We start from the raw sequence: 72,089 nt of genomic DNA, 5'->3' as shown, positions 1-72,089 counted from the left end.
TACCAGAACTACTAAAGCAAAAACTTTGCATTACTGGGACTATTGATGCTGGTTAGCTGGAGCTAAGAAATTAGCGGTGATTAAGAAGAGACCAGCATCATTGAGATGACATCTTCTGGGAAGTGTTTTCTGAAAGCACAAAGAGGCTGTGTTCCAGAGATGGCCAAGGTTGTACTCCTGCTGCAGCGGGACTTGGTAATATGTAAGGGTCACCCAGGTGGTACTGGTTTTGAAGGCATGAAGGGGTCATGCAAAGCAGCTGAGGCTTGGCACTGTGAGAGGCCATGGAAGGCCATTGGTGAAGGTGCAGCCTCAGTTGCAATTGAAAGGCCCAGGACTGAAGGGGTCATGCAGTGTTTTGGAGATGCCAGTACCATGAGATGACCACCAAGAGCATCAGCAGCAGTGGAGTACAGGCATCTGGAGCCTAGAGGATGATGTGTGTGCTACAAAGGGCATGGCTGGAGAAGTGACCCAAGCCCTTGGAGGAGCCCAGAAGATCGTGAGTTGGATCCCAGACATTGGACAGTTGGAGATTGATTTTTGCTTTTGATTGTGACTGTGCCCTGATATTTTCCCTCTTGAAGGAAGAAACTGTTTTATTGGAGCCCACAGTTAAGAGACTTTTAATTGTAAAAAGACTTTGAATTTTAAAAGAGATGGATATTATAAAGAGATTGAAATTTTAAGAATATGTAAAGACTGTGGGACTTTTAAAGTTATTTAGATCTTGGGGATGAATAAGAATGTAAGGGTTGAGGCTTACTAGTGATGTGTTTGTGTGTCAAGTTGACAAGGGGTCAATTGTACTGGTTAGTTTTGTGTCAACTTGACACAGCTGGAGTTATCACAGAGAAAGGACCTTCAGTTGAGGAAATGCCTCCATGAGATCCAACTGTAAGGCATTTTCTCAATTAGTGATCAAGGGGGAAAGGCCCCTTGTGGGTGGGACCATCTCTGGGCTGGTAGTCTTGGGTTCTATAAGAGAGCAGGCTGAGCAAGCCAGGAGAGGCAAGCCAGTAAAGAACATCCCTCCATGGCCTCTGCATCAGCTCCTGCTTCCTGACCTGCTTGAGTTCCAGTCCTGACTTCCTTGGTGATGAACAGCAGTATGGAAGTGTAAGCCGAATAAACCCTGTCCTCCCCAACTTGCTTCTTGGTCATGATGTTTGTGCAGGAATAGAAACCCTGACTAAGACAAACACTAATAAGGTTAATTTTTGTTATATTTATATTGTTGCTGTTGTTGTTGTTGGTGGTGGTATGTGTGTATGTGTGTGTGTGTGTGTGTGTGTGTGTGTGTGTGTGTGTGTGTGATTGTAACTAGTGGGATGAAGGGGAAAGTGGGGGAGGGAAAGAGCCCACATCTGGCCAGAGTTCCTCCTATGCTCTGGGCAGGCAGAAGTGGGAGGATTGCCAGAACCTTTCCACTCATCCCCACGTGGGCATCTAAGCCACTGACCCCAGTCAAAATCTGGCAGCCCTGATACCAGAGGTCCCAGTGCAATACCTTCAGCCCAGGGGTTAAAAGAGAGAGGGCAGAAGTAGAGAGGTTCCCAAGCAGGCAAATTTCCTTAGTTTGGGCCTTGACCGGAGCACAGGAAGGCCTTCTGCTAGGAGAATAAAAAAAGGCTCAATAGAGGAAAGCCTATCACATCATCCAATCACAGAGGGCCTTGATGAACAGACAGTCTATGGTTTTAGAGCTTTATTGTATAAAGGCAAGGAAAAAGGAGAGAAGGTATAGAAAGAGAGAGGGAGAAAAAAGGCTGGTGTAAGAGGGAGAGAGCAAGAGGGCAAGAGTAAGAGGAGAGGAGAGAAGGAGGAGAGAGTGAGGTGGGGCCAAGCAGCCCCTCTTATGGGGGATGATATCCTTATTGTTGCTAGGTAACTGGGAGGAGTCTAACCTGAAGGTCAGAAGCTTGGGAAATTGTCTACATGAATACTAGGCAGGTTTCTCCTGTGGGGGTTGAGGTTGCAGTAACTTCGAGAGGAGCCAGGGTTCCAGGAGATATGAGGGAATACTTACCATCCAATACAGGCAAATTATCTCCACCTTGTCCCAGGATTACACACCTCAGCTTGACTGGAAACCAGCCTGTCTGTCCATAGCCCAGTGTCCCACATATATGTCTACTTGTTTTTAACCAAATTATTTTCCATGTTTTCTTGATTGTAATTAACCTCCTTGGTTTGCAGTTTTTTCCTTCTAGTATCTACTATAGGGGTGAATTTCTAGATACATACTCTTTAAATTTTGTTTTGGCATTGAAATATTAATTCCTCAGTCTATTCTAATTGAAATTGTTGCTGGTTATATGAGACATGGTCAGTGTCTTTATATCCATCATACTGCAAGACTTCCGTAAAGGCCCTTTAGTACTTAAGAATATCTCTTGAGTAGTCAGGGTTAATATTAAGAGGTCTGCCTTTATATGCTGTGTGACCTTTTCCCTCTGTAACTTTTCATATCCATTTTTTTTCTGTTATTTTTCTTTGACTATTTTATTATGAATAGAATTTCATTTCTGGTTCAATCTATGTCATTTTCAGTAATCTTCTTGTAGATTTATACTCATCTCTTACGTTACAGTAGAAAAATTTTATTCAATGGTTTTGGTGAGAATACTTTTTGTGCCATAGATCTATGAAATTTCTCTTGATTCTATTACTCTTAGGTCTTTCATAGTGTTCCATATTTCTTTGAAGAATTTCATTTCTTTCAGGAACTTTTTACATTGATTTTTTTTTCTTTGTCCAAAGTATCAATTTCTTCTATAGTGTCATTTACACCTTTCATTATGACTTCCATAGCTTATATTTAGCCAATGAGGTTTTCCTCTCATGTTTCTGTATACTTACTTAAATTTGCCACATCCAGTTTCCCCAGATAATGCTTTCTTCATAGTTTCTATTTTTAGTTTCATGTCCTTTGTAGTTTTCCTCATTACTTTCACCTGCTTCTTATATTCTTATGGGTGACTTTTTTAATGCTTCTTTCATTTCTTTTTTAGTTACCTCTATTGTGTTCATGGCTTTGAATTTAATGTCATTTTCTTATGCTTCAGCTCTATTGAAATATCTATGGCTTAGGCCCTGAATTTTCTTGCAACATCTGTAAAATGTTTAGTTGTGGTTTTTCTGGATCTGTTTGTGTCAACTGCTGGTTTTGAGCCTCTGCAAGATGAGCCATGAGAGTCTATATATTATGAGAGTCTAAATATTAGTGTCTGGGTTAATGCTTAGCCATGTTATAAGAGTCTATTTGGGCTGCTTATTTCATGACCATTCACTCACTCACTACTCTATCCCCTTTCCCAGCATTTCCTGTAGGCAGAATAAATTTTGAGTCAAAAGTTTTGTAATGGTTTTGTGTCCCTCTTGCTCCAATAGAGCTCCTGTCTGGCTAAAGAAGGTGACTACTTTGTGGTCAATATCCTCTCTGCTGTGAGTCTTAGCTATGTTGAGCCACACTAATACTTAGTAGCCTCCCCTATACCATATTTCTTCTACATCTTCTAAATTTTCCCACCCTCACAGCCCAGCAAGTTTTAATTTTCCATTTAAGTTCGTGGCCATCTGGCCTTATCCCCTCATCTCATACTGAAAGGACCAATATTTCTGCCCCATCTCTTCAAATGGCCACTTGCCTCCCAGCATATGCCTCCTACAAGTTTTTATTCTCCCTTCTAAGTGAGATGTCAAGCATCATTGCTTGGTCATCCATTCCTGATTAGCTCTTTTTCATCTCTGGATTTTAGAATGGATTTATTGTGTTTATGGCTCATACCCAATATATGCCATACATGTAATTTGAATATGTGTAACATCATGAAGTATGATATGCTCAATTGCACTGGCTTAGCTGAAATTTTAATGTTTTCTTTGTTTTTCTGCTTTGTTTTGTTTTTTAATTAATTAATTTATTTTTTACACTAAATATTCCACCCCCACATCATCTACCCTCTGATTTTTCCACATCCCATATGTCTTCCCTACACCCTTTTCCTTGTAGATCTCCCTACCCTCCACTCCACATGACTTCTAAACTCCCTGAAGCCTCTGATCTCTTGAGAATTATATGCATTATTTCTGAGTGAACACAAACTTAGCAGTCTTCTAGTGTGTGTGTATGTGTGTGTGTGTGTGTGTGTGTGTGTGTGTGTGTGTGTGTGTGTTGGGGGCATCATATATGCTGGTGTATACAGACTCTGTGGTGGTTCAGTTTTTGAGAGATTTCATGGATCTAGATTAATGGACACTGCTCATCCTCCTACAGGGTTGCCATTCTCCTCACTATTTTTCTGCGTTCCTTTTTTTTTTAACTAGGTATTTTCCTCGCTTACATCTTCAATGCTATCCCAAAAGTCCCCCATACCCACCCCCCCCAATCCCCTACCCACCAACTCCCCCTTTTTGGCCCCAGGGTTCCCCTGTACTGGGGCATATAAAGTTTGCAAGTCCAATGGGCCTCTCTTTGAAGTGATGGCCAACTAGGCCATCTTTTGATACATATGCAGCTAGAGTCAAGAGCTCCGGGGTACTGGTTAGTTCATATTGTTGTTCCACCTATAGGGTTGCAGTTCCCTTTAGCTCGTTGGGTAATTTCTCTAGCTCCTCCATTGGGGGGCATGTGACCCATCCAATAGCTGACTGTGATCATCCACTTCTGTGTTTGCTGGCCCTGGCATAGTCTCACAAGAGACAGCTATATCTGGGTCCTTTCAGCAAAAACTTGCTAGTGTATGCAATGGTGTCAGCGTTTGGAAGCTGATTATGGGATGGATCCCTGCATGTGGCAATCACTAGATGGTCCATCCTTTCGTCACAGCCCCAAATTTTGTCTCTGTAACTCCTTCCATGGGTGTTTTGTTCCCATTTCTAAGAAGGTGCAAAGTGTCCACACTTTGGTCTTCGTTCTTGAATTTCATGCGTTTAGCAAATTGTATCTTATATCCTGGGTATCCTAAGTTTCTGGGCTAATATCCACTTATCAGTGAGTACATATTGTGTGAGTTCCTTTATGATTGTGTTACCTCACTCAGGATGATGCCCTCCAGGTCTATCCATTTGCCTAGGAATTTCATAAATTCATTTTTTTAATAGCTGAGTAGCATTCCATTGTGTAAATGTACCACATTTTCTGTATCCATTCCTCTGTTGAGGGGCATATAGGTTCTTTCCAGCTTCTGGCTATTATAAATAAGGCTGCTATGAACATGGTGGAGCATGTTTCCTTCTTACCGGTTGGGACATCTTCTGGGTATATGCCCAGGAGAGGTATTGCGGGATCCTCCGGTAGTACTATGTTCAATTTCTGAGGAACCGCCAACTGATTTCCAGAGTGGTTGTACAAGCTTGCAATCCCACCAACAATGGAGGAGTGTTGCTCTTTCTCCACATCCTTGCCAGTATCTGCTGTCACCTGAATTTTTGATCTTAGCCATTCTGACTGGAGTGAAGTGGAATCTCAGGGTTGTTTTGATTTGCATTTCCCTGATGATTAAGGATGATGAACATTTTTTCAGGTGCTTCTCAGCCATTCAGTATTCCTCAGGTGAGAATTCGTTGTTCAGCTCTGAGCCCCATTTTTAAATGGGGTTATTTGACTTTCTGGAGTCCACCTTCTTGAGTTCTTTATATATATATTGGATATTATTCCCCTATTCGATTTGAGATAGGTAAAGATCCTTTCCCAATATGTTGGTGGACTTTAGGTCTTATTGACAGTGTCTTTTGCTGTGCAGAAGCTTTGCAATTTTATGAGGTCCCATTTATTGATTCTCGATCTTAGAGCACAAGCCATTGCTGTTCTATTCAGGAAATTTTCCCCTATACCCATTTCTTCGAGGCGTTTCCCTACTTTCTCCTCTATAAGTTTCAGTGTCTCTGGTTTTATGTGGAGTTCCTGAATCCACTTAGATTTGACCTTAATACAAGGAGATAGGAATGGATCTATTCGCATTTTTCTACATCATAACCGCCAGTTGTGCCAGCACCATTTGTTGAAAATGCTGTCTTTTTTCCACTGGATGGTTTTAGCTCCCTTGTCAAAGATCAAGTGACCATAGGTATGTGGGTTCATCTCTCAGTCTTCAATTCTGTTCCCTTGGTCTACTTGTCTGTCGTTATACCAGTACCATGCAGTTTTTTTTAATCACAATTGCTCGGTAGTACAGCTTTAGGTCAGGCATGGTGATTCCACAAGAGGTCCATTTATCGTTGAGAGGATTTTTTGCTATCCTAGGTTTTTTGTTGTTCCAGATGAATTTGCAGATTGTGCTTTTTAATTCCTTGAAGAATCGAGTTGGAATTTTGATGGGGATTGCATTGAATCTTTAGATTGCTTTTGGCAAGATAGCCATTTTTACAATGTTGATCCTGTCAATCCATGAGCATGGGAGATCTTTCCATCTTCTGAGATATTCATTAATTTTTTTCTTCAGAGAATTGAAGTTCTTGTCATACAGATCTTTCACTTCCTTAGTTAGAGTCACACCAAGGTATTTTATATTGTTTGTGACTATTGAGAAGGGTGTTTTTTTTTCCTAATTTCTTTCTCAGCCTGTTTATCCTTTGTGTACAGAAAGGCCATTCACTTGCTTGAGTTAATTTTATATCCAGTTACTTCATTGAAGCTGTTTATCAGGCTTAGGAGTTCTCTGTTGGAATTTTTAGGGTCACTTATATATACTATCATATCATCTGCAAAAAGTGATATTTTAACTTCTTCCTTTCCAATTTGTATCCCCTTGATCTCCTTTTGTTGTCTAATTGCTCTGGCTAGGACTTCAAATACAATGTTGAATAGGTAGGGCGAGAGTGGACAGCCTTGTCTAGTCCCTGATTTTAGTGGGATTGCTTCCAGCTTCTCACCATTTACTTTGATGTTGGCTACTGGTTTGCTGTAGATTGCTTTTATCATGTTTAGGTATGGGCCTTGAATTCCTGATCTTTCCAAGACTTATCATGAATGGGTGTTGGATTTTGTCAAATGCTTTCTCAGCATCTAACGAGGTGATCATGTGGTTTTTGTCTTTGAGTTTGTTTATATACTGGTTTACGTTGATGGATTTCCGTATATTGAACCATCCCTGCTTAATTCACCAAGAGGTATTAGCAGTTTCTGTCAAATGTTTGGGTGCAAATAACTTCAACTACCTCTTTCAGCTAATTGTTGGGTCTTCTGGAGTGTGGTCAGCCTGGATGGTTTTTTGTTAATTAGTTAGTTAGTTTGTTTGTTTAGTTGGTTGGTTGGTTTGGTTTGGTTTTTGGGTTTTGGGATTTCGGTTTTGGGTTTTGGGTTTTGGGTTTTGGGTTTTAGGTTTTGGGTTTTGTTTTTTTTTTTTTTTTGTTTTGTTTTTTTTGTTTTTTTTTTGTTTTGGTTTTGGAGTTTTGGTTGTTTTTGGTTTTTGGTTTTGTTTATTGTTTCTTATTTTTGTTTTGTTTTGTAAGCATTCCATAGCCTCAGTAATACTCTCAGACCTTGGGGCATCCCATTGAGCTCAAACCCACCTTGACACTGTTGCAGGACATTCTTTTCCTCCGGCTTCTTTACATTTTCATCCCTGTAATTCTTTCAAACTGGAACAATTATGGGTCAGAATTTTGACCTTGATATTTCATCTCCTTTCCCTCATTTGATGACCTGTTTTCCTGTTGGAGGTAGGATCCATAAGTTCACTCTCCCTATTTTTAGGCATTTCATTTAAAGTCCCTCTCTTTGAGTCCCAATAGTCTGTCACCTATGGTACATTCTGGATCCCCCCCCCCCCCCGAACTCCAAATCCCCTACCTTCCAAGGTTGCCTGTTTACATTCTTTTTGCTGACCCTCAAGTATTTAGTATTTTTTTCCTTCATTGAATACCAGATCAGGTTCCTCTCTCCTCCCAACTATTCTCTATTTGAATTTCCCTCCCTCCCTCCCCATTGTAATTGCCTTCTTCTTCTTCCCTAGTGGGACTGAGGCACCCTCATTTGGCCCCTTCATCTTGTTGAACTGTTTGAGTTCTGTGGACTGTATCTTGGTTATTCTGTACATTTTTTGCTAATATCCAATTTTAGTGAGTACATACCATTCATGTTATTTTGGGTCTGAGTTAACTTACTCAGTATGATGTTTTCCAGCTCCATCTATTTGCCTTCAAAACTCAGAATGTCCTGGATATGCCTTCAAAACTCAGAATGTCCTGGTTGACAATACTGAAGCAGTATTCCATTGTGTAAATGAACCACATTTTCTATATCCATTATTCTCTCCTGGGACAGGTTGTTTCCAGTGTCTAGCTGTCACAAATAATGGAACTATGAACATAGGGAAACTGGTACCCCTGTGGTATGCTGGGGCACTTTTTGGGTATATTCCCAAAAGTGGTATAGGTGTGTCTTCAGATAGATCTATTTCCAATTTTCTGAAGAAATGCCAGAGGCATTTCCAGAGTGGTTTTACCAGGTCGCAATCTGTCTAGCAGTAGAGGAGTCTTCCTTTTTCTCCACATCATCTCTAACATGTGTTTTCATATGGTGTTTTGATCTTAGCCATTCTGATTGGTGTAAGGTGAAACAACAGGGTCTCTTTTGCATTTCTCTGATCACTAAAGACTTTGAATATTTATTTAGGTGCTTCTCAGCCATTTGAGATTCCTCAGTTGTGAAATCTCAGGTTAGTTCTGTACCACATACCTTTCTTTTTTAATAGCTGGAAAATATTCTATTGTGTACATGAATTACACTTTATTTATCCTTTCTTAATTTGAGGAATATCAAAGTTGTTACCAGTTTGTTGTAGTAACATATGTCTTTATTGTTTTCTGTTTTTTCTATTTTTCTCTGTCCTTCTTACCCCTTGGTTTTGGGAATCATTGAGTCTTCAGGTCCTCTTTAGTGACTCCACTGTTTTTTTGTTTGTTTGTTTGATTGATTGTTTTTGTTTTTGTTTGGGGGAGGGGTTGCTTTGTTTAGTTTTGGCATACATCACCTGTGGTGTTTTGGTTACAAATGTTGCCTCTGGGATTCATTATGGCCTCCTAGAAGGCAGAGGGCATCTAATAAAATGTGGGCCAGAATATAGGTCCCAAGTTTAGGGTAGAGTTTAAGCAAATTTGGCGTACTTTAAAGGATTTATGGTATATATCGGGGCCATTAATTGGGCCTGCGGTGCTGTCATGCTCTCCAGAAAACACTGTGATATTTGGAATGGAATATTGAGTCCTGATATATGATTTATAAATTCATTTTAGCACTTAACCTAATTTGCATTGTGTACATATACTACAGTTTTCTTAACCACAGCCATTTTTATAGATATCAGCTTAGCTACTGAATCACAGCTTTGTGAATAGAAATATTGTATCAATGAACATACATAAGTAAGAATTCCTAAGCTGGATGAAGAATACTTTGGTTTTCTACTCAGAAATTATAAGGTCCTTATCGTATTGTGATGTATTTAGGAATTTCCACTAAAGTTCCCATAGTATCTTTGTAGTCATTAAGTTTATTAGAATTGGATACATATTCTGGAGGCTACTATCAATATTTTCTCATTATTTTCTTTGAAGTAGTCATTTCTACTGAGATGACATGGAATATAAAGTTAGTATTGATTAAGTTTTCTCTGATAGTTAATGATGTTGAATGTTGCAAAGAAATATTTATTTGCCTTTATATTTCTTCATTTTAGAAAATTATTTTCATTAAATTATAGTACATCTTTATGAGAAAATTAATGTCAGAGGTATTTGGCTTGGACATTTTATTATATGTTCTAGATAGGAAACACTTTGTGACACAGACTTTCACATTTTTTTTCTCATTCCATAGAATTTCTAGTCAAAATATGAACAGATTCCATTGCTATGGGTAAACAAATTTCATGAATTCACTTTTCTGGGTGTTTGGAAGATCATTCACTACTTGCTAAAATATTTATCAGAGGGTTAGTATCTGAAACTTCAAATACATTCTCTCTCTTTTCTCATCGAAATTTTAATGTTTCAGACATGGAGTGAGTATCTCTATCCTGATTTGAATTTTTCTGTGCACTGGTTGAGAGATACACCAATAATTTCATATTGCAGGCAGATGAACAGTTTTTTACTTCAGTGATTCTTTGTTATAGAGTTTTGTCACTATGGTAAGTTTTTGATTTCTTCAAAAAAAAAGTGTAAACTTTAGCTGTTCATTTCAGTTTTGAGACAGGGTCTCTGACTATAACTTTCACTAATTAGTACTTCTTTTGTGTCCACAGGAAAAATTTCTATGATTGTGAAACTTTTGATTTGGGGAAGAGGAACAGACTCACAAAAGTATAGAAATCTATCTCATAAGTATGCATCAAAGTGGGCTTGGAGCAGGAGCAAGTGTTTCTACTAAGCTAGTATATCTTTAGTAAGTCTTGTCTGGAAAGGGGTATTCAAGGAGGCATAATACTCCATTTGGAACTCTGAGGTACATGGACCCTTCAGAAGACATAATCCAGAAAAAAAAAAAAAAAGATATACTATTGAAGAAGTATTTAAGAGAAGAAAGACCACACCACCCAGAACAAGGAGAATTATTTTCACAATATATACTATTCTTAACAAAACCAAAACAAGAAAAGAATTGGGAAAATTGGCAAGTGCAAATGAAAATTTTCAGTAAAACTTAGAGAAGACTCTAAGATATCTCAGGAGAAAACATGACCTTGGCTTATAACATAAAGCTTAAGTCTATGTCAGACATCTGGAAAGCACTATGAATCAGTGATCAGTTCCTACAGGAAAGGCAAGAAGGAAATGTAGATGATAAACTACTTTTCTGATATTTAGTGAACAGACTTTATATTATTTCTTTGGCAAAGTGTTTGAAGTGGTGGCAACAACACTCAACTTGAGTCCCACTTAATTTTTCTTATGTATAAGTACCATAATACAATTGTTTTTTTGGTAGGCACAATTCACAAACATAGAGGCCAGTGAACATGTATGTATTGACCATGTGTTCCTTTCAAAGTTATATGGTTTCTTAGAATGGAACTCAATTTCTCTAGCTTTCACAGTCAGGATCTCATCCAATGAAACATCCATGGCATTTCTATTTTATCTTTCCATAGGCTCCATTGCATTCTGCCCTTTTCCCAGTAAACTGAATGACAATGAAATTAAAACAATTGAAAGAACAATTTACAGTAGAGTCGGCACCTTAGTCAGGTTATATTTACTTCTGACTGTTATGATTCAGGACTACAAAGAAAGCAAACTAGTTGCCATATATTGTGTGAACAAAAACAGTCAATAAGTAAAGAGACTAAATAATTTGAAATTTGCAAACAAAGTTTCTGTCAAATCACTTAAGAAAGTGACAGAAATCACTACTTTTACTAAGAAAATTTATCTAACTAATCTTTAGTATGATAGGTTTACCCTAAATGGAGAGTTGTTTCTATCCTCAGCAGAGGAAGATATGATTAATCATATTGCAACTTGATATGCCAAGGCCCGTTGATATTCATGGAATTCTCCCTATTTTTGTGGATGAAGGCTGGCATGGCCAATGAAGGAACAGAGATAAGAGGGAGGGACTGAGAATAGAGAATGGAGGAGAAGCTTTAATCAAGACATAACTGTTATATAATTTAAATGAATAAAATATTAAAAAGAGAATAACCCTACATAACATCATTGTTTCAAGTATAGTTTTCCAATCTGTTTTAATAACTTACATGAAAAAGCATTTGTAACAAAACAAAGAAAACAAAATAAAAGAACAGTTATTCATTTCCTTCAGTAAGTTGGGGAACTATTTCAATGCTTATGAAAATAGCAGATCATGCCCTACCCTTCACTGACTAAAGTACTCTTTAAAGAAGGACCTGTATCTCACAGCAGTAGCACAGTAGAGATGATGCTATTGGTGTGGACAAAGTTGAGTAGCCTGTGATGATGTGATTATATGATTTCTGGCCCTGTAATTTGTTCACTGTGCATTGGTATATGGCATGGAGATATGCCAATAAGCTCCTTCCTTCACACCAACTCTGTCAGGCAAGAGGGCAGACATGAGATAATGAGAGCAAGAAAACTATCCCTGTCTATCCCTGGATAGAACACTAGGAAAAGCATGGCCAGCATATACCCTTGTGAGTACTGAAGAGTTGTTCATGGCTGTGCATATTGTAGAAGAGATAACCCTTGGAACATGAGAACAGTAGTGTTGACTCTTTCTCTTGCTGGTTACAGCATGAAGTAAGGTAGCCAGGTCATAGCTGGGGATCTCTGTCTGGTGGAATTGGTGTGGCTCAGCAAGTACCCAGTAATAGATAAACCAATAACTTTGAGTTGTTCCTCCCACATGTTTATTTTATAGTCTGTTAGAGTACATGAATGGTCCAGCCTTGAAGATCCAAGCTGCATCATGTCAATGACACAGGGAGAGAACATGATATTGCAAAGCATTCCTGGTAATTATCCAAAATCCATAGTACATTACAAGCCATAGAACTCAGACTAAATAAATTAATCAATACAATGAACCTGTGTAAGTAAAGAAATGTGGGCCATTTGTTTTGCAGTGGGACATACCAGCAGAGTGTTCCTCCTAAAATGAGTTCTATTTTTTTTCCTTTTATTGATATTGGGGTGAATGTTGTAATTGAGAATGTGCTAGAAATGGACAAGGAGGTAAGTGAAAATGATCTGCCTGATTTTATGTTTAGGATGAATTGATGAGAAGTTTTTTGAATAATGAATGCAACAGCTGAGAAAACATAAAGTGCCTTATCATCCTAAGAAGGCACCTGACTCAAAATTGTCAAATGGTGATTGTCACATATAAAGAAAGCTAAAACTATTGCCATGTCTGTAAATACTTTGGCAAGAGATTTCTACACCACCTGAAATCCTATATTTTAAGGGAAGCACATTCTTCATACAACAAATAGATATGCCCAGGTTCACACTGTAGTGTTCTTGGGATGACAGACCCTGTAGTTTTAAAATATTAAAGAAGCTTTCTATAACATACAGAACATTGGATATACAGTAGGCATACCCTTCTAAACAAAATCATTTTCCTCCTGGAGATATGTTCTTCATGAGTCAGAAATTGCCTTCTTAAATGATTCCTTTACAAATAATTACTCCTTATACTTAGAGTTAAATACTACAGAAGTATCTGAAAGTACCTAAAGGCAATAAAAATTGTCAAAAGTTATATATCTTGTGGTCATAAACAGTAAAATCTTTCAGGGAAGAGGAAAGTTAAAGTTTGTGTTGAGATGTGTGATTGTTTTGATTTGATCTTTTCATTTATGCATTTTGAGTTATTGTGGGTTTCTTTAATGATCTGGATCTATTGCCCAGAGCTATTCCTTTTATGATTACAGGAAACAAGATTTATGTGCGAATATGAATGTCACTGCTTCAAAATATAGAAACAATGATGTTCTTGGGGAAAGTCCTTGTAGCTTATATTAGTTATCGGAGAAGTGGTAATAAGGTGAAAGAAAGAAGTAAGCTCGACGTCCTATTCAGGAGAATCTTGCAACCTTGATCTCCTGATAATCAGAGTTCCGTTTTAATTTAGTTATATGAAACTGTGAAGGTAGAGATTGATTACTTTTATGTTTTGTTTTATTAGTATTTTTATTTATCTTATTTTTATTTTTAATTATTAACTTTAGATACTTGTACCCCCTTCCAGTAACCCTCTCCCACAATCCTACTCACAGTATCTCTCCCATTCTCCTCTGCACAGGTGTGGGCAACTTTTTTGTACTCCCACCATAGCACTTCAAGCCTCTGCAAGGCAGGACAAGGTAGCCCACCTAGAAGAACATATTTCACATATAGACTATAGCTTTTGCTCCAGTTTTTCTGGACACACATGAATACAAAGCTGCACATCTGCTACATATGTACAGGGAGGCCTAGTTTAAACCGCTGTATGTTCTTTGCTTGGTGGTTCATTCTGTGAAGGCCCCATGGGTCCAGTTTAGTTGACTCCATTGGTTTTAATGTGGATTTTCTATCCCATTGGGGCATGCAATCCTTCCAATTATTCTATGAGTTCCCTATCTCCAAACACTCTATGACCAAACATGACTGTATCTTTGTGAGTCATCTGCTAGGGGTAAATATTCAGTGCACAATATAGGGGTCATAGGGAGGGGAAAGAAGTTTTAAGTATCAGGTATGTGAAAGGATAGGTGAGATGGCTAGATGGCCATGAAAATGAATGGAAATAGGCAACTGATAGTATTGAGGTGGGGAGGCATCTCCAGGAAGATAAATGGGATAACAGATATCTGGGATAACAGAAGCCCTCAAGAGTCAATGGGCTTACCTTGTATGTGACTCCCTCTACTGGGGATATGAAACCTGAAGAATCCACCTTTTGTTATCAGTCAGTATTCCAAGTACTTTCAACCCAAACTATATTCTTTTAAAAAGAAATAACGGCATGGAGAATGGAGCAGAGATTAAGGGAATAACAATCCAATAACTAGTTCTAATTGAGAGTCATCCTATGAGTAAGGACCATTCCCTGAATCTACTAGTAACTCTCTGTTATACTTGTACACAGGAGTATATTGTGCTTTGTGAGGGTCTACCCAGCAACTGACTCCTTTTATCCCAAAACATAGATAGTATAAACTTTTTACTAACACATGTGTTCTGACTTTGTTTTGTCATAAATATATACATATAGTCATCATATATAACCCGGGATTGAGCACAGTTATCATTTACAATGATGTCTGGAATCATAGGTTTAGTCATTATTGATAAGCCATGATAGAACAGAATTATCTTTTACAATTGTTTCTCCTCAACAAACACATATTTCAACATTTAAGAGTATGGAGGCATTCTTTGTAAAGGAATGACATCCTACTCCAGGGCAGGGACAAAATGTGTGCACAGAGTGAAGAAAGTCTGAACAGGGAAGGCCCAACTTGGAGTTCATTCTATGAGCAGGCACCAAATGCCTGACACTATTACTGATACAAATGTGTGCTTAAAGATAGGATCCAACACTGCCAGGTCAGAGGCCCCAGACATGAATGTAGCAGAGGACTGCCTTGTGTAGCCTCAGTGAGAGAGGAGAAACTTAATGTTTTAGAGAGATTATGCCCAAGGAAAGAGGTATTCCTGGGGTAGGATGAACATTATGTTAGAGGTAAAGGGGAGGGGGAATGAGGTGAAGAAATTTGGGGAGAAAGAACAACAGGGGTGGCATCTTTCATGTAGTAAATTAATAAATATTTTTAAAAGGATTTAGAAGCATCTTTCCCAAGGTATTACAGCCCATTCTCTGCCTGGCAGCTTTTGAGGATTCAGGGGTATTAGACATAATTAAAATCTCTGAACTAGAGTTGGAAGCTTGCATGTCCCAACGGGTACATTGTGAACTTCGAATATCCAAATTACCAATTGTCATTTAGGACCAAGAAAAACCTTCAGGCCAATGCTACTGTCATTATTTTTCAATTTCTGACATGATACAATCTTTACTTTTCATATCTTGATAAAAATTTCACTTGTCTAACATTGGTCTTATACTGTTTCTTGGTCATTAAGCATCACAGTGGCCCTTTGTAAACTACTCCAAGAAACAGAGGTCTTGATATCTTGGTGCTTTTTATTTTTCATTTATTTTTTATCATTCTCTCAGACCATTGTTTTTCTCTCAGTATAAGCCCTGTGAAAGGGAATATAAATGTCATCCATTTTAACTTTGTTGGTGTAATTTTATTTTTTTCTAAAGAGGCATACCATAGATGAAACTAGCAATCCCATATGCCATGCAATTGCCTGAGTGCACTGTAAACAGAGGGTTGTAATTTGATCTTGGTCCAACTCCTTTATTCCTTTTAATGTTGTTGACTTTTTCAAAATTTACCTTCTTTTGATTATTTTCCTAACTTGTTAGTTGAAAAGTACATCTTCCAAGAATATCTTGGAACCATATATGAAGATCTATGACATATTTATGTTTGTCATAAACTGCACAATGCTAAGGAATTTTCAAGTACACAAAGATAAGGACATCTTCCTAAAAGCAGGATAGGTAGTATACTTGTAAATACCTGTGTAAGCTTGGGATAGTATACATGAAAGGTGTCATAAATGATTCTTAAGTAATTTTCCACCCATACAATCCAAAATTTTACAAATAACAAATGCCTCCCTCAAGCTTGCAACATATACAGATCTAGAACAAAACTGAAAAATAGTTGACTGTAATCGTAACAAGGATGTCTTCTTTATTGGATGTTTGTCAAATAGCTGTGCTGGCTTTTTGATTTACTGTTCCCATTAGATATGGGTGTGCCAATGTGATTTTAGTAATGTGTGAAGTGTATCTTCCCCTCCAAGGCTAGTGTCTCTGGTTAGACTATTATAGACTTCCAATGAAGACATAGATTCCCTCTAGTCATCAGACAAATTGGAAAGTTACCAAGAAAACCTTAAAAGTGTATAGCCAAGGATATAGTGATAAGAGAAAAAATAGACTATGACTAAGAGTCATAATAATTAACAAAAGTCTCATGTTATTGCTCTAACAATCTTATATTTTTTCTTTCATATAACAATGTTGACAGAAAGAAAAGCTTATTTTAAGTATAATGTCTATTATTTTTACAAAATAATAATGAATCATGTAGCAACAGGTAGTAATAAAATAGAAGGCTATACATGATTTTGGATTTTGATTGGGTACTTTATTCCAATATACATAAAATTAAGTAAATGAATATTAATTTAATAAAAATCAAATGAACAATTTATATCACAGAAAATTACAAAAATTAAAAGTAAAAAAGGTGTGAAATCAGCAATTCTCAAATGAGTTGATTCACCAGAAATGTATATACTACATAATATATATGTAAATGTCTAAGTTTAAATGCATATGAGGGTATCTGGCTATCTTACAAATAGCTGTAAATGTCAAAAATGTTGACAAACTATAAGTATTGGCTCTTAGTAAATTGCTCTGGTGGACTCAAATTTACTTTGGGTCGTAAACTACATTTCTAAATGATCTCTCAACTTAGTTAGTATGCAAAATATAATTCCTGGAACTAGAGTGCTATAAAACTATAAAATTTTTCAATTAATTTATGAGAGGTAGTGGTTTCCATATAAAAAAATCCAAACAGTCAATTATAAATTAATTAAATGCCATGACAACTTTCCACATACTATTTTGTTCATTTTCAAATATGGTTGAATGAATATATAATAATTTAAACACTACTTATATGACTATTATATTTTTAGTATGATTAATTTATGTACCTTAAAATTATATTCCAGTGGACTTTCTAAATTAAATATTATGTTATTTCTGGCAGAAGGAAGAATACTCATGAAGTTTAAAAAATTAAAACAATAAATGAAAAAGAAGAGTTTCTATCAAGAAAAGACTGAAACATTTGACATGATCCAGGAATGGTGCCTCCAGGCCTTATACTCAGAGCAGTTGAATCACCAGAGCAAACATGGAAAATAAATGTCTCTCATACTATAGCACTATAATATTTGGATAAATAATATAACATGATAAAATTGCATTCATATTAGTATGCTATAAGATATTTTAGAATGATATATGAATGATGCATTTTAAAAAGTTGTTAACATAAAAGCTACATTTATTTTTTTCAATTATATTTTAGGATAATTCTTTCTAGAGTATGTTTTCTTCCGCACATGAGTAAATGAATTGTTCTCTGGTTTCAACAAGATAATGTAACACTTGGGACCAAATATGAAGGCCAGGAGTGCTATGCTGGAAGCCAAGATAGAAAATACTTCCATAGAGACCATGATCTTCCCTTTAGTGCTGTGGAAGACAGGCAGAAAAGTGACCCAGACACAGAAGAACACTAGCATACTGAATGACAGATATTTGGATTCATTGAATGTATCAGGCAAATTTCTAGACAAGAAGGCCATGGTGTAACTTCCAAGGGCCAAGAAGCAGAGATATCCCAGGACAGAGTGGAAGGCAACAGCTGAGCCCTTATTGCACAAAATGATGATGTGTCCATGTTCAGTATGAGCATCTTGATCAATGAATGGTGGAGAAGTTGTCATCCATATTCCACAAATAAGAAGCTGGATCAGGGTGCATATAGGAATGATGTAGTTTGGACCCCTTGATAACATTAGCCATCTTACTATTTTCCCTGGAAAACTGACCTTAAAGGCAAGGACCACAGTAATAGCTTTGGCCAACACAGTAGCAAGAGCCATAGTGAAAGTAACTGCAAAGGTAGTCTGCTGGAGAATGCAGGTAGCTGTGTTTGGCTGACCAATGAAGTTCAAAGAACACAGGAAACAGAATGTGAGTGTGAGGAGCAAAATGTAACTGAGAGCTCGATTATTTGCCTTTACAATCGGAGTGTCTCTGTGTTTCACAAAGATGCCAATAACAAAGACTGTGAGTGCAGATAAGCACAAAGCTACGCTGGCTAGAGTCATCCCCAAAGGGTCTTCATAGGCAAGAAAGATCACAGATTTTTGGAAGCAGTTGTTCCTCTCTGTATTTGCATAATGACCTTCTGGACACTTCACACACTGGTATACATCTTGTGAGAAATATAGGTTATCATGAACACAGGAGTCCAATACATGGTGATTCCTTTTATTAGGAGACATTTCTAACTATTAGTACTGTCAAGAAATCACTGTCTTTTGTTTTGTCAGGGACAATGTAATACATATAATAGTATGCAGAATTTTAGATTGATAAACTAAAATTTGTTGCTTCCAAATTTCTTTCCACATTTATCTTCACATATAGTAGGATTTTATGAATTCTTTTAAAAATACAATTATCATGCACCTTCCTTTCCCTCGGTTTTTTCTCACAACTCCTTCTGCTCTCTATCTCATACTTTAACATTTTTATTGCCACATTGTTCTTTCAGTAGAGGCATTGTATGTACAATTGGGATTAGTTTCAGTGGGAAAATAGGTAGAATTTCAAGCCCTCCCTCTTTTAAAGAACAGTATTGTAGCTTTTCAGCTACTCAACAACTTTCATTACATTCCTTAAATATCTTCTTGACTATCATTTAATTTTAATATATATGCCTTCATGCTCGTATGCACAATCTTTTTCTGCCTTTAATGACATTGGTGTAACTCTTTTGAAAGTAACTATAATACTAAGTTACACTGCAAAAACCTACTGTTGCCTTGATAGTACTCATAATTCACAAATCCTTCTTAAATTACACATTGACAATCTATACTAGAAAAAAAAGTTTTTGCAAAATTTTTCAGGTAATGTTTCTTATACTTGAATACTAAATTTACTTTCTTGTTTAAAATTCCTTATGTTTTGAAATTCTATTCATCCTCTGCTAGAGTTTATGGAATATAGCTTATTACATTTTACAGTGCTTAAAATCGTTCAATAATATATTTCCATAACATCTGAAGGAAGCATATCTTTTCATGTATTATGAACATTTTTAGGAAATGTGAGGGATTTTTGAAAAAATATATTATGTTCTGGAATCTTTTAATATTTTCAAAAATATTTTGATTAACATAAAATAGATGCTCTAAAATTTATAAAATATATAATATTGATATGATAGTCTGAATATACTTGATTCATATAGTGGCACTCTTTTGAATTGTGGCTTCGTTGCAAGAAGTATGTCACTGTGGAAGTCAGCTTTTAGACCCTCATCCTAGATTCCTGGAAGTTATTCTTTTCCTAGAAGATTTCACCTGCTAATATAGAACTCTCAGCTCCTCCTGTTCCATGCTTGCCTAGATGCTGCCATTTTCCCAGGTTGAGGATGATTAACTGAACTTCTGAAACTATAAGCCGTCACAATGAAATATTGTTTATATATATACATATATGCATATGTATATATGTATTTATATATAAATTATATATTATATATATTAATATACATATATATTTACATATGTATAAAAGTTAACTTTGTCAAAGTGATTGTTCACAGCAGTAAAACCCTAACACACAAGTTAGTACCTGTATTGAGATATTTCCTTGATAGATCTGTTCATGGCTTTGGTTGGGAAAATGTGAGTTTTGAGATTTTAGATTGGTAAAGAGTAACATTCTTTAAGTTATGCTTAATGGGCCACCCTTGAATTAATATGGAAACCTTTGCTGCTAAGGGTGATTTTAACTGTGGAAGACTGGTTCTAGATGTCTCAGAAGAGAAGAAGTTCCATAAGCGTCTGCTCTTGTTATATTTTGCTGAAGGAGGTGTCTGTCTTTTGCCCTTTTCTAAAGAGCCTACTTTAGAGTAAAGAGATATATAATAACTGAATTAACACTGTAAATCCTAAAAGCTGGACATAGACTTTGATATCTGATTAAGTCTCATGAAGAGCATTTTCATACTAGCATAGCAAGTTTAAAATGGAAAGATAGAAAACATATGGTTCAAGTAAAAGCAAATGGGCCCCAGGAAACGAAATGAAGCTGAATGCTAGTTTCAAGGAGAAAACATATTAAAGGGAGTGGTGATCTCTGTGCAAGATCTCACCCAACCAAACTATTTTTTTATTTGCAGTTGCAATGTAAACTTTGGAGTTTTAATAAGGAATGTCATCTAGAAATAGACAACACACTTGTGATCCATATGTTGAGGCTGGAAGACACAGTCTTTTGATCTAGAGGATGGATTACAGTGATCAAGAGAAACTTGTACAAATGCATGGTCTTACACTCTTGTATTCCAAGGAGATAAAGAGAAGCAGTGTGGGGTGATGCCCTGTGCACAGACAGTTGGGGACCTTATTGAGCATAGGTCTGGAACCCCAGTAAGCCTATGAAAGCTAAGTGTTCAGCCATGCCTCCTGGATCCCTGGATCCTCTCACAGCTATGCCTCACACAGACCCCTGCAGAGAGGTACATGGCCATCAGTCATGTAGGCAATTCCCCAAGATACTTGTATACTGTCTGCACTCTACCCTTACAGTAACATGACAACAACCAGGTACTTCATTGTTACCTGGCAACTGCCAAGATAGTGTATCCCACTATAAAAAGTTGCTTGCCTGGTCCTCACTCTCCTACCTCTTATTTCTTTTGCTCCCTTGCTCCCCCTCTCTCTGCTTTTCCTTCCCACATGTCTTCACATGGCCAACATGTCCTGCCTCTATTTCCCTACTCTCTTGCTCTCTCTGCCTTTCTACAGTTTACATGCTAAAACCATGGACTGCCTCTTCTCTTTGAGATCTACTGTGCAGGAACAATAGAGTACATTTTCAACTAAAGAGCTGTGTTGTCTAACTTCCCATTCAGATAGCCTCCCTGCACTTTAGTCAAGTCTGCCAGCCAAGGAATCTCAAGAAACCTGCCCACTGACCAAACCAAACATTCTCTTCCTTTGGGGACACAGCTGGAGATCCCCTCCTTCCCTTTTCCTAAGCCCTGGGTCAGAGTCTGCCCATGAGTTCCCAGTCTGTTCTCAGCCCATCCATGACATAGAGCAGCCTGTGACAAGTGTAAGAGTGAGAACCTGTCATCTCTGGCCTCCTTGCAATCCAGGGCACCTAGAAATGGCTCTTCTATGGTACCCTAATAATACAACTGGTCAACGGGGACCCAGACTGTGACCTCCCTCACCCCCAGAATGACACCTGCCCAGCAGTTCCATGGAGATGTGCACATTCAAATTTCAGAAGTCTCACATCACCCAGTGCACCTAGCCTGAGCAAATATATGACTAAACTTTTTTCCTGCAAAGCAGATCCTTGAGTTTAAGGGCAGCCTATGCCAGAGCAAGTTCAAAGTAAGGAAAAGCTTAAATCTAGGTGTGATATGCATTATATCTAAGTATTCTGTGGACAGAGCCATCCAGATCTTTGAGTTCAAAGCCAATTTACAGAGCAAGTCGAAGGAGAGCCAAGCTTATGCACTTAGAGAGTTTTCAAACAAAAGCTGCTAATAGAACAAAGGGGAGTCTTATTCCAGCCCCAGGAAGCAGGCAAGCTCAGAATCATTGGCCATGTGGCTTATTAGTGAATACGAATAAGAGACTAACAGAACAATGGATACTGATTACCTGGAGCTGGGAAATTAGCAACAATTATGAATTGATCAGCATCATTGAGGGGAAATCATCAGCTAAGTCATTTCTGAGAGTAAAATAGCTGTGTTCCAGAGAGTTCCAAGGTTTTACATTGATCTGCAACTTGATTTGGTGTCACAGTTACCCAGGTATTACTGGATTTCAAATTATGAAAGGTTCATGGAGAGTAAGTGAGGATTGGTATTGTGAGAAGCCTTGAGATGGCATTGGAGATGGTAGAGCCTCAGTTGCAGTTCATGACCCAGGACTAGAGGAGTCATGCAATTAAGTTGAGGCTTAGCACCATTAAGAAAGCCTATGAGAGGCTATTAGTAAAGCCTAGCTGAAATGCAAGGCCTAGTGCACTGGATATGCCAAGTGAATGGAATGATCAACAAAAACATGAACATGAATAGAGTGGAATCATCCAGGGAATAGAGTGCTATAGAGAGCAGAGCTAGAGTTATTCTGCAATCCCTTTGGAGGAGCCTAGAAGATCATATCTAGTTCCCTGATATTGAAAGAAAAAACAATAATGTTGAAGTAGCCTTGGAAACCCCAAAATGTTCAAGATTCCAGACCCATGGTATATCTACCATGTAAATTTAGGTACTAGCAGGAATTGGAACAAGCCCAGGAGAAAGAAGTTTGTTATAGTCAACAAAGATGAAAAAGTAGTGGAGATCTGAATATCTCCTTGATGTCAGACATGGATATCGAGGATTGGAATTTCATCAACTGGTTTGTGTCTTGAGTTTGAATTAATGGCAGAAGAAGCTTTGAAGTTGGATTTTTATTAATGATGAAATTTTATAAAATATGTGAATGTTGTAGTTTGGATAAAATGTACTTTTTCATAAGGTTATGCCTAGCTATTGACTTCATAAACTCAAGTGTTTAAACATGCAAGTGGAGCACAGAGAGTGGAAAGTCCTAGTTTGATTACACTTTGCCCAGGGAGTTCTAACTATTTGAGGTTATATATTATTGAAGCAGTTGTATCAATGAGGGCATGGGTTTTAAGACCCGTATCTTATATGCCAAGAAACCATTCTTTTATGAGCTGCCTTCAGAAGAAGATGTAGAATTCTCAGCTCCAATGAATCATGCTTGACTGGATGATGCTATGCTCCTACTATGATAATTGACTGAACCTCTGAACTGCTAAGCCAGTCCAATGTAAATGTTGTCCTAATATGTTTTGCCTTTGTCATGGTGTTTTCATACAGCATTAAAACTCCAAGAAAGTGGATTACATAATATTTCTACACTTCTTAAAATATAATTGATAACCAGAGTATTAATTTTACTTCAGTAATAACATTTAATTGATAACTTAATGTATAATAGATAGTATTAACTTACTGTTCAACTTTCTATCAGTACTTTTTTCAAATTTACAGTCTTTAGTATTTCTTTGAGCTACATATTGTTGTACACTATAATTAATTAAAAATGTGGAAAACAACACACTTCACAATAGGCAGAAATAGTATAAAATACCTTGGTGTAACTCTTACCAAGTAAGTGAAAGACCTGTATAACAATAATTTCAAGTCTTTCATAAAGGCAATTGAAGAAGACCTCAGAAAATGGAAAGACCAATCATGCTCATAGATTGGTAGAATTAACATAGTATGCATAGCCATACTACCAATAGGAATCAACAGATTCAATTCAATTCCTATCAAGATTCCAACACAGTTCTTCACAAACATTGAAAGAACAAATCTAAATTTCACATGGAAAAGCAAAAGGCGCAGCTTAGCATAAACAGTTCTTAACAGGAAAAGAACTTCTTATGGAATTACCATCCCTGACATCGAGCTGTACTACAGAGCAATACTGATGAAAAAAAGATAAAGAAATTATTGTATTGGTATATATATAGACAGGTCAGTAAATGGAATAGAGAAGAAGACCCAGCCATAAGCCCACATGCATATGGACACTTTTAATTTCACAAAGAAGCTAAAAATATACAATCTAAGAAAGAAAGAAAGAAAGAAAGAAAGAAAGAAAGAAAGAAAGAAAGGAAGGAAGGAAGGAAGGAAGGAAGGAAGGAAGGAAAGAAAAAGAAAAAAGAAAAGAACAAAGAAAGGATATTCAATGAATGGTGCTGTTCTAACTAGCAGTATGTATTAAGAAATATAAAAACAGGTCAATATTTATAACCTTGCAGAATACTCTAGTCCAAGTGGATCAAGAAACTCAGCATAAACTAGAAATTTCACAACAGACAAATCTCTAAAGGCTAAACTGTACATATTGATCAGTGAAGTACAAATCAAAATGACCCCGAGATTCCACCTTATACATATTAGAATGGCTGAGACCAAAAACTCAGGTGAGAGTACATGCTGGCAAGGATGTGGAGAAAGTCAAACACTCCACTATTGCTTTTGGGATTACAAACTGGTACAACCACTCTTGAAGCCACTCTTGCAATTTCTTAGAAAATTGGAAATAGACCTACTTGAATACCCAGCTGTACCACTCTTGGGTAATACCCAAATAATTCCCCAACATATCACAGTGACATACGCAATACTATGTTCATAGTGGCCTCATTTGTAAGAGCCAACAGCTGGAAGCAACCCAAATACCATATAAGAGAAAAAAATGAATACAGAATATGTGGCACATTTACACAATGGAATATTTCTCAGTTACTAAGATCAAGGGCATAAGGACTTTTGAAGGAAAATGGACTTAAGTATCATCCTGAGTAATGAAACACAGACACCAAAACAATACATGACATGTACTCACCTAGTAAGTTGATACTAGCCAAAAAACACAGATCACCTTGGATGCCAATTAAGGAACAGTAGGAGAGTTGCCACAGAGAGGGGACCATTACTGGATTACAAATAAATAAATAAATAAATAAATAAATGAATGAATAAATAAATAAATAAATAAATAAATAAATAAATAAATAAATAAATAAATAGATAAGTTAAATATGGTGTGTGCTTAAAGATATAGCACATTTGTTCATTTCCATAATAGCAGGAAGCATAGGAGAAGCCAGGGAGAGATCAGATCTCATGGAAACACAAATGAAATGCTTAAATCCCGATTTGAAGGCAGCAGCAGAAAAAAATAGAGACCAGATGTCACATGCACATTTAAAACCTAAAACCAGTTCCTAGCAGTACACCTCCTCCAAAAGACCAAAACCCTTAATCTTTCTTAATAGGTCTAGGATCTAAATAAAAATTTCAGAAAAACTCTAATCCAATAGAAGCTAGATATTTACCAAGACCTTCATTGTACAGAAGACTACTAAATAATATTATTTTCTGAACACAGAGAAATTGTTCCCATTAATTCATAACACATGAGAAACTGTGTTAGATGCATACTGAATTAACATAGCCAAATTTCAGCACAGATATTGGAAATAGCCATGAAGACACCCCTATCTCCAGAAAATGAGGTATTAGCAATTGATAGCTACTGGGAGGATAATCAGTTTTCTTTTTCAGTATGCAGGACCTGGTTGGTTAACTAACTTTAAGTGGCATTCACACATTTAAGTATACATGAGTATCATGAAGAGTATTAGATTATTTTTACTCTTGCAATAAAAGTTAAGAAGGGTGCAATAAATCTAGAAACAATTTGAGTGGTGAGTGTGATAAAAATTATTGTATAAAATTATGAAACAAGTAAAAATAAGAAATAAGCTGTTTTTTCCTTATGAAGATTCCACAGGTCTGAGCCTTAAATGGTTCTTAAAAATCATTGAAATGAATTTTGAAAAACTGTCTTTGATACTTTCTTAATACATATTAAGTGGTACTGTGAAATGAAAAGCATAGAAAAGTACAGGAAAATATACTGTGTTTACAAATACCAGAAATGGCAGTGGATTAAAGATATGAATCAAGAATGATCTTTATGGCCTAGTCGGCCATCACTGGAAAGAGAGGCCCACTGGACACACAAACTTTATATGTCCCAGTACAGGGGAACGCCAGGGCCAAAAAAATGAGAATGTGTGGGTAGGGAAGTGGGGGGGGGGGGGAGAAAGTATGGGGGACTTTTGGGATAGCATTGGAAATGTAATTGAGGAAAATACGTAATAAAAATATTAAAAATTTTAAAAAAAGAATGATATTTAATGGGTGTATTGAACAATTGGACATAGTACTACCAGAGGATCCTGCAATACCTCTCCTGGGCATATATCCAGAAGATGTCCCAACCGGTAAGAAGGACACATGCTCCACTATGTTCATAGCAGCCTTATTTATAATAGCCAGAAGCTGGAAAGAACCCAGATGCCCCTCAACAGAGGAATGGATACAAAAAAAAATGTGGTACATTTACACAATGGAGTACTACTCAGCTATTAAAAAGAATGAATTTATGAAATTCATAGGCAAATGGATGGACCTGGAGGGCATCATTCTGAGTGAGGTAACCCAATCACAAAGGAACTCACACAATATGTACTCACTGATAAGTGGATATTAGCCCAGAAACTTAGGATACCAAGATATAAGATACAATTTGCTAAACGCATGAAACTCAAGAAGAACGAAGACCAAAGTTTGGACACTTTGCCCCTTCTTAGAATTGGGAACAAAACACCCATGGAAGGAGTTGCAGAGACAAAATTGGGAGCTGTGAGAAAGGATGGACCATCTAGTAATTGCCATATTCGGGGATCCATCCCATAATCAGCTTCCAAACTCTGACACCATTGCATACACTAGCAAGTTTTTGCTGAAAGGACCCAGATATAGCTGTCTCTTGTGAGACTATGCCAGGGCCAGCAAACACAGAAGTGGATGCTCACAGTCAGCTACTGGATGGATCACAGGGCTCCCAATGGAGGAGCTAGAGAATGTAACCAAGGAGCTAAAGGGATCTGCAACCCTATAGGCAGAACAACATTATGAACTAACCAGTACCCCGGAGCTCTTGACTCTAGCTGCAAATTTATCAAAAGATGGCCTAGTTGGCCATCACTGGAAAGAGACGCCCATTGGACTTGCGCACTTAATATGCCCCAGTACAGGGGAACTCCAGGGCCAAGAAATAGGAGTGGGTGGGTAGGGGAGTGGGGGCGTGGGTATGGGGAACTCTTGGGATAGCGTTGGAAATGTAAATGAGGAAAATACCTAATAAAAAATTAAAAAAAAATAAAGTGGATGGTGATAAATATTACACTTAATGTCCTTTAAAGAAGAAATAATATGTTCAAATATGACTTCTACTCAGATCTTTTTCACTTGCTAGCACATTGTTATCCAGTGGGGGGTGGGATTCCATAATATCTATTTTTATCTCTCATTAAAAATCTCAATATTTGCACATGAGTATACTTGTAACATCACATGACCTTGCTCTCCAGGGTTACTTTCCTGAATCCAGGCCTAAAACTCTCACTGCACACAGACTGAGAAATTCAGACCAACTTCCCTTATGAATGTTGATGCAAAATTACTCAATAAAATTCTTGCAAAATGAATCCAAGAACAGATCAAAATGTTCATCCATCATGAATAAGTAGGCTTCATCCCAGTGATGGAGGAATGGTTCAATATATGGAAATACATCAAAGCAACCCAGTATGAAAAACAAACAAACAAACAAAAATTTGATGGTCTCCTTAGATTCTGAGAAACCATTTGACAAAATCTCACACCACTTCATGATAAAAGGGTTGGAAAGATCAGGAATTCAAGGCCCATACCTAATCATATTAAAAGCGATATACAGCAAACCAGTAGCCAACATCAAATTAAATGGAGAGAAAGTTAAGTAATCCCACTTAAATCAGGGACTAGACATGGCTGCCCACTCTCTCGCTACATATTCAATATAGTACTTGAAATCCTAGCCAGAGAAGTTAGAAAAAAAAAAAAGGAGATCAAAGAATACAAGGAAGAAGTCAAAATATCACTATTTGCAGATGTAGAATGATATTATCCATAAGTGACCCGAACAATTCAACCAGAGAACTCCGACACCTGATAAACAACTTCAGCAAAGTAGCTGGATTTAAAATTAACTCAAACAAATCAGTAGCATTCCTCTATATAAAGGATAAACAGGCTAAGAGAGAAATAAGACAGCAACACTATTCACAATAGTCACAAATAATATAAAACAACTTGTTGTAACTCTAACTTAACAAGTGAAATATCTGCAAGATAAGAAATTAAAGTCTCTGAAGACAGAAATTGAAGAATATATCAGAAGATGGAAAGAACTCCCGACCTAATGAGTTGGAAGGATTAAAATAGTAAAAATGGCCAACTTGCCAAAAGGAATCTATAGATTCACTACAATCCCAATCAAAATTCCAACTCAATATTTCACAGAGATAGAGCAATTTGCAAATTCATCTGGAATAACAAAAATCCTAGGACATTGAAAACTATTCTCAAGAATAAAATAACAACAGGTGGAATCACCATCCCTGAACTCAAGCAGTACTACAGAGCAATTGTGTGAGAAAAACTGCATAGCATTTGTACAGTGACAGGCAGGTAGATCAATGGAATAGAATTGAACACCCAGAAAGGAACCCACATACCTATGCTCACTTGATGTTTGACAAAGGAGATAAAATAATTCAGTGGAAAAAAGAGAGCATTTTCAACAAATGTTGCTGGCTCAACTGGCAGTTAGCATGTAGAAAAATGCAAATTGATCCATTGTACAATGTTCAAATCCAAGTGAATCAAGGAACTCCATATAAAACCAGATACACTGATTCTAATCGAAAAGAAAGGGGGGAAGAACCTTGAGCACATGTGCACAGAGGAAAATTCCCTGAACAGAACACTAATAGCTTATTCTCTATAATCAAGAACTGACAAATGGGACATTGTTAAATTGCAAAGCTTCTGTAAGTCAAAGGACACTGAAAATAGGACAAAACAGCAACCAACAGATTGAGAAAACATATTTATGACTCCTACATCTGATACAGAGCTGATAATCAATATGTACAAAGAACTCACAAAGTTAGACTCCAAAGAACCAAATAAACTTTTAAAAAATGGGGTAGAGACTCAAACAAAGAATTCTCAAATGAGGAATTCTGAATGGCTGAGAAGAACCTAAAGAAATGTTTAACATCCTTAGTATTCACGGAAATGCATATCAAAAAACCCTGAGATTCTACCTCAAATCAGTCAGAATGCCTAAGAATAAAACCTCAGGTGACAGCAGATGCTTACTAGGTTGTGGAGAAAGAATAGCACTCCTCCATTGCTGGTAGGATTGCAAGATGGTACAACCACTCTGGAAATCAATATGGCAGTTCCTCAGAAAATTGGACATATTACCACCTGAGGACCCAGAAATAGCACCCATAGGCATATATCCAGAATATGTTTCAACTTATGATAAGAAGACATGCTCCACTATGTTCATGCCAGTCTTATTTATAATAGTCAGAAGCTGAAAAGATCCCAGATGTCCCTTAACAGAAGAATGGATACAGAAAATGTGGTACATTTACACAATGCAGTACTACTTAGCTATTAAAAACAATGAATTTATGTACACAGGCAAATACATGTAGCTGGATGATGTCATCCTGCTTGAGGTAACCCAGTCACAAAAGAACACACATGATATGCACTCACTGCTAAGTGGATATTGTCCCAAAAGCTCAGATTACCTAAGAAACATATCACAAACTGAATGAAACTCAAGAAGGAAGATCAAAATATGGATACTTCAATAAAATACCAATGGAAGTAGTTGGAGACAAAGAATAGAGCAGAGACTGAAAGAATGACCATTCAGGACTACCATACCTGGGGATCATCCCATATACAATCACCAAACCTAGGCACTATTGTGGATACCAACAAGTGCTTGCTGAAAGTAGCCTTATATAGCTATCTTCTGAGAAGTTCTGCTAGTGCCTGACAAATACATAAATGGATGTTTACAGCCATCCATTGGATGGAGCACAGGGTCCACAATAAAGTAGCTAGAGAAAGGACCCATGGAGATGAAGGTGTTTGTAGTACCATATAGCAACAACAATATGAATTAACCAGTATGTCCAGAGTTCCCTGGGACCTCCACAAAGAGTACACATGGTGGGACTCATGGCTCCAGCTTCATAATTAGCCTAGGATTGCCTAGTCAGTCATTAATGGGTGGAGAGACCCTTGGTCCTTTGCAAACTCTATGCCCCATTATAAGGAAATGCCAGGGCCAGGAAATTGGAATAGGTTGTTTGGTGAGAAGGTGGAGTGTGAAGGGATAAGGGATTTTAGGAGGGAAAACTGGGAAACGGGATAACATTTGAAATGTAGAAAAGAAAGTATCTAATAAAAAAGAAGGCATTTTGAGCCGGTGTGGTGGTACACTCCTTTAATCCCAACACATGGGAGGGAGAGGCAGGCAGATTTCTGAGTTCGAGGCCAGCCTGGTCTTCACAGTGAGTTCCAGGACAGCCAAGGCTACACAGAAAACCCTTGTCTCAAAAAACAACAACAACAGAAAACAAACAAACAAAAAACAAAAAAGGAAAAATTAAAAATAATTGTATATGACTATACTCATGTCTTTTTTATTTACTAATATATTTAAGAACCCAGATATCCCTCAAAAGAAGAATGGATACAGAAAATGTGGTACATTTACACAATGGAATACTACTCAGCTATTAAAACAATGGATGTTTCTGGAGAATAACAACCTTAGTGAGATAACCTAATCACCAAAGATGTCATTAGATATGCACTCACTGAGAAGTGGATATTAACCCAGAAACGCAGAACACCCAAGTTGAATTCTGTGGAGAAATATAAAGTTTTCCATTATATCTGCATTTACCTGTCTCATTAGAAATCTCGTTGTCTCCACAAGGAGTGCACTTGTAGCAGCAGATGGCCTTGCCCTCCAAGGCTACTTTCCTGAATCCAGGCTCACAACTCTCACTGCACACAGACTGGGGGATCTGAGAAGAATGAGAAGAATGTTATCTAATGTTTGTGTTTTATGAAAAAAACATAAAAACAGAGTTTTTGAAGGTCATACACAGAAGGCAGGAGTATTGTTATTCACCCTTAGAGTTATTTAACAGGACCTTTGTATTAATAAGGAATGGGTAAATTGCGGTAGTTACCATAAAGTCATAGATTCCAGGAAAGCAAGAGACTCCCAGGATCCATTGATAATGACATTAGTTTATATACTCCATAAATAGTAAAGATAACCTGTTGAGACCATATCCACAGGTTAGGCAAAGCCCCGGGATTAAGGATGGGGGCATTAAACATTTCAAAAATATTAACCTGGAATTGCTCCTACATAAAGAAAATACAGGGACAAAGAGTGGAGCAGAGACTGAAGGAAAGGTAATCCAGAGACTGCCCCATTTAGTGATCCATAGATATGCAACTTCCAAACCCAGACACTATTGTTGATGCCAAGAAGTGCTTTCTGACTGGGGCTAGATAACTATCTCCTAAGAGTTATCTTACCAATATAGATAAGGATGCTTGTACCCAACAACCTGAGTACAAGGACCCCAGTCGAGCAGTTAAGCACTGAAGAAGCTGAAAGCCTTTGTGACCCCATAGTAAAAAAAAATATCAATGCAGCGGAACCCCCAGCCCTCACAGGGAGTAAACCACCAACCAAAGAATGCACATGGATACATCCAATGCTACAGCAGCATAGGTAGCAGAGAATGGCCATATCTGGCATCAGTGGGAGGGGAGGCCCTTGGTCCTCTCTTGGATTGATTCCTGGATTGCTAGCTATGGCAGTGAGACAGGAGTAGGGAGGGGGATGGGAGCAGCATCCTAATTGAAGGGAAGCAGCAGGGAAGGGGGATGAAATAGGGTATTGGTGGATGGGAAACCAGGAAGGGAAATATTTAAATGTAAATAAATGAAGTAACCAATAAAATATTTAAAAAGATACTTTAAAAAGCAGTAAAGGATTATGACCTTGAGAAGAAAAATATTTTAAAATTTTCATCTAAGAATTATCATAGTGTTAAAATATTTGGAACCTTAAAAACTTACGGGCAATTTTTTGAACATTAGTGATTAGCAACATGATTTAGGAGTCAATGTGATCCATCTAGTCTAATACTATCTTCGTATTTTCTGACACCTGTGTTGATCATCACAATTTCCACCATTATTGTGAATCTTGACTGTAAATTTGATAGGATTTATAATTTCATGGACGCAAAAAACCATGAATTTGTACATAAGTTTATTTGATAAAACATATAGATGAATTTACCTAAGGTGAAAAGCTTCAGTTCAATTTAAATGTCACTATTTATTTTACAAATGTCACAATTACAGAGAAGATAGAAAAGATCTAAAGTAGTCAATGCTTTTTGAATTCAGAGGATATCATATCATCTGTACCATCATACATATGTAAATCTTGCATTTTAAATATGACGCTCCGCACCCTCAAATTGTCCTGCTAGTACTTTTAAGTTATTATTAAACATTGGATGAGGTAGGACATATTGAGAATCAAAGGAAATTAAGGAATGCTAATGAAGTTCTTATATGGTATTATAAAAGAAAAATATTCCATATAGGATAAAGCATATGCATGCTTATTTCTGGTTTTGGTGACATTATATACTCACCAAAACTGTAGGGGAATTTATTTTCGAATGACATTATGGCACAGTGGTTGGGAATTTGTAGATTCTGTTACTTCAAGAACCATAAAAAACTTTAGTGTTTCTTATAAAAGAAATATTTGGTCATGGTTTTTGAATATACATAAAAAATATGTGATATTTTTTAATGATTGTACTGGTTAGTTTTTTGTCACCTTGACATAGCTGGAGTTATCACAGAGATAAGAGCTTCAGTTGAGGAAATGATTCCATGAGATTCAACTGTAAGGCATGTTTTTCAAGTGATTAGTGATCAAGGGGAAAGGTCCCTTGTGGGTGGGACCATCTCTGGGTTGGTAGTCTTGGGTTCTATAAGAGAGCAGGCTGAGCAAGCCAGGGGAATCAAGCCAATAAGAAACATCCCTCCATGGCCTCTGCATCAGTTCCTGCTTCCTGACCTGCTTGAGTTCCAGTTCTAACTTCCTTGGTGATGAACAGCAGTATGGAAGTTTAAGCTGAATGAAGCCTTTCCTCCCCAACCTTTTCTTGGTCATGGTGTTTGTGCAGAAATAGAAACCCTGACTAAGACAAATTGCTACCAGAAGTGGGGTATTCCTGTGAAAACCTGACCATGTTTTGGGGAAGATTGTGGAAGGACTTTGGAACTTTGGGCTAGAAGATCCATTTGCTGTTAAGAACTCTGTGAGATGTTGTGTAGGAGGTTGGAACATAATGTTGAAAATAGTGCAGAAGATGGAGGTCTGTCTAGTGAAATTTTAGAGGGAAAATTAAAGACTCTTTTCAGGGCCATTGCTAGTTTGAATTGTGAAGATTCTGTGGTTCTGGTTAGCTCAGGCTGAAGAGTCAGCTATGATAAACAAGATACCCGAACTACTAAAGCAAAACCTTTGCATTACTTGGACTATTAATGCTGGTTAGCTAGAGCTAAGAAATTAGCAGTCATTAAGAAGAGACAAGCATCATTGAGGTGATATTTTCTGGGATGTGTTTTCTGAAAGCACAGAGGCTGTGTTCCAGAGATAGCCAAAGTTGTACCTTGTGCTGTGGCTGGACTTGGTAATGTGGAAGAGTCACCCAGGTGGTACTGGTTTTGAAGGCATGAAGGGGTCATGTAGAGCAGCTGAGGCTCAGAACTGTGAGAGGCCATGGAAGGCCATTGGTGGAGGTGCAGCCTCAGTTGCAATTGACAGCTAAGGACTGAATGGGGTCATGCAGTGTTTTGGAGATGCCAGTACCATGAGATGACCACCAAGAGCAGAAGCAGTGAATTAAGGACATCTGGAGCCTAGAGGATGAAGCATGTGCTACAAAGGGCATGGCTGGAGAAGTGACCCAAGCCCTTGGAGGAGCCCAGAAGATCGTGAGTTAGATCCCATACATTGGACAGTTGGAGCTTAATTTTTGCTTTTGATTGTAATTGTGCCCTGATATTTTTCCTTCTTGAAGGAAGAAAGTATTTTAGTGGAGCCCACAGTTAAGAAACTTTGAATTTTAAAGAATTTGGATTTTAAAAGAGATGGATATTTTAAAGAGATTGAAATTTTAAGAATATTTAAAAAACTGTGGGGTGTTTATAATTATTTACATCTTGGGGATTAGCAAGAATGTAAGGGTCGAGACTTACTAGTGATGTGTTTGTGTGTCAAGTTGACAAGGGGTCAATTTTACTAGCTAGTTTTGTGTCAACTTGACACAGCTAGAGTTATCACAGAGAAAGGAGCTTCAGTTGAGGAAATGCCTCCATGAGATTCAAATGTAAGGCATTTTTCTCAATTAGTGATCAAGGGGGAAAGGCTCCTGGTGGGTGGACCATATCTGGACTGGTAGTCTTGGGTTCTATAAGAGAGCAGGCTGAGCAAGCCAGGGGAAGAAACCCAGGATGGAATATCCCTCCATGGCCTCTGTATCAGCTCCTGCTTCCTGACCTGCTTGAGTTCCAGTCCTGAATTCCTTGGTGATGAACAGCAGTATGGAAGTGTAAGCTGAATGAACCCTTTCCTCCCTAACTTGTTTCTTGGTCATGATGTTTGTGCAAGAATAGAAACCCTGACTAAGACAATGAGGTTAATCCCAAGTGATATTTTTATAGAGTACATTAACGCATGAGTAAGTTGGAGGTGAAATTTTTCTTTTACATTGTGTTACAACCCTAATTATTTTCAAATGGAGAAAAACAAATCCTCATATGAGTTAGCAGTGGAGGACTTATTGAACAATATATAATTCCACTGATCTGATTCAAGAAAAATCAAAAGCCAGCATACTAGCATTACTTTATGCTATTTTATACTGATAATCAAACTGTCATGGAATTTGAGCAAAGCATTACAATATTAGAAAACATAATTAAGTTAGTAATATAGGCACTAAGAATTGACATAATATATAACCCACCTCTGAAAATATTTCTGGCCATTGTATCATCTGTTCAGATAAAGACAACTCTTGACCCTGGGGAGCATTTGCAGAAAATGATCCTATTTTCACTTTTAATCCAAGGCCCTTTGGTAAATTCCAAAAATTAAGAATGTCATACTCTGTATCTATTGTCTGTCTCCAATCTAAACACCTTTTGTCTTTCACTTCAGTGTCCTTCAGGAATCTGTTAAGCTTAAAATATATATAATTTTATATTTAATTTTGCACAAGGGACAAAATAAAACATTGGTTTTAGAATGTATTTATTGTTTTTAAATTCTGCTGTGAACATCAACATTTATGAAGATTCCATTAGTGATGACTAAGTGAAAACATAAGTGTTCAGAATACCATTATTATTGGTCTTCAAGTGAAAATTGAAAACCAAGTTCAAGTAAGCAATCAATGAAAAACTGATTTATGAAAATACCAACTTTTTGAAGCCTAGCAAGACTCATTTGCATTTAGAATATGTCAAGAAATTGATTAAAAGGCATTATTTCTATGTAAACCAACTATCGTTTCACTTAAGTGTTCCTGTTTTACTTTCTCTTGTAACAAATATATTAAGCAATGAGTATATTAATTGTCTCTATTAATGTAAGAAGTCTGTACAGCTAGATATTGATGACAAGATCTTGATTTTGACTAAGCATATTTGCTCCTGGTATGTTACACACGATTTCAGAACATCATTCACTGGAATTGACTTCCAGGAAAGATTAAAAACAAACAATTCTTAATTCTGGACAAGATAAATGAATTTTATAATACCTAAGTCAGTGTTACTGCAAATCACTTATGCCAGAGTGCTGACAATAAAATACAGTAGAAAGGTTATTACCTGCCATGGAAAGAACACCATCCCTTCTCCATTTTCATATGGTTGCATTTGAAGTTGCTGAAGTCTTATCTCATGGAGGCTGTGAGCCACAGCATACACACCATTGTAAATACTTGTGCTCTCTGCATTCATGGATAAATCAAATATGTGACGAGGGAATACATCCAAAGAAGCATTGGTTTGACAGTTTTCCAAAACATTACAATTAATGTCAGCAAATGAGCACTTGAAAAACAAATGCCACAGCTTAGGAAGATAAATATCTTCTGGGTATTTATTAGGATTAACTGTTTGAATAAATTTGGTAAACTCAAAATTCTCTTTGTAATTGTGCTTAAAAATTAGGCTTCCATGGAATGAGTCTAACATGAAATAGTCAGCTCTGTCAATAACATGATGTTCAATGTTCATGATCCAGACATTCTGTGTCAATAACCTTTGTTCAATATTCCTCATTATACCTTCTAGGGAATCAACATCTCCATAAACAATTGTTACATTTGTCTCATCCATATGTTCCCAGAATTTGGCAAAATGTGAAGTCCATGTGGCTGGGATCATTTTTACAAAAGCTAGGCAGATGCCTTTTCTCTCCATCTCCTCCCGAAAATCTGATACAATATTATTTCCTTTGTGGTCATCAGGGAGTATGAGACCAACCCATGACCATCTAAAATGAGCCATCAATGAAACAATGGCAAGTGAAAGAGATGTGTCCTTAGGGGCCATCTGGTAGAGAGAAGGATACTGACCATGGTCACTTAATAGAAGATCATAAGGTCCAAAGGTAATCTGAAGTAAATTGGATAGAAGAGAAAGAATATTAACATCAGTCAAAATTTTATTTCTGAAGCAATAGAAGACAGGAGAACATTTTAATGGGATATTACAGTCACTACATTTAACAGAAATTTTTATTAGACCTGTAAGTCTCAAGGACTTACTGGATTACATTTACTACATCCAACCTTTATTTTACAAGGGAGAGAAATCAAAATTTAACTCCATGTTCTGTGTATTTCTTTGATGTTTTGATAATTGATCAATCACTCAGTTTAAAGACTCATCTAATATTAACAAAGACAACTGACTCTCAGTTCCCACAATTCAAATTTTCTCACCTGTGGAAATTTAAAAAGTTGAAGCAATGTCCCTATTTGGGCAGATATTATCCATGATGTTCCTGTGAGTGCTGCAGTGAAATTTCTCTTTTTACAATTGTAATTAGGAAAATACTTTCTATGCACAAGAGCTGTGAGCCAAATAAAAACATTGTCAAGAGTATACTTCTCAGTGAATCTGACATTGTAGAAATCAAAACCAAGAGATGTGTTGGGTAATAGATTGGGATTCCTATTGATCTCCTCAATGGAAAATTGCAGAGCGAGAATATACTTGTAATTTTTAAAGTTATACCTGTGAAAGTGGCATAAAATCACATAAGGAGATGATCAAATTTACCACATCTATCTACATATTTAAGACAGTAAATTATATAGTTTAAGTTTAAATCTATAAAATATGTAATTTAATTTTTTAAACATGACCAAATTAATTCCATTAGGTAAATAGATTTAGGTAAGCTCCTTTACCATTACTAGCCATTATTTATAGATTCTCAAAGAATATATTATTTATATTACATAGATTGATTAAGCACATTCTGTTTATAAGTCGGGAATTACTTTCTCCCAAAGAACACATCTGTTGGAATGTAGAACTTTGGCCTTCTGCAGTCTTCACATATGAAAACCCACTATTTTATTATCAACTTAACAGCTTTAAAAAAAACAGATCTTAAATACTATTCTGAAGTTCATTACATTGCCTGTGACCCTTCTAGTTATTAGTCTCATGTAATTTTTTGAGTACGGTCGCATGCAATTACTAATGTCATAGAAAGAATCAGAAAAGGCTGCTTAAGTATCTGAATAGATGACATTAAATGAGTACAGTGCCTTGACCTTTGCATTTTTATCATTGTGTATATTATGGTGTTTTTATGTGTGACTGTGTGCATGTATGTCTCTTAGAGCATGCAGTTGTATATAGTTCAGAAAGAATAAATTCAAGTCAAGAAAACACAATGTTGATTCCTAACTATTCAATTTACTTATAGTATATAATATTATTATGTGTTTCTGTATTAATGCACTAATACATTCATGCATTTCATTCATTTAATGCTCACTTGCTTGCTTCCTTTACTCAATAACTCTCTGTATATATTACTTGATTGTATGTTATTGTGTATATCAGGCTGATATTGAACTCAGAAATACCCACCTGTCTTTTATTCCAGGCTACTCGGAATAAAGACTTGCACCAGCATATCTGCCTGTTGGATTTATTAGTTTTATTTTTATATATGCCTAGATCTCTACACAGCAAACCTATAAAGATTCTCTTGTTTCTCTCTCATACGCTCCATATGATCACAGTATTGTAGGCATATACTCATATTCTTTGGGATGTATGAAGTTAATAACTCACACTTCTTTTGTTCTAATCTCTGAAACAAATCTTTATCTGTTTAGTAATATCTTTTGTGGAAAAAAAATACATTTTACTCTGAAAGGCCCTAAATACATACCAACAAAATAATATTACTTAATGTATCTGTCAAAGTCAGTTGATCACAGAAAAATAAACTTTCATTAAGGTTTTGTTGTATAAATATTTCTTCTCCCGCAGTGCTTAAAAATTAAGGTCAAAAGCAGTGGAAATAAATTAAGAACCAGAGGTTAACCATAACCTCAGGGAAAAAATGAATTCTCAACACAAAAAAAAAGCTATATTTATGAACTCACATTAAATATAATAACATTAAATGAACTGTGAATATTCAAGTGAAACAAACACAAGCAAGGAAAATGGATTTCGGCGTGAAGTACAATCCCTATATAAGAGGGAGTTCTTAGTGTTTTATTGACATGAGGAGCCACAAAGAACATGACTACTCTCATAAAGGAAAACATTTAATGGCAGCTGGCTTACAATTTAAGAGTTTTTGTCTGTTATTGTCATGGTGGGAACCATGACAGTATACCTGCACAAATGGTCTTCAAAATTATCTAAGTGTTATACATCTTTTTTTTTTCTATGAATGCACGCTTTATTATTAATATACCTTCTCCCATAGACAGACGCCTGCCCCCACCAAGAAGTTGAAAAGTCAGAAATCTTGTGACATGCCATCTCTGCTTTGATACCCAGAAGAGAGCTTGAGCCTCTTCAAGGCTTCCAACGCTTCGGGGAGTCCAGGGTCATTCTGAGAGCACTCCTTGGAGTTCTTCTGCCTGTCGAAACTTCTTGTTGTAGAGTACTCACGGGACGTTTTCCAATCCCTGTAGTAGCGCATAAATAACCGTCTGTACCCCCTCATTCTGTGACGCTGAGTGATGAACCAGGATCTGATGAGGTGTTTCTGTAGTTTGAGTTCCTCAGCGAAGGCCTGCAGAGTTTCCTCATTAGGGTAACGGTCTGTCTCAAAGTGCTTTCTTAGCTTCTGGAACTGCACATCGGTCAACTCCGTCTTTGAAATTAATACAGTTTTGCTATCCTTTAAGCGCATTTGAACTATCATCCCGTCGATTTCTTCCATCATGAGGCTGATGCCCACTTGAGTTCCCTCCTTCAGTTTGAGCGTGTTATACATCTTAATCCGCAGGCAGAAAAAGTAGAAATTGGAGCACACTGGCTAGACTTCTTCTTCTCAGTAGTTAAATCCCTCCAACAGAGTGGCACACTTCCTCTAACAAATCAGTGTTTACTCCAACAAGGACACACATCCTAATTGTGCCTCACAGTACGGTCAAAACATCTATACAGAATAGTCTTTGGGGCCATTCCTGTACAAACTACTACATTCCATTCCCTGACCCTGATAGGATTGTAGCCATACAATAGTGCATAATGTACTTAGTCCACTTTAATTTCCCATACTCTAAAATAACCTCAAGTCTATTTGAAGTACAAATTAAACGACTTTTCTGAAATTTATGCTACCATGCAATGTAAAAGCCTGAAAAATTACAATTAAAATGTAGTCATATAGTTCCAACATATCATGGCACAGAATTTACAATATCATTTCAAATTTGAGGTAAAAGAACATAGTCAGGAAATACTGTACCAAAGCAAGATGAAAAACAAGTTGAGCAAACTACAAACTCTGCAACTCCATGTCTGATATCAAAATGTGCTTTACATCTCCAATTCCTTTCATCTCTAATTGACATCAAAATACTTCTTTATCTTTGGCTTTATCCATTCTCGGTTAGCAGTGCCCCTGGACAGTTATATCACAGTTCTTGCATCTTCAACATCATGAAGCATTGTAGACTTCTCCTTTGTAGTTTGACGTAATGGCTCCTCTAAGTCTCCATGCACAGATACCCCTTATATAAGCCTGGCCTTAACTGATGGATTTAGTTACAGAGAATGAAGCCAGAATGTCTTTCTTCAACACATGACTTTTAGTGCCAGAACCACGTGTCAGAACCTGCCAAGATATATTCCATGCTAGGTGAGTAACATTGCTCCCTTGAAAAATTAAATCTTTACCACTTTTCTCTTCTTGTTGTTTTAAATTACTTTGTAAATTTTGATATCCGGGAAAAAAAAAAAAAAACTACCTATAGACAATGTTGATGGCCATAAATTCCTTTCCCAATTTGTAGGCATAGCTATGTAGAATTTTGACAGAGAGTTTTGCTCCCTTTATTTCATTTAGCATGAAGCTTTCCTTTAAGTTGAACACAGGAAATAGGTCAAAGGCAGTATTTAGTAGTATTTTCTCCTCAATCTGTTGTGTATATTTAGTTCTCAGGTCTGTACTTTTTTATTTTCATTTTCATTTTCATTTTCATTTTCATTTTCATTTTCATTTTCATTTCCATTTCCTTTTCCTTTTCCTTTTTCTTTTTCTTTTCCTTTTTGTTTTCATCCTTCTCTTTCTTTCTCTTTCTCTTTCCCTTTTTTTTTTCTTTTTATTTTCCTTTTTCTTTTTTTTCCTTTTTCGAGACAAGGTTTCTATGTGTATCCCTGGCTGTTCAGTAACACACTCTTGTAGAACAGGCTGGCCTTGAACTCAGAAATCCACCTGCCTCTGCCTCCAAATTCCTTGGATTTAAGGTACGTGACACCAGTGCCGGTTTTGTAACTTTCTTTATATATCTTCATATGCTTAAATAGTAATAACCACAGCCAGTGTCAATATGAGGCTGTGTTGATATTTTTTTGCCACTTGAATAAGTTTATTACCTTCCACTTTAGCTTCAGGGTCACTTTTTTTCCAAGATATTAAAGAGCAATATCTAGTAAACACTAGTATTCATCTCCTGTCTGTCCACTTGAGCCAGGAACACACACGTCAAATTATACTCAGCAACACTTTTTTATATTTTGTTATTCTTCCTTGATTGGCTCATAAAGCAACACATAAAGGAATTCACTACTATCATTTAAAAAACAAGTCAAAAATCAATATTCCTCCAAACCAAAAACAATGCCCTCAGAATCAATAACCCTTTCTCACATATCAACTTCTGTCTTCCTTGAATTCAGTGGAAGTGAAGACACACAATGACCATAAAAATTATTATGAGGCACAAGTCCCTTCCGGTAAACTCCAGCACCGGGGTGCCTTGCCTGCAGAGTCTTCAGATACCCGCAAGGAGCCACACAGGATCCCCCTCGGGATCCTAAGACCTCTGGTGAGTGGAACACAGCTTCTGCTCCAATCCAATCATGTGGGACCTCAAACTGCATTAACTAGGGAAACAGATAACCCGACCTGATCAGGGTCACAAGTCCCTTCTGTTCCACTCCAGCACCTGTGGAGATTCCGGACACCCCCAAGGTCCTCACAAGACCCTATACAGGATCTTAAAACCTCTGGTAAGTGGAACACAACCTCTGCCAGGAGGCAGGTTCAAGCACCAGATATTTGGGCACCTTCTGTGCAAGAAGAGAGCTTGCATGCAGAGAATACTCTGACAACTGAAGCTAAGGAGAGAGCTAGTTTCCCAGGTCTGCTGATAGAGGCTAACAGAGTCACCTGAGGAACAAGCTCTAACCAGAGACAACTATAACAACTAGCTTCAGAGATTACCATTTAGCGAAAGGCAAACTTAAGAATCTTACTAACAGGAACCAAGACCACTCACCATCATCAGAATGCAGCACTCCCACCCCACCTAGTCCTGGGCACCCCAACACACCTGAAAAGCAAGACCTGGATTTAAAAGCATATCTCATGATGATGGTAGAGGACATCAAGAAGGACTTTAATAACTCACATAAAGAAATACAGGAGAACACAGCTAAACAGATAGAAGACCTTAAAGAGGAAACACAAAAATTCCTTAAAGAATTGCAGAAAAACACGACCAAACAGGTGATGGAATTGAATAAAACCATCCAAGACACAAAAAGGGAAGTAAACACAATAAAGAAAACCCAAAGTGAGGCAACGCTGGAGATAGAAACCCTAGGAAAGAAATCTGGAACCATAAATGCGAGCATCAGCAACAGAATGCAAGAGATGGAAGAGAGAATCTCAGGTGCAGAAGATTCCATAGAGAACATCTGCACAACAATTGAAGAAAATACAGAATGCAAAAAGATGCTAACTCAAAACATCCAGGAAATCCAGGACACAATGAGAAGACCAAACCTACGGATAATAGGAGTTGATGAGACTGAAGATTTTCAACTTAGAGGGCCAGCAAATATCTTCAACAAAATTAGAGAAGAATAGCTCCCAAACCTAAAGAATGACATGCCCATGAACATACAAGAAGCCTACAGAACTCCAAATAGACTGGACCAGAAAAGAAATTCCTCCCAACACATAATCAGAACAACAAATGTACTGAATAAAGAGAGAATATTAAAAGCAGTAAGGGAGAAAGGTCAAGTAACATATAAAACCAGGCCTATGAAAATTACACTAGACTTTTCACCACAGATTATGAAAGCCAGAAGAGCCTGGACAGATGTTATAAAGACACTAAGATAACACAAATGCCAGCCCAGGCTACTATATTCTGCCAAACTCTCAATTACCATAGATGGAGAAACAAAGATATTCCACCACAAAACCAAATTCACACATTATCTTACCACGAATCCAGCACTTCAAAGGATAATAACAGAAAAAAAAAAAATACAAGGACAGAAATCACGCCCTAGAAAAAGCAAGAAAGTAATCCCTCAACAAACCAAAAAAAGACAGCCACAAGAACAGAATGCCAACTCTAACAACAAAAATAAAAGGAAACAATTACTTTTCCTTAATATCTCTTAATATCAATGGACTCAAATCCCCAATAAAAAGACATAGACTAACAGACTGGCTACACAAACAGGACCCAACATTATTCTGCTTATAGGAAACCCATCTCAGGAGAAAAGACAGACACTACCTCAGAGTGAAAGGCTGGAAAACAATTTTCCAAGCAAATAGTCTGAAGAAACAAGCTGGAGTAGCCATTCTAATATCGAATAAAATCGACTTCTAACCCAAAGGTATCAAAAAATACAAGGAGGGACACTTCATACTCATCAAAGGTAAAATCCTCCAAGAGGAACTCTCAATTCTGAAGATCTATGCTCCAAATGCAAGGGCAGCCCCATTCATTAAAGACACTTTAGTAAAGCTCAAAGCACACATTGCAGCTCACACAATAATAGTGGGAAACTTCAACACACCACTTTCATCAATAGACAGATTGTGGAAACAGAAACTAAACAGGGACACAGTGAAACTAACAGAATTTATGAAACAAATGGACTTAACAGATATTTACAGAACATTTTATTCTAAAACAAAAGGATATACCTTATTCTCAGCACCGCATGGGACCTTCTCCATAGTTGACCATATAATTGGTCACAAAACAGGCCTCAACAGATACAAAAATATTGAAATTGTCCCATGCATCCTATCACATCACCATGGACTAAGGCTGATCTTCAATAACAACATAAATAATAGAAAGCCAACATTCACGTGGAAAGTGAACAACACTCTTCTCAATGAAAACTTGTTCAAGGAAGGAATAAAGAAAGAAATTAAAGACTTTTTAGAGTTTAATGAAAATGAAGCCACAACATACCCAAACCTATGGGACACAAAGAAAGCATTTCTAAGAAGGAACGTCATAGCTCTGAGTGCCTCCAAAAAGATACTAGAGTGAGCACACACTAGCAGCTTGACAACACATCTAAATGCTCTAGAAAAAAAGCAAGCAAATTCATCCAAGAGGAGTAGATGGCAGGAAATAATCAAACTCAGGGGCAAAATCAACCAGGTGGAAACAAGAAGAACTATTTAAAGAATTAAACAAACGAGGAGTTGGTTCATTGAGAAAATCAACAAGATAGATAAACCCTTAGCTAGACTCACCAGAGGGCACAGGGACAGCATCCTAATTAACAAAATCAGAAATGAAAAGGGAGACATAACAACAGATCCTGGAGAAATCCAAAACACCATGAGATCCTTCTACAAAAGGCTATACTCAAGAAAACTGGAAAACCTGGACGAAATGGACAAATTTCTAGACAGATACCAGGTACCAAAGTTAAATCAGGATCAAGTTAACAATCTAAAAAGTCCCATATCCACTGAAGAAATAGAAGCAGTCAATTAATAGTCTCCCAGCGAAAAAAACCAGGACCAGATGGGTTTAGTGCAGAGTTCTATCAGACCTTCAAAGAAGATCTAATTACAATTCTGCACAAATTATTCCACAAAATAGAAGTAGAAGGTACTCTACCCAACTCATTCTATGAAACCACAATTACTCTGATACCTAAACTACAGAAAGATCCAACAAAGATAGAGAACTTCAGACCAATTTCCCTTATGAATATCGATGCAAAAATACTCAATAAAATTCTCGCTAATCGAATCCAAGAACACATTAAAGCAATCATCCATCCTGACCAAGTAGATTTTATTCCAGGGATGCAGGGATGGTTTAATATACAAACATCCATCAATGTAATCCATTATATAAACAAACTCAAAGACAAAATCCACATGATAATCTCATTAGATGCAGAGAAAGCATTTGACAAGATCCAACACCCATTCATGATAAAAGTTTTGGAAAGATCAGGAATTCAAGGCCATACCTAAACATGATAATCTACAGCAAACTCGTAGCCAACATCAAAGTAAATGGTAAGACGCTGGAAGCAATCCAATTAAAATTAGGGACTAGACAAGGCTGACCACTTTCTCCCTACCTCTTCAACATAGTACTTGAAGTCCTAGTCAGAGCAATTCGACAACAAAGGGAGATCAAGGGGATACAAATTGGAAAAGATGAAGTAAAAATATCACTTTTTAGAGATGATATGACAATAATATAAGTGACCCTAAAAATTCCACCAGAGAACTCCTATACCTGATAAACAGCTTCGGTGAAGTAGCTGGATATAAAATTAACTCAAACAAGTCAATGGCCTTTCTCTAAACAAAGAATAAACAGGCTGAGAAAGAAATTAGGGAAACAACACCATTCACAATAGTCACAAATAATATAAAATATCTTGGCGTGACTCTAACTAAGGAAGAGAAAGTTCTGTATGATAAGAACATCAAGTCTCTGAAGAAAGAAATTAAAGAAGATATCAGAAGATGGAAAGATCTCCCATGCTCATGGATTAGCAGGATCAACATTTTTAAAATGGCTGTCTTGCCAAAAGCAATCTACAGATTCAATGCAATCCCCATCAAAATCCCAACTCAATTCTTCAACGAATTAGAAAGAGCAATCTGCAAATTCATCTGGAATAACAAAAAATCCTAGGATAGCAAGAACTCTTCTCAAAGATAAAAGAACCTCCGGTGGAATCACCATGCCTGACCTAAAGCTTTATTACAGAGCAATTGTGATAAAATCTGCATGGTACTGGTATAGTGACAGACAAGTAGACCAATGGAATAGAATTGAAGACCCAGAGATGAACCCACACACCTATGGTCACTTGATCTTTGACAAGGGAGCTAAAACCATCCAGTGGAAGAAAAACAGCATTTTCAACAAATGGTGCTGGCACAACTGCTGGTTATCATGTAGAAGAATGCGAATTGATCCATTCCTATCTCCTTGTACTAGGGTCAAATCTAAGTGGATCAAGGAACTCCACATAAAACCAGAGACACTGAAAGTTATAGAGGAGAAAGTGGCGAAAAGCCTCAAAGATATGGGCACAGGGGAAATTTTCCTGAATAGAACAGCAATGGCTTGTGCTGTAAAATGGAGAATTGACTAATGGGACCTCATGAAACTGCAAAGCTTCTGCAAGGCAAAAGACACTGTCAATAAGACAAGAATGCCACCACAGATTGGGAAAGGATCTTTACCTATCCTAAATCAGATAGGGGACTAATATCCAATATATGTAAAGAACTCAAGAAGGTGGACTCCAGAAAATCAAATAACCCCATTAAAAATGGGGCTCAGAGCTTAATAAAGAATTCTCACCTGAGGAATACTGAGTGGCTGAGAAGCACCTGAAAAAATGCTCAGCATCCTTAATCATCAGAGAAATGTAAATCAAAACAACCCTGAGATTCCATCTCACACCAGTCAGAATGGCTAAGATTAAAAATTCAGGTGACAGCAGATGCTGGCAAGGATGTGGAGAAAGAGGAACACTCCTTCATTGTTGGTGGGATTGCAAGCTTGTACAACCACTCTGGAAATCAGTTTGGCAGTTCCTCAGAAAATTGGACATAATACTACCGGAGGATCTGCCAATACCTCTCCTGGGCATATATCCAGAAGATGTCCCAACAGGTAAGAAGGACACATGCTCCACTATGTTCATAGCAGCCATATTTATAATAGCCAGAAGCTGAAAGAACCCAGATGCCCCTCAACAGAGGAATGCATACAAAAAAATGTGGTACATTTATACAATGGAGTACTACTCAGCTATTTAAAAGAATGAATTTATGAAATTCTTAGGCAAATGTTTGGACCTTTAGGGCATCATCCTGAGTGAGGTAACACAATCACAAAAGAACTCAAATGATATGTACTCACTGATAAATGGATATTAGCCCAGAAACTTAGTATACCCGAGATATAAGAGACAATTTGTAAAACACATGAAACTGAAGAAGAACAAAGACCAAAGTGTGGTCACTTTGCCCCTTCTTAGAATTGGAAACAATCACCCATGGAAGGAGTTACAGAGACAAAGTTTTGAGCTGAGACAAAAGGATGGACCATCTAGAGACTGCCATATCCAGGGATCCATCCCATAATCAGCCTCCAAAGGATTGCACCATTGCATACACTAGCAAGATTTTGCTGAAAGGACACAAATATAGCTGTCTCTTTTGAGACTAGGCCGGGGCCTAGCAAACACATAATTGGATGCTCACAGTCAGCTACTGGATGGATCACAGGGCCCCCAATGGAGGAGCTAGAGAAAGTAACCAAGGAGCTAAAGATATCTGCAACCCTGTAGATGCAACAACATTATGAACTAACCAGTACCCCGGAGCTCTTTATTCTAGCTGCATATGTATCAAAAATGGCCAAGTAAGCCATCACTGGAAAGAGACGCCCAATGGATATGCAAACTTTATATGCCCCAGTACAGGGCCAAAAAGTGGGAATGGGTGGGTATGGGAGTGGGGGAGGAGGGTATGGGGGACTTTTGGGATAGCATTGGAAATATAATTGAGGATATATATCTGGAAAGCTAGAATTTCCAGAAACCCTGAGACTTTAAATCTACACTAGATTTCTACTCTCTACTCTCTCTAGGTCAGGAGGCTCCCATAATCTAAATTGGCACCTTGGAATAGAAACTGTGAAGAAGGTGTGTCCACACAGATAGGACTCTCAATTGGACTTTAGAAACCCCTTGGTCAGGAAGTACATTTTTATGGAGTGTGAGAAAAAAGAGTTCATATTACCTAATGCAAACAGCAGAGGCTGGTAATGGGTACCATCAGCACTTAGGTTGGTTGGATGAGTATCATCAGTGCCCACTGTAGGCCATGAGCCATCAGCCCTGGGTATAATTGATTGCTGGCACAAGGCAGTTCTCCCAGCATTTCTGGTGGGAGCTGTTAGCATCAAAGTTAGATCAAGAGACAAAATGATTCTACCAAGAGACAGTTTTTTTTTTTTTTTCCCAGATGTGATTAAGTGTACTGTTAAAGAAAATAGGCATTAAGTTTAGCACTAGCCAACTGACTGACTTTCTTCAATTTGTATAAACGGTCAGTCCTTGGTTTCCAGGAAGGAAATTTCAAATATGGATGCATGGTAGAATACAGGGTTAGATATTAACAACTTTGTTACAGAGAATGGAGAATTAGATGTGTCCCTTACATTTGATATTTGGACTGTACTTAGGAAGGCATACACAAATGACAAAAAAAGTCATATGTGTTCATTTAATATTCTTGTGAGGGGACTCGATGACTACACTCTACATCAGGATCCAAGAACAATGTTTATTCCTCAATACAAAAATCTTAGAAAAGTTGCTCACAAGTGGGAAGTGATCAATCAAAAAAGAAAAATGTCACCTCTGAAGAGGAAACTGTCTCAGAAAAGAAATTAAGAATATATAATAAACGTAAGTGCCCCACCCTGAAACCTTTAAATATTAGTCAGGCCAAAAGAGCCCCTGAAAAAAAAAAGAAAAAAGAAAAAGAAACTAAAGCTGTGTATGGGATCTTCTGCTGATATATTTAAGATGTACAACAGGGTAAATTGTTAGGGTGTTTTCCAGTGAGTATGGAGAATAACAAAGACAATAATGATCTCTTATGGAAACATTACATTTTAAATTGTTTATGATTCCTCTTAATCATATTAAAATAGTCATATCCATAGCCTACCTAAACAAAAAAGATTTTTTACTGTTGAGATTATATATATATATATATATATATATATATATATATATATATATATATATATATAAAAGAGGAGAATGAAAGAGTTAACATATGAAATGTTTATGGAAATGGGGGAATGATTTGAAGAAACAACTCACCAAAAATGACAAAGAAAATTCTAGTAAAATTTAGCAGGTATAAATCTAAAAGCAGGGAGGTGCTTGCCCAGTGGAGATAAAATAGCAAAAGGCTTGCTAATATAATACATAAACAAGAAAAAAATATTTGTGGACTCTGATAGAGGCTCTGAACCAAAAGATATTGCTTGAAAACCTTTGGCCTTTGAGAATGCTATACCCAATGTCAATCCCTTCTAAAGATAATTAAATCTCTGGAAATTTATTTAAGGCAGGTTCTGCGATTGCTATGTCATATTTTCAAATTATATCCATTACAACAACCTCACACAGCCAGAAGACTATCCAAAATCTTAATAATCAAGGACAGAAAAACTTTAATAAATCAGGCTTGACTCACAAAATTATTCAAGTAAGAACCCTGGGCTCATCAGCACATAATGTCCCAGAATGGCAGGAGGTGCCATAAATTTTAATTCTCCTGTCCCAACTCAGTGCAGAAATACAACTGGGTATCCTCTTTGTCTGAAAGTGTACCACTGGTATAAAGAGTGCCAAAATAGCTTTCATTAAAATGGCACTGCCTTATCTGGTGGCACTATAACACCTAATAATACAGGCATCTTCTCAAACTGTGTGAGAAACCTACCTCAGGCCCTCATACAATAGAGTTAATTTAACAGTCAAAGGCAACCAATCCATTTGTCAATGGAGAACTCTCTAACAGGTTCAGCAATGAACCACTGGCAATACGTGAGTGATCCTCCACAGAAATATTTACACATGATTCCTTCTCAAACAAGTAAACTTAATCGTTAAGATCTTAAAATGATTTTCCTCACACAAGAAACCTTTGCATAACAAATAGAGCTAATGCCAGTGTTATTGTCTTTTAAATAATAAGGACAAGCCCTTTTTGAAAAAATCTGTGTCACTGTTTTATTGCTATTTTACAATGGTAGCACCAAATTTCAGAATTACAAAGCTTGCTTCAATTTACGAATTGCCTTTACTCTATTTGGCATGTTCAAGTTCCTGCTATGTTTTCTTGTACTATGAATGAATGCAAGGAAAAGTTTAATTCATTGACAAAATACTGTTGATTTTGTTTTGTTTTGTTTTTAGGATGGTAACCTTGTGAAATCTTAAAATCTTAAAACATCATCAAATCATCTCGGTACTCAGAGAAACTGTTTCTACAAAAATTTAGTACAATTTTCAACCAAGTTCATTTAGTTCACCTTAGTACCATTGAGAGTTGGGCCACCCCAGAATATTACTGGTCTAGAAGAAATCTCATTATTGACTCTTCTTCCAGAAGTTATCAAATAGCAATAGTTTTGTGCTTTTAGAACAAATTGGCCTCATAGACTCAAGTGTGTGAATGCCTGGCCTATAGTCAGTGGCCTTGTCGGAGTAGGTATGGCCTTGAAAGAATTAGTGTGTCCCTATGCAAGAGTGGTTTAGAACACAATGAAGCTCAGTTATTCCCAGTGTCTTCTCTCTGGCTCTTTTTGGATAAAAATGTTGACCTCTCACTTCCTTATCCAAGCTTACCTGCCTGCACACGAGAATACTTTCCTCTAGTATGAAATAGACAAGATCTCTGAAATTGAAAGTATTTTTTCCATAATAATTCTTTTTATTACTCTGCTGTTTGCATTAGGTAATATGAACTCTTTTTTCTCACACTCCATAAAAATGTACTTCCTGACCAAGGGGTTTCTAGAGTCCAATTGAGAGTCCTATCTGTGTGGACACACCTTCTTCACAGTTTCTATTCCAAGGTGCCAATTTAGATTATGGGAGCCTCCTGACCTAGAGAGAGTAGAGAGTAGAAATCTAGTGTAGCTTTAAAGTCTCAGGGTTTCTGGAAATTCTAGCTTTCCAGATATAATGAAATGCGGATGATAACGTCTAAAAGTCCTAAAAGGTTTCTTGCTGTTTTTGGTGGTAAAAGGCTGCTGGGTTAGGAGAATGACATCTGTAGCCTTCCAACAAGAGATTAAGTAATGTGTCCGTTGATCTATCTAAGCAGGAACTGCACATCTCTAATTTTTAATCTGCTAGTCGGATGTCTCAGGAAGGAAAGGGACACTTTGAAAAGTGATTTTAGAGTTTACTTTTAAGTTATAAAATGTTTTTGATAAGAGCTATCTTACAATTAGAGAAAAACATAAAGTTGCTAAGTAGGCAAGTGAAATTTTTTTCTTCTTCTCCTCTTCTTTGTTAAAGAAGTGTTCTGTCAAAAAAAAAAAAAAATTCTCCTCAGCTCAGTTCCTCTGATATTTCTCGTGATCATCAACACTTATACATATTTCAGAATACTTGATCACATGTGAAAAAGTTCATCACAAGTTCACACGTGAAACAAATCATAAAGTGAAATAGCAGCTTCCCAGCAGAGAATGTTTACATGTGTAGCCATTAGGAGGATACATGTGCCTAAACATTCATCATCTATCACAGCTCCACAGTTTCACTGAAACTAACAATATTTAATCCCAGTACTCAGGAGGCAGAGGCAGGCAAATTTGTGAGTTCAAGGCCAGCCTGGTGTGCAGAGTGAGTTCACACACACAAAAAAATATATATATGTATTATATTCACTATAATATATATTACTAGTGAATTTTCTATAGGTTATATTCAGTCAATATTTTATCTTCTGCCTTATCACCTATAAGACACCACAATTCCCTTTTTATGATCTTACCTTGTTTTAAAATTTTTTAGAATGCCCTCTGAATATTACAAAAAATATTTTTACTCTCTAGCAACAATTAGCTGGTGATACATGGGAGACTGGCAGAGATTTCATTTCATTTATGACTATCAGAAAATGATCTAATTGGAGTCCAACCATAAAAAGCTTAATAAACACCAATTTAATTTTATAATTTCTTACAGGATCATCATTAAGAATTAAGAAGTCATCCATATGTCAATATTACATTACTACAAGAGATTGCATCTTCCTGGATCTACAGAGATCTGCTCAAATAATTGGGTAAATATCTAATTATTGTTATGTATGTTTAATAATAACAGAAAAGGCATATTTATACCAGGAATCTTTCCTAAAATGGTTTAATCCCAATCCTTGCCCATTGGAGCTTTGTCATATATATAATCTAACACAAAGTCATTTCAGGAAGATCACCTGTAAGTTATTAGCTTGTCCTATGATAGATCCAAACAAAACTTAGTGTTGGGGATGAGAGATATTGTAAGAGAGGGTAGGTACTGGACTAGTTGGGGGTCTTTGGAGAACATGATCAATGAACTGAATTTAAAAAAAATTATATATATTGTCATTATTAAGGTTTCCAAGGAAAAAATTTATGGTGGGGAGAAGTACTTTCTGAGCAATTAAGTTTTTTTTTTTTTTTTTTTTTTTTTTTTTTTTTTTTCCCAGAGAATCCAAGTTTGAATTCCAGAAATAGTGTTAGGCAGCTCACAAACATCCATATCTTGAGAAGCAATAAAAGTATTGGACTCAATGTCTACAAACATGAAAGGCTTATATATTCACACAAAAACAAAGACAGAAACACATGCAAAAGAAAGAGAAAACATAGTCATAATAATATCAATATGATGACAAGCAATAGAGGTATTTGAACATGAAAAGCAACATCAACAACCTAGCAGATTGGGTATAGGACAATTGCTTACTGACCCTACTTGAGAACATCTTTGATATTAATAATAAAGCTCCAATATGAATGCATGCGTGTGTTTGGAAGTTAACATCATTTTATATTTGAATGATAAAAATATCTTTGATATCACAAACAGTAATGAAAAAACTAGCAAATGTTAATTTTAAATGAAAGCAGATAGATAAAAATAGAAATGACTTAACATACTTCATAGGAAAAATGTATATGTAGGATGTATGATTTGAATTAAAAAAATCAATGACATTTTTTCATATATAAATATTTTATTTTCAAATAAATACATATAAAAATTCAAAGATACATATAATTTGTGAAAGTTCCATACATGTGAGGAATTAATAACCACTAGTAATAGAGAAGAGGAACTCAAAATCTACAGTCACAGATTAATGATCAGAGGCAACATCAAACACTTTTGCACACCTAATTTTTAAAGAGCATGCTTTATAATAAATATATTTTGAAAATTAAAACTATATTTATCATTTTTTCATAAGATCATAAAATGATTGCATCATTTCCCTCTTCCATTCATTATGCAAATTCTTTTGAAATTCCTTTCTCATTTTAATTTCATGGACTCAACATTCATTATTTGCCCAGGAAGACTTGAACTTACACAACACAAACACAAACACACACACACACACACACACACACACACACACACACACACACACATAACTGAAGGTAACTAAAAGATGTTGTGAAATAGTTTACCTAGCTGTAATATTCTTCCATAGGAAAGATTATAACTTGTCCCACTAAAGATTTTACATAAAATCTGTCTACAACTGTATTATTACTTAATGATTATAAATTTTTTAGTTGGATGCATCATCCACCTCTGTAAGATGAATGGTAAAATAATCCTTTCATTACTACCAAAAGGGACCATCAGTCCTTACCACAGAGAGAACTAGCAAAACAAACTTAAACTGTAAAACCTGCCATATATTCTATGAGCTGCTTTTGTTTGGGTTTTTAAATTTGATTAAATATACCTCTGGAGATTATATCTTCCTTAGAATATGCACACGGAGAAAAAGACCTCACAGAAAAGACATTACTGCCAATGAAAAGTGCAAGTGGGTTGAATAAAGCCCAGTAATTACAAAAGGATAGATAAAAACAAAGAACTTTTGCAGTTAATTCAAATAAAACTAAGACCATGAAGGAATTGTGTTTGCATTCAAAATTCAATAAATTATGTTGTACTGAAAAATTGAATTGCTGGAATTCAAAGAAAGAGTGAGATCAATGATAAAACCAACTCCAAATCACAATGTAGTTAGGAATGGAGCCATAATCACTGCTAATATACAAGAGAAAAGATATGGTTAAAAAAAATCCAGAATGGCTTTATCTACATGAGAAATGTTCTAGAAAATGGGTTGTCTTTTAATAAGTAAAGTAGCTCACAATGGTTCATAGCTCCAATAAAATATTATGGTCTATTAAAACCAAAATTGCCTAGAATTGAATTCTTATGATACATCAATTTTTCAAACTATAAAGAATACAAATGAAGAGATATTTGATGAAATTTATTTTGATGTATATTTTCAAATCCATATTTAATTGATGTGAAGGAAAATAATTCACTCTCATAAACCCCTAGAGAAAAATCTGATTTTGACTTGGACAGATTCAAGACATGTCAACCGAAGGACTGAATATTTTGGCCAATAATATGATTTATGCATTTCAGGATCCTTGTTCTGCACCTGTGGCCCTGATCTTGAACTTAGAACACACATTTCAGGATGAGAACATTTCTTTGAACAATTTTACCTTCACCTGCAAATGAAGGCTACATCAAACGTGCATACATGCATGCAAATGATGGATGTGATAAGAAGTGTGAAAATGCTGTGCCATGAATGTGAGTATAATACAAGCAAAATTTCTCTTAAAATTATTCCATACTCATTAGAAACACACTATACAACAAATACGCTTAGTACACTATCATTAAAATGACTGTACTTTTTCATTAATTTAGCTTATGCATTTGCTGATTTTATGCAAATTCAATATTTTCCTCAGGAATCAATTTTCTTATTTATACTGACTAATCCAGACTACTTGCTCACATATCAGAAAGTAAAGTCTTTTCAGTGAAGGGATTGTTTCTGCACAAAATAAAGGAAACACATACTCAAACACACTGTTACCTGAACTGCTGAGAGGAAAGAGCAGCAGAAAAGTAGATTCATAAGGAGCATTAATTAATTAATTCTATTTTACTAGTGAAATAGAATAGTCCTTGCATACCAACCAAAATTGCTCGTCTTACTAAGCATACGAGAAAATGTTATGATTTCCTTTGAGTCAACATATGACTCCCTATAAATTTAAAAATACCATTAAATTTTTTATCTAAGTAACAAAGTTTATGTACCCATATTTAATATATTTTAAAAATTCAAAATAAATTTGTCAAGGAAATGAACCATTAATTTTAATTTACATCTAATAATTTCACTTCTATTGTCATCATTTTAATACCTTAATACTTCAAAATATTTTATCGATCACAGAGTATTGTTTTATAAAGCATAATTCACTGAGATTCTAAAATCTTTCATGGATTTCTTTTGGTCATTTTCTGCTAGTTGACTTCTTCTTATTATTTTCCTTTTCCTTTTCATTAGATATTTTCTTTATTTCCATTTCAAATTTTATCCCATTTCATCTTTTCCCTTCTGAGAACCCCTTATCTTATCCCACTCCCCCTGCTCACTAACCCACCCACACCTGATTCCCTGTCCTGGTGTTCCCCTACACAGGGGCACTCAGCCTTCAACAGGCCAAGTGCTTTTCCTCTCATTGATTTACCACAAGGCTATCCTCTGCTACAAATGTGGCTTTTTAAATGTATTCACGGTCATTTATAAGAGGTATTGTTCTATTTCCATGCCATACTACCAATTACATACAGATATAACAAGGTATTCTTGGGAAAGGAAATTCTGGCTTGGATAAAATCAACTTATTTATGTTTTAAAGTAACATACGTAAATATTTTTGTCTAAGTCAGCAATAGATGTCTGACACTATCCATTATCCTGGAATATATAACTAACACTAAGAAACAGCACCAAGATGAAAATTTCATAGCCAGTAAGTCTTGGTAGACACATAGATAAAAATCAGAAAAAATACTGCAAACCAAAGTAGTAAACAGGTAATCACAGGAAAGCTATCTGAGAATAATAAATAATTAATCACTGTGCAGTGGTGGCACACACCTTTAATCCAAGCACTAGGGAGGCAGAGGCAGGCTGACTTCTGAGTTCAAGGATAGCCTGGTCTACAAAGTGAGTTCCAGGACAGCCAGGGGTATACAAAGAAACCCTGTCTCGAAAAACCAACCAACCAACCAACCAACAAACAAATACACACACAAATAATCAAACAAACACTTATAATAAAACATGAGATAGATGAAATATCTATAGAGCCCAGAAGAAGTCACAACTTCAAATTGTGACACTGTTAATTCTGGAGTCAGTTGCATATAACCCACATGGCTTCTTCACTGAAGTACCACAGCAAATACACAGAACTTACAGTATTTAGTGACATCACCTAATATCCCAGGCACAATCAGGATTGCCAAAATGCTAAGAGGAGCAAGTTAAGGCTTAGAATAAATCATCCTTCCTTGAAATCAAAACACTGAAAATTATTCAGACATTGTGGCATAACAAGAATGGCAAATAAGAGATTATCGTTAACAATCAAACAAGAAAACTTAAGTAAATACAGTTGACATTTCCATTTCCTTTCTGCCTGAGTGAGGAAAATGTTCTAAATGTTTAAAAATGATAAAAATATTTTAGAAATTCTAAGAGAGAATTTATCAAAATAAAAAATAAAAAATGGGAAATTTTAATTACTACACACTCCAAGTGATAAGTTTTCTGAATTTGAAAAATAAATAAATGTACTTACTGTATTTGATTGTCCAAATATTGATATAGTACAGTTTTATGTGGCATTTTCTTCTCAGTGTAGAAAGTATGAAGAGGGAAAAATGCACCAACCACAACATCTCCTTCATGGTGAAATTCTTCAGTGACTATGTAATAACATCTACTGATATTGTAAGTAAAAACAGAGACAAATTTGGGAATTTGCAAGAGCCTGAAGAAAAAAATCCAGGTGAACATCCTATTTATACATGGTTCTGTTTAATGTCGAATAGTGTTAAGTACATATATGCTTGGTTCATCGTTTTGTGACTATGTATGTTTTGTATTTGTTGTTAAGTCAGTCTGTCATAATAATTATTCCAAGGGATTGAGAATGCCATTGGGAATTTCGAAAATATTTATTTTCACATGGACTCTGGTACTTAGGACCTCTATTCAAGTGAAAAAAAAAGTTCAGAAATATGTTTGTTCATATTCTTCACTAGCTAAAGGCATTGTGACTTCATCAATGACTACAAACACGAAAAGCTCAGGGTTGATGTTCTCTTGGGATGAGTTAGCTAACCATATGAAGCAAGAAATTTTTAATATGAAAAACAATATAGGCTGATCCCCACAGGTTCCACCACAGGAGTCCAAGTAACTGAAAAAGGAAAAGGCTAAAAAGAAATCCCTGCTGGCGTAACCACTCAAAATTAATATATTGAAGGGTTTTGGTGGCAACCAACAAGTGTGAACTATGGGAAACAACTTCCAAGATACTTTATACAATATGCATTGGTTTAGGTTATTTCAACATTTCCTGCTTTTAGTCCAAGAAATGCACTTTATCTCTAATATCTGTAAACTTTATACAATAAGAAAAGTTTTGAGAATTGTTAGGGTAATGCAATGAGCCTCCCACTCAGCCAGTGTAGTGGTAGAGTCACAAACTAGGACTCTGGTGATGGCTTCCAAGTCTGAGGGTCTTGGGGCTTTCTACCTTTCTAATTATACTGAAATGCTGATGATAACTTTTAAAAACATCCTAACAACTTTCTTGCTCTTTCTGAGGTAAAAGATTGCTGGTTTAGTTGATTAGCCTAACAGCAGAGGATTAAGTAATTCAGCCTGTGTTCTATCTCAGCAGGAACTGCTGGGCTCTAACTTTTAGCCTGCTAGTCAGAAGATGCAGGAAGAGAAGACACTTATGAGAAGTGTTTATAGAGGTTATTACCAGGTTGTAAAAATTTTCCTATGAAAGCTATCTTAGGAGAAAAGCAGGAAGATTTTAAGTGGGGAAAGGGAAAAATTCTCTAAGTGGGGAAAGGGAAAAGATTCTAGTCTAAGTGGGAAAGGCAAAAAAGAGTCCTCTAATGATCTTAGGTCTATCTCGTCTCTTTGTTCTCAGTACTTAGTCATCTTTCAGTGTACATGATCACATGTTACAAAGTTCATCAAAAGTTCTCACAAAAATCATATCATAAAATGAAATAGAAGTTTACAACAGAGAATGTTTGCATACATATCTATTAGGAGTAATTATCTACCTAAACATCCATCACCTGTCTGAGCTCCACAGGTTCACTGAAGGTTTAAAATCATAAATAAATTATTAGTGAAGTTTTCTATAGATAAACCCAGTTGATATTTTATCTTCTGTCCTAACACTTATATTAATTATATAAATTATATATAAATTGTTAGTTCACTTTTAATGACCTTTGGTTAATTGTTTTACAACTTCTTGGTATGTGCTCTGGATAGGAGAAAGTCTGGTTACCATCTAAGAGCAACTAACTGGTGAAACTTGGGAGACTGACAGAGTTCTCATTGCAGCTTTGACTATCAAAAAAGCATCTAATAGCAATCCTATTATTTAAAAAAGCTTAATATTCAGAGATACAATTTTAGGAATTCTTATAGGATTATCAATATGACTTAAGTCATCTATATGTCAATATAACATCACTACAAGATAGTATATCTTCCTGGATATGCAGAGATCTGCTTCGAAGGGGGTATGCTCCTACTTAGTGTTTGTTAAATATGCTGGCTAATAACAGGAAATGCATACTAATAGTAGGAATCTTTCCTAAAATGAGTCCCTCGTGGCCTTGCTTAATGAGGGCTCACCTGTCACAGATTATATAATAATTTGAGGCACGCCACTTCAAGATGATCACCTGCTAGTTATTAGCTTGTCCCATTATGGCTCCTGACACGGTAAGAATTATTATTACAATGTCTACTTCATTTGTGTCTACAACTTTCAGAAAATTACTTCTATTCTATCTTATTTAGTGCAAAGTTCTGGAAAGGGTTTGTGTCAAATTAACACAATTAAAATTGCATTTAAAGTTTAACTTAGAAGATAACCTAAGGAAATCTTATTTTGGGGGTTTATTAATATGATAATATTATCATAACTTCACTGATTAATGTTAAACTGTGGACTTTGGCATGTCTATCATCAATCAACTTTTCAAACTCATCAAATACTTGAGGGGAAAATTTTTTTGCCTGAGTAAGCAGGATGTGTAAACCAACTAGCTTGTGTTTGAAATAAAAAGACAGAGATATACAGGTTCCTAGAACAATCATCCATCTGTTTCAGTGGAGACATCCATTTTGGCAGCCATCCCTAGAACTTCTGACAGTAAAGCAGAAATATGGAGAAATCTACCTTGTCTAGGAAATGTTGGGTCAGTTCCTATTCAGTATCTTACTTGTCAACAGTTTGGACTCTGTACTGTCATCAGTAAAGATAAAGAGCACTGTATAGTCTAGTGGACAGTTTTCTCAAATTTGTAGAAAAGTCAAGGGGAAGATTGGTTTGCCCATCATCTTCTTTGGAGGACATTCATAGTGTGGCCTTCCTTGATGTGCATCTTTATCACAAAAAGCTTTTTTTTTTTTAAATTAAAATATCTTAAACGCCACATTCCCAAGTTCTCTGTAGTTGATAAGAACTATCTATCTAAAGTCTATCTGAACAGAAAAAGCTTTGCTTATTTCTTGTTAGTCATTCTAAGCTCAAACAGCAAAGCATATACAACAGACAATGTTAGACTTATTTGCTTAATTAATTGCATCAATTCTGAGAATGGCTAAAGTAGTATTTCTGAATGCCCTAAAGGATTTGATCGTTTGTAAGATGACTGATTTCCAACACGAATTTCTTAATTATTACTAACAGTTTATAATAGTTATTTTTATAAGTGTAGAAACTTAAACTAAGGGTTTTAAAATCAAGTTCTTTTATTATCAAATTAAATATGTAATCATGGACACAGTCTATATGGTAACAGGCAACTAAAGTGAACATGAAAACAGGGAAAATTAAAAAAAAAAAAAAAAAAAAAAAAAAAAAAAACAAGAGTCTATCCATTAATTAAAGGGGAAAGTGCAATTCTAATTTACCGAAACTGTCTTCCAGAAAATCATAGAGAAGTCTTAATAGCCAGCATTGAGTTTGACATAGCAATGGGTACCTGTCCTATATTAATGGAAGAGACAAAAGTAGTGCTTCTCAGAGATAGGAGAACCACTCCTTTTTTAGAAAGTGGTCACCTTCTTCAACCTTCTAATGGATTGAATATTCTGTCTAAATCACTGAAATTTGGAAAGGATTTTCTTGTGGGACCCAAAACGTCTAGGTTGTTACTTATCTAAATTATTTAACAGCTTGATGATGAGCAATTGGCAAGGACATATTACTTAGGTATAACTCTTTAATTATTATTAATCTAATTAGGTCTTTATGACATTAAAATTTCAATCATCTCCAAAAATCCTTATCAACCTAATTCCAGACATTTGTCCCTTTCATATTCTAAAGTTAGATACAATATTCTATCCTTCTTTTCCTTTTCTCCACAAAATTACCCCTAGTTTCACACCCTAACACTAGACAGAAGAGAAAGGAGACAGGAGATAGAGAAACAAAGAATTCCTGGATATTTTTTCTTTCATCCTTGACCATCAGCAAACTGCAACCAACCTCCCTATATGACCAAAAATTAGCAACAGTAAACTTTCACCCCACCTCTCACAGGAATGAGAGAATTGTTCTCTACAGAAAATTTCTTCTTGTGTGGCAGCAACAAAATATTTGGAGACACAAAGGAAATCGGGATATTGGCCAAGTCTTGGGAGCACTGGCTCTTTCATTCACTATAAAGACTTTTGGAAACATCTGTGACCAGAAAACTACAAGGCCACCTGATGTAGTCATTGAATCTGGAAAAACTAGTATCTTTTAAGCTGTCTTGGATGCAGATTTTAAGGGAACAGCTATGCAAGGCTGGACTCCAGAAGAGTTGATATTACCATCTTCGAAGTGATTCTTACCAAGATGATATTTAATTTAATGGTGCCAGGTGCTTTTTATCTGAAAATCCACAATGCTTTAAAAGTAACATTGTAGGGACAAGTTTGTATTGATGATATATTATGAAATGTGTGGTGTGCACAAAGCAGCTAATATTTTCTCTGCTCTGCATGAGGTTACTACTGTAGAGACATTTATGTTGTCTCCTTCAGTTATCCCACTGATTGTTGCAGGTGTTCCTGGGGGAAAAATGAGAATTGTGACCTGAATAGTTACCGTAAATACCTAAACTAGGAAGAAGTTTCAAGCATTCAAATGTTTTTGAAATCTCTTTCTTTTGAGTTGTTCTCATGTAATGGGTTCAACTTTGACATCTTCAATGGCTTTGCTGTCTTCTTTGTCTCTTCTTTGTACTTTCCTTGGTAGGAGTCAAGAGTTTTTACACTGTGTCACTGACATACAAAATTTTTAAGTTAATAAAATTTTGAATATTTTCATTATGAAATGCATCTCTAGGTGATATCATATCCCTCTTTTATTATTATCTTGTTTAAAATACAGTTAGATTTTTCTAAAATTGTTTGATCTGTAAGATTGTACAAAAACACCATAGTAGGTCTTATGTTATAATATGTAATTTTAAAAATTTAACTGCATACATAAACAAGAGCATTATCAACTTTAATATGGAAAGGTATTCTCATGAAAGCAATCAGTAAGATTTGAGGATTTAATTCAAAGGTGAGCCAAAGCCAATTAATATCACCCAATAATTTTCTAAATAATTAATATTTTATAATTGATCTTGTCTAATCTCCACTTTATGTTACTGAACTTTTTGAAGACATATTTACATTCTAAATAGTTGATAAAGTTTCCACTTTGTATTTTCCAGAAAAAAGGTCCCGTGAGGTGCTGAGAAGAAGGTATATCCTTTTGTTTTAGGATAAAATGTTCTGTAGATATCTGTCAGGTCCATTTGTTTCATAACTTCTGGTAGTTTCACTGTGTCCCTGTTTGTTTTCTGTTTGCACGATCTGTCCATTGATGAAAGTGGTATGTTGAAGTCTCCCACTATTATTGTGTGAGGTGCAATGTGTGCTTCGAGCTTTACTACAGTGTCTTTAATGAATGTGGCTGCCCTTGCATTTGGAGCATAGATATTCAGAATTGAGAGTTCCTCTGGGAGGATTTTACCTTTGATGTGTATGAAGTGCCCCTCCTTGTCTTTTTTGATATCTTTGGGTTGGAAGTCGATTTTATTAGATATTAGAATGGCTACTCCATCTTGTTCTTCAGACCATTTGCTTGGAAAATTGTTTTCCAGCCTTTTATTCTGAGTTAGTGTCTGTCTTTTCCCTTGAGATGGGTTTCCTGTAAGCAGCAAAATGCTGGGTTCTGTTTGTGTAGCCAGTCTGTTAGTCTATGTCATTTTATTGGGGAGTTGAGTCCATTGACTTTAAGAGATATTAAGGAAAAGTAATTGTTGCTTCCTATTATTTTTGTTGTTAAAGTTGGCATTCTGTTCTTGTGGCTGTCTTTTTTAGGTTTGTTGAAGGATTACTTTCTTGGTTTTTCTAGGACAAGGTTTCTGTCCTTGTACTGTTTTTTTTTGTTTGTTTTGTTTTGTTTTGTTTTTATTTTTGTTTTTGTTTTTGTTTTTGTTTTTTTTTTCTGTCATTATCCTTTGAAGGGTTGTACTCATGGAAAGATAATGTGTAAATTTGGTTTAGTCATGGAATACTTTGGTTTCTCCATCTAAGGTAATTGAAAGTTTGGCTGGGTATAGTAACCTGGGCTGGAATTTGTGTTCTCTTAGTGTCTGTATAACATCTTTCCAGGATCTTCTGGCTTTCATAGTCTCCGGTGAAAAATCTGGTGTAATTCTGATTGTCTTGCCTTTATATGTTACTTGACCTTTTTCCCTTATTGCTTTTAATATTCTATCTTTATTTAGTGCATTTGTTGTTCTGATTAATATGTGTCCGAAGGAATTTCTTTTCTGGTCCAGTCTATTTGGTGTTCTGTAGGCTTCTTGTATGTTCATGGGCATCTCTTTCTTTAGTTTTGGGAAATTTTCTTCTATAGTTTTGTTGAAGATATTTGCTGGCCATTTACTTTGAAAATCTTCATTCTCATCTACTCCTATTATCTGTAGGTTTGGTCTTCTCATTTTGTCCTGGATTTCCTGGATGTTTTGAGTTAGGATCTTTTTGCATCTTGTGTTTTCTTTGATTGTTGTGCCGATGTTTTCTATGGAATCTTCTGTACCTGAGATTCTCTCTTCCATCTCTTGAATTCTGTTGCTGATGTTGGCACCTATTTTTCCATATTTCTATCCTAGGATTTATATCTCCAGCGTTGCCTCACTTTGGGTTTTCTTTATTGTGTCTACTTCCCTTTTTAGGTCTAGTATTGGTTTGTTCATTTACATCGCCTGTTTGGATGTGTTTTCCTGTTTTTCTATAAGGACTTGCAACTCTTTAGCATTGTTCTCCTGTATTTCTTTAAGTGAGTTATTAAAGACCTTCTTGATGTCTTCTACCATCCTCATGAGATATGCCTTTAATTCCGGGTCTAGGTTTTCAGGTGTGTTGGGGTGCCCTGGATTGGCTGAGTTTGGATTGCTGGGTTCTGATAATGGTGAGTGGTCTTGTTTTCTCTTAATAAGATTCTTACGTCTGCCTTTTGTCATCTGGTAAACTCTGTAGTCAGTTGTTATAGTGGTCTCTGGTTAGAGCCTCTTCCTCTTGTGATTCTGTGATTCTCTACCAGGAGACCTGGGAGACTAGATCTCTCCTGAGTTTCAGAGGTCAGAGCAATCTCTGCAGGCAGGCTCTCCTCTTTCAGGGAAGGTGCACAGATATCTGGTGTTCAGCCTTGCCTCCTGGCTGAAGATGAAGGCTGGAAACAGGACCTGTGCCTGACGCTGTTAGCTTCTGTAGTCCACACTCTCACTGTGAAAACTAGTCTCAGTGGAGTCCAGGAACCAAGATGTCTCCCGCAGATGCTCCTGCCAAGTGCTCCTGTTTCGGGGTGACACCTAACCTCTGGCAGGGAAGGTGCCCAGATGTCTGGAGCCTCAAAAGGGGGCACCTCAGAAGCTCTGGGGATTCTGCCTGTCCCAGAAGCTGTTAGCTTCTGTAGTCCACACTCTCACTGGTGCAGACTAGTCTCGGTAGATTCTGGGAACCACGATGCCTCCTGCAGTTGCTCTGGCAATTCCCTCCAGCAAGATTACTTTTCTTTTATTCTGTTCTTTTAAGGGCATAGTAAAAGAAAAGACTCATTTTAACTGAATCACTAAAATACATCATTACTTAGATACCAAAAATTTTAAGGAAAAATCATGTTAGAGAGAACAAGTAGAATGAATTTATTTATAGCTTCCAATTCTATTCACATACGTTATTATATGAATTTTTAATGATAAATACTGGAGATTTCTAAGCATAGGTGGATTCTTCTATATGTCCAGTTTCCTTCTCTTCTTGGCCCCACTCTTCTAAGGCCTGTAACTTTTTTTTAGTTAAGGGCCATTGTTCTACATGACCTTGTTTGTTAGTTAACCATTTCAAAGGCATTACAGATTCAAATTTCTAACATTGGGAGAGTCAAACATGTCTTTAATTATTTTTTATAACATTTTTCAATCTCTATCTGGAACATGCCATTATTCTAAATCAAGTCGAAGAAACATTAGTCTGTTTGTTCCATTTGTAAAATTGATTCCTTCCACATAATTCCAAGGTTATATCTGTCACATATAGCTTTCATATCAATATTTTAAATTCTGGTCCAATACATTTAATCTATTTTAGTCCCTGTTTTATCTGAGGCAATGTCTCAATTCCCAACACAAGTATACTTTTTAAGGTGTCCCATTTGGATTCCAAGAGTCATGTGAAATTATTTTTACATATATCCAGCATTAACTAGGCTATCAATCCCAATTCCATCTTATTATAATTTTAACTTTGGTGTAAGACACAGTTTAATGTTTATAGCACTTATAGTTTGCCAAAATATGATTTTCAGATATCTTTAAAATCTTATTCTGCTCATTAGAATTGGTCTAACCTTTTAAATGAGTTACCTGTGATAAGTTTAGAGCAAATCACTTTTTTGTATCAAGCATTTACTTTTCAATTTACTCTCTAGAAGAGTATCTCAATGAATGACAGAATAAATAGTTCATTTCATTTTGGTGGGGAGGGTGGTCCAGAGCAAGCCCCCAAGCTGTTTGGTAATAGTAAGCAATTTCCTCATATTTCTCTGATGAAGTGCATTCATAAGCTTTGTGTGCCTTTTTCATTTCTTTTCCATGGGCCAGGAAAAATCTTTGAGTTATCATTAGTTAATACTTTTCCTTAGGTGTTGTGGGAAAATGAAACATAGAGATATCTATACAAAGATATTGTGAGACTGGAAATGCAAAACTATTTCCTAACTACTACAATATAGATATCTTAGGGTTTTACTGCTATGAACAAAAACAATGTCTGAAATAACTGTGAGGAAAATATTTAATTTGACAGGTATACTGTTCAGATATTTGGTTCATTATCATCAAGGTGGTTACATAACAGTGTGAAGGCATGCATGATGCAAAAAGATCTAAGAGTTCTACTACTTCATATAAAGGCTGTTACTAGATGACTCACTTCGAGGCAGCTAGGATGAGGGACTTAAAGCCCACACCCACCGTGACTCATCTAATCCAAGAAGGTCACTGGTACTCCAACAAGGTATCACCTCCTAATATATTCACTCCTTGTGGCGAATGTATTCAAACCACAAGTGAAATAATATTATTCACATGAAACTACATGTTGTATAATCTATGTCTGATATGTTTCAACTAAATATTGATCTCATTTTAGTGAGTAACTTATCTATGGGAAACCAGAGGTAGTTTATCTATAAATACTTCAAGACCTGGGTGTCTCCACAAGACATATCACTGTTTTACCTGTGACAACACCTAATAGTTGTAAAGATAAATTTTGAATTAGTCATGGTGGATTCTAATAGCCCAGTGAAATTATTGTTACTTTTGCCTTGCCATTCACTAGGTCTTCAATATCATAAACCTAGTTTTATTTACAATATAGGTCCTGAATCATTTAGAGTAGTTAGTCAAATACTGGTTTCCTGGTACCTTTATCATTTCCATTTCTATCCACTGAAGTTGAATATAAATCTCTTAGAAATATCTATCAAAGCAAAATGACCTATTTGTTGTGTGTCTCAAGATTGCACACAGGGGAGATAACAAATTTAAGCTTTAGCTTCATTATTTCATCCAATGACATTTATTCTACATACAATTTCTTATAGAAGATTATGATTAGTTATGGAAATAGTGGGAGATGTACAGAATGGGACTGAGGCAGGACACATTAATATAGAACATCTGGATAGTGTAGAAGAGGAGGGAATATTATGCACTAATCAAAATCATCTGTTTTGGCTATAGAGTCATTTGTAACAAACTGAAGTAGGCCTATGGATGATAAGTAACAGAGGAAGCAAGACAGTCTACACTAGAGATTCTGTCTAAGGCAAGAGAAAAGTACTGTGTTAGGACAATGCTCTGTGCTCTTAACTATTGACATGTTTAAGGATCGGTCTCCTTAAGCTCTTTCTTATGATGTACTATAACCTAAAATTCTAAATCAAATAAGCACTTTTTCTTCTATGCTCTTTCATTAGAAAGTTTTTTTTTCATAGAAACAAATGGTGAGAAACTACCCTATCAAGCTATTCTGAGATTAGAATGTGAAGGTCTGACACTATATTTCTCCACCCCTTCTGAAAAGTCAAAGACTACACATCATCCATCATCTATCACTTATGTTTCACCCCTCACAATAGGCACATATACAGACATATTATCAATCCCCATAATAGAAAGACTGGTCTTAAGGAAATGGAAATTCTTTGAGTAAGAATTTATGAATTTTCAGAGGATCAATAAAATTTCTTTCATAAATTTTCTAAAACTTAGAAAGATTTTTTTAAGTGTGGCCCAATATAAAACATGAGGCTTGCCCAGGTTTATTTCATTGTATTTTGCATTTATGTATGTTTATCAATACTGTTCTTAGATGTGTGAATAAGGTAAACATCAATAGTGGATGTCACCCTCAATACCTCTACTGTTTAAGTATTTTTGGTTTGCTTGTTTTTTTGTATAGAGGAAGATTTTCTGATTATGTGATTTTCTTTGTTGTAGAAAAAGAGGGCAATTATCCATGTACACTCATGTTAAGTAGAATTTTTGTTATATACTAATTTACGAGTGTGTGCGTGTGTGTGTGTGTGTGTGTGTGTGTGTGTGTGTGTGTGTGTGTCTGTTTGTGTCTGTGTGCTCATTATTGTAGAAACCATAGGGCCATTTGATGGAGGCAGTTCTATACATCTCTGGGTCTTGTTTAACAACAGTTTGTACTCAGGCTTACAAGAAAACAGTTTTGAGTAATTAGCCACTTTACTCTCCTTAAATTTCATTCTTTTTGAAAAAAAAAAAAACACATTTACTTCATGTGGGTGAATGCTTTACAAGGCAAATGTAAGTGTTCTATGGACATTCAGTACCAGAACAGGTGAAAAAAAAACTTCAAATCCTTTAAAAGTTTCTCATAAAATGAAGCAAACAACCCTATTAAAAAGTAAGGAACATCAGGGGCACAAGTCCCTTATGTTCGGCAACAGCTCCAGGTCACCTTGGGCACAAATTGGGGGACAGTGCCACAGTCCCCAGAGGACTCTCCATGCAATCTTAGGATAACTTTAGGACCACTAGTGAGTGGAACACAACATCAGTTCCAATCCAATTGTGAGAAGCCTGAGCCAGCAGCAGGGAAGCAGAAAACTTGCCTGGCCAGAGGAACAATACCCTTCTGGTCTGGTTGGCTCCAGTTCAGTCCCTTCTGGTCAATTCCAGGTCCAGGTCACATTGGGCACGAACTCGTTGGACAATCCCACGGTCCCCAGAGAACTCTCCACCCGATCTTATGATCACTGGTTAGTGGAACACAACATTGATTCCAAACCAATTGTGACAGGACTTTGACAGAAATAGTAAGGCCACAGGAGCCCTGCCTGATCAGCAGGTTGGGACCCTTCTGATCTGTACTGGTATGCCTTGGTTTTTAACACTCCAAACAGTCCCACAGTCCTCGGAGGAGATACCACTTCCAGGTTCTATAACATGAACAGGATCTTAGGATTCCAGGACCCCAGGATCTCAGGAGCTTGGTCACACCAGGATCTCAGGATCTCAGAGGAAGCTTGACTGCCAAGAACTCTGACACACCCAGAATCTCTGGTTCACAAGAGCCCAGAATCCCAGGATCAGAGATAAACCTGGACTCTAAGGAGGCCTGAATCAACCAGGATTATAGGAAGGACAGGCTCCAGCCAGGTGTATTAAGGGTAGTAAGCAGTTGATATAATCAAATGGCAGGAGGCAAGTGTAAGAACAGAAGCAACAGAAAACATGGTTCCTTGGCATCATCAGAACCAACTCTTCCACCATAGCAAGTCCTAGATAAACCATCACACCATAAAAGGAAGCCATGGATGTGTGTTCACTTCTCATGATGATGATGGAGGACATTAAGAAGGAAATACAGGAAAACACAGGTAAACAGCAAGAAGTCTTTATAAAGGAAACACAAAATTCCCTTAGATAGTAACAGGAAAACACGACCAAACAGATGAAATAATTAAACAAAACCATCCAGGATCTAAAAATGGAAGTAGAAACAATAAAGAAATCACAAAGGGAGACAACTTTGGAAATAGAAAGCCTAGGAAAGAAATCAGGTACCATAAATGCGAACATCAGCAACAGAATTCAAGAGATGGAAGAGAGAATCTCAGGTGCAGAAGATTCAATAGAAAACATGGAAAAAACAATCAAAGAAAATGCAAAATGCAAAAAGATCCTAACTCAAAACATCCAGGAAATAAAAGACACTATGAGAAGACCAAATGTAAGAATAATAGGTATAGATGAGAATGAAGATTTTCAACTCAAAGACCAATAAATATCTTCAACAAAATTATAGAAGAAAACTGCCCTAAAAAAGAAAGAGATGCCCATGAACATACAAGAGGCCTACAGAACAACAAATAGACTGGACCAGAAAGGAAATTCCACCCGACATAGAGTAATTAGAACAACAAATGCACTAAATAAGGATAGAATATTAAAAACAGTAAGCAAAAAAAAGGCCAAGTAACATATAAAGGCAGACCTATCAGAGTTACACCAGAATTCTCAGCAGAGACTATGAAGGTCAGAAGATCCTGGACAGATGTTATACTGACCATAAGAGAATACAAATGCCAGCCCAGGCTACTATACCCAGCAAAACTCTCAATTACCATACCAAAGTATTCCATGACAAAACCAAATTCACACAATATCTTTCCACGAATTCAGACCTTCAAAGAATACTAAAGGGAAAAATCCAACACAAGGAGAAAAAAGACATCATACTGAAAGGAAGAAAGTAATCCTTCAACAAACCTAAAAGAAGACAACCACAAGTACAAAATCCCAGCTCTAACGACAAAAATTACAGGAAGAAGAAATTATTTTCCTTAATATCCCTTAATATCAATGGACTCAATTCACCAATAAAAAGACATAGAATAACAGATTGGCTACATAAGCATGACACAATATTTTGCTGCATACAGAACACCCACTTCAGGGACAAAGACAGACACTACTTCAGAGTAAAATGCTGCAACAACTTTTCAAAGCAATTGTTCTGAAGAAACAAGCTGAAGTATCCATTCTATTATCGAATAAAATCAACTTTCAACCCAAAGTTATAAAAAAAGACAAGGAGGGGCACTTCATACTCATCAAATTTAAAATCTTCCCAGATGTAGTCTCAATTCTCCATATCTATGCCCCAAATGCAAGGGCATCCACATTCTTTAAAGAAACTATAGTAAAGCTCAAAGAACACATTGCGCAGCACACCGTAATATTGGGAGACTTCAACACCCTACTCTCATCAATGGAAACAGAAACTAAACAAAGACATAAAACTAAACAAAGACACGTTGAAACTAACAGAAGTCATGAAACATATGGATTTAAGAGATATCTACAAAACATTTTACGCTAAAACTAAAGGATATATCTTCTTTTCAGCACCTCATGGTACCTTCTTCAAAATTGACCATATAATTGGCCAAAAACCAGGCATCAACAGTTACAACAATATTGAAATTATCCCATGCATTCTATCAAGTCACTATTGAATAATAATGATCTTCAATAACAACATAAATATTAGAAAGCCAATGTTGATGTAGAAGCTGAATAACACTATATTCAATGATAACTTGGTCAAGGGAGAAAAAAAGAAAGAACTTAAAGACTTTCTAGAGTTCAATGAAAATGAAGCCACAACATACCCAAACCTATGTGTCACAATGAAAGCAGTCCTAAAAGGAAAACTTATAGCTATGAATGCCTCCAAAAAGAAAAGAGAGAGCACACACTAACATCTTGACTTCCCACCTAAAAGCTTTAGAACAAAAGAAAGCAAATTCAACCAAGAGGAGTAGAAGGCAGAAGTAATCAAACTCAGGGATGAAAGCAACCAAGTAGAAACCAAAAGATCTATACAAAGAGTCAACCAAACTAGTAGCTGATTCTTTGAGAAAATCAACAAGATAGATAAAACCTTAGCCAGACTAACTAGAGGGCACAGGGACAGTGTGCTAATTAGCAAAATTAGAAATGAAAAGGTAGAGATAACAACAGAATCTGAGGAAATCCAAAAAATCATCAGATCTCAGTAGAAATGCTTATACTCAACAAAACTGGAAAAACCTGGATGAAATGGACTATTTTCTAGACAGATATCAGGTACCAAAGTCAATTCAAATCAGATTAACAATCTAAACCATCCCATATCTCCTAATGAAATAGAAGCAGTCGTTAATAGTCTCTCAACTAAAAAGGGACAGGACCAGATGGGTTTAGGGCAGAGTTATATCAGTCCTTCAAAGAAGACCTAATTCAAATTCTCCTCAAACTATTTCACAAAATAGAAACAGAAGTTACTCTACCCAGTTTATACAATGAAGCCACAATTACTCTGATACTTAAATCACGCAAAGACCCAACAAAGAAAGAAATTTCAGACAGTTTCCATTATGAATACCAATGCTAAAATATTCAATAATATTCTCGCAAACCAAAAGCAAGAATACATCAAAATTATTATCCATCATGATCAAGTGGGCTTCATCATAGGGATGAAGAGATGGTTTAATATATGGAAAACAATCAACATAATCCACTATATAAACAAAGTCAAAGACAAAAACCACATGCTCATCTTCTTAGATGCTGAGAAAACATTTGGCAAAATCCAATACCCATTCATGATAAAAGTGTTCAAAAGATCAGGAATGTAATGCCCATTCCTTAACATAATAAAAGCAATATATAGCAAAGCAGTAGCCCCCATCAAACTAAATGGAGAGAAACTTGAAGCAAGCCCATTAAAGTCAGGGAATAGACAAGGCTGCCCACTTTCTCCCTACCTATTCATTACAGTATTTGAAGTCCTAGCCAGAGCAATTAGACAACCAAATAAGATCAAGGGGATACAAATTGGAAAGAAAGAAGTCAAAAGTCTCAATATTTGCAGATGATATAATATAGTTAAGTGACCCCAAAAATTCCACCAGAGGGCCCCTAAACCTGATAAACAACTTCAGTGCAGTAGCTGGATATAAAATTAACTCAAACAAAACAGTGGCCTTTCTCTACACAAAGGATAAACATGCTGAGAAAGAAATTACATAATTCACAAGAGTCACAAATAATATAAAATACCTGGGTATGACTCTAACTAAGGAAGTGAAAGATCTGTATGATAAGAACTTCAAGTCTCTGAATAAAGAAATAAAAAAAAAATCTCAGAAGATGGAAAGGTCTTCCATGATCATAGATTGGCAGGATTAATATAGTAAAAATGACTATCTTGCCAAAACCAATTTACAGATTCAATGCAATCCCCATCAAAACTCCAACTCAATTCTTCACAGAGTTAGAAAGGGCAATTTGTGAAGTAGTCTGGAATAACAAAAAACCTAGGATAGCAGAATCTATTCTCAACAATAAAAGAACCTCTGG

General features: G+C 36.3%; 1 protein-coding gene across 1 annotated transcript; it reads right to left on the bottom strand.

Moving 5' to 3' along the window:
* Positions 1-17,658: 17,658 nt before the first annotated feature.
* Positions 17,659-56,832, bottom strand: Vmn2r103 (vomeronasal 2, receptor 103). Its single transcript, NM_001104565.1, has 6 exons — positions 56,615-56,832; positions 37,064-37,358; positions 35,943-36,734; positions 35,075-35,290; positions 30,895-31,018; positions 17,659-18,584 (listed from the first exon to the last, which is right to left on the bottom strand). Exons 1-6 carry the CDS (start codon positions 56,830-56,832, stop codon positions 17,659-17,661), a joined length of 2,571 nt encoding a protein of 856 aa, NP_001098035.1.
* Between the last annotated feature and the right edge of the window lie 15,257 nt (positions 56,833-72,089).

This window comes from Mus musculus, chromosome 17 (assembly GCF_000001635.26).
Source record: "Mus musculus strain C57BL/6J chromosome 17, GRCm38.p6 C57BL/6J".
Taxonomy (NCBI): Eukaryota; Metazoa; Chordata; class Mammalia; order Rodentia; family Muridae; genus Mus; species Mus musculus.
This window is presented reverse-complemented; position numbering and strand designations above follow the sequence as displayed.

Excerpts from the sequence above, each read along its gene's own strand:
- Vmn2r103 (NM_001104565.1), bottom strand. The coding sequence starts at position 56,832 with ATGTTCACCTGGATTTTTTTCTTCAGGCTCTTGCAAATTCCCAAATTT. Across the intron at positions 37,359-56,614 it reads TATTTGGACAATCAAATACA|GTATAACTTTAAAAATTACA; the intron begins GTAAGTACATTT and ends CCACTTTCACAG. Across the intron at positions 35,291-35,942 it reads TGGTGTTCTTTCCATGGCAG|CTTAACAGATTCCTGAAGGA; the intron begins GTAATAACCTTT and ends ATATATTTTAAG.